The sequence below is a fragment of the Apaloderma vittatum genome, unplaced genomic scaffold (genome assembly GCF_000703405.1).
Source record: "Apaloderma vittatum isolate BGI_N311 unplaced genomic scaffold, ASM70340v1 scaffold10887, whole genome shotgun sequence".
NCBI lineage: Eukaryota > Metazoa > Chordata > Aves > Trogoniformes > Trogonidae > Apaloderma > Apaloderma vittatum.
Window position 1 is genome coordinate 1 of NW_009724580.1, and position 55,050 is coordinate 55,050.

The 55,050-nt window shown below is 45.1% G+C and overlaps 2 protein-coding genes across 2 annotated transcripts; both read right to left on the reverse strand.

Moving 5' to 3' along the window:
- Positions 1-1,059: 1,059 nt before the first annotated feature.
- Positions 1,060-6,242, reverse strand: LOC104276301 (ovomucoid-like). The gene is made up of 8 exons (XM_009872559.1): positions 6,188-6,242; positions 5,204-5,223; positions 4,359-4,495; positions 3,787-3,844; positions 3,363-3,499; positions 2,820-2,880; positions 1,701-1,810; positions 1,060-1,240 (listed from the first exon to the last, which is right to left on the reverse strand). Exons 1-8 carry the CDS (start codon positions 6,240-6,242, stop codon positions 1,195-1,197), a joined length of 624 nt encoding a protein of 207 aa, XP_009870861.1. The 3' UTR covers positions 1,060-1,194.
- An 11,533-nt stretch (positions 6,243-17,775) lies between these two features.
- SPINK5 (serine peptidase inhibitor, Kazal type 5) lies at positions 17,776-29,117 on the reverse strand. Its single transcript, XM_009872561.1, has 16 exons — positions 29,063-29,117; positions 28,473-28,492; positions 27,525-27,661; positions 26,495-26,555; positions 25,854-25,987; positions 25,342-25,399; positions 24,154-24,284; positions 23,701-23,761; positions 22,548-22,681; positions 22,027-22,087; positions 20,773-20,906; positions 20,635-20,695; positions 19,230-19,366; positions 18,786-18,846; positions 18,316-18,431; positions 17,776-17,821 (listed from the first exon to the last, which is right to left on the reverse strand). Exons 1-16 carry the CDS (start codon positions 29,115-29,117, stop codon positions 17,776-17,778), a joined length of 1,407 nt encoding a protein of 468 aa, XP_009870863.1.
- Positions 29,118-55,050: the final 25,933 nt, after the last annotated feature.

Consider the following 55,050-nt stretch of genomic DNA (forward strand, 5'->3'; position numbering starts at 1 on the left):
ACCTTCCCTTTGAAAATCGCAACAGAATGATGTGAGACCCCAGCCTGGATCCTAGAAAAGTTGAAGCCAATCTGAAAATCACTGCTTCAGCCATCTGCCCATCTCAACATAAATCCTTTGTTTTATCACCAAAGCATCGCTTTTTTTTGGATGACCTCATTCCATCAAGGAAAAGAAGCACCTCCCCCTCCCCTTTTGGTCCCAGAAGAAATGCATGTGGGAGACATTATTTTTTAGAAGGGATATGACCAATTTATTTATGTTTCTCTTGTGTGGATCAAAAAACCACCAATTCAATACCCCAAGAGAAGACAAAAGCAAAATAAATTTTATGGACAATACGCCACTGACAGGTCACACTCTCAAAAAACAGAAGGATGCTTTGTCCCTGGATTATGAAACACTGTTGAAATACTCCGTGGGCTGGCAAAGAGTATTATGTTATTAAAGACTAAGAGAGAAGACAAGTAGGCAGGAGTAGGAACCATCCCTAGGAAGGCATTTATCTTAAAACACTTGGAGGTTGTTAAAGTATGATCTCAAGATGAGAAAAACCTAGAAATAAATCATTTGGAGGACCTAGGCAAATAGGCAGGACTCACTCACATGTCTGAAAAATACAGGCTTTGCTAACAGACTGCCCTTGCTACTCTTCAAGCAAGGACTGTGCTGAGGAGGCCGGGGATGAGCTCCCAGTGCAGACACCTCTAATGCTTAAAGGGCTTTTGCTGGTGACAGGCAAAATGCCCCAACACTACCTTCGGAGAGATCAGCAGGCGTCATCACTTCAGAGCGCTGTTGCAGCCCTTTGTGCTGTCAAACATCTAAAAGGGTCTCAACACTAATGTAGGCTGACTAGCGTTTATGTGCAAAGGCCCACAGCTCTGAGGCTGATGCATCTGTATTTAATTTTCTGCCTTGTATGAGAGGGAGGGGAGCAAGACGTTCTTGTTATATCCCACAGCTATGAGCAAGTAACCTATTCAGCCTGGCATCATCATTCAAAAAAATCAGAAGAAAATGTTTCATGAGACAACACATGAAACAAGACAAAGAAGTGTTGCTGATGTAGTTTATTGAGAAAGAAAATCAAGAGTGAGCTGAATTCCCCAGAGGGCAAGATGAACTGAGGTGAGATCTTCAGCTGGAATTTGCCAGTGGGGATCCTGTGGTGAATTCTCTCAGCATTGATACTCAGCATTGTCCAAAATGGCTTAAAATGAGAGTCCCATTGCTGTCCCTGAAAGCAAGAAGAGGAAAAAATGGATTAGACACAGAGTCCTGCCTGCTATAATCTGTCCTTTTGCTTGGCTCCTAGACAAGGAGGATCTCATCCCAAAGCCAAAGAACTTGCAAACTCAGAGTCCCAATAGCTATTTGATTATTAAGAGTTGAGAATGAGTTAGATCATTTCACTCGAGATTGAAAGTATTTTGGGGGAAACTATAATGAAATTTCAAATTTAATTTTCTCTGCAACATGCAAGAAAATTTCATTAAGGTTAATGGTCTCCAAACCATTCACGTGAACAAACCACAAATGCTCTAATGAAAAAAAAAAGAATGGTTGGTATGATGGCTAGTATTCCATCCTGCCTTAAATTCCTAGTTCAACACTGGTCAGCAAACAAAGTGACAGCTTCAAACTTGTTCCTACAGGAGGCAACTGGTAACATGAATGTGGTCCATGCTTTTACATACGAGACTGCTCTGCAGAAGTTACACTTATTGGAGTATGTTTTGTTGTCAGAGCCACAGAGAGGCAGGTAGTCAAGTGTGCAGGAGGTTTTAGGTTGATCACTGCAGTCAACCTGCAAAAGAAAAAAGGTCTAATGTGAAGGATATGAAAACATCAATAGCAGAAGGGCTTGAACAACTAACTGCAGCTGCAGTGCTACTGGTAACAATCTCACTAAAAGTAATTAACTTTCTTGCACAATCTGATATAAACTGAGGTGGCAGTTTCTCCTATGCCAGAGCAATTTAATAATATAAACACAGATCATAATATCCTGTTTGAAGAGATGTATATCATAACCTGGCCGCAGCATTTCCAAGCAGTAGCAGTTCACTCAGTGAAGGGATTATGCTCACGATCACACTGCACCGTGTTCCCAAACTACTCAGGAAATTAAATGGGAAAATACTGCTGTGTGGAGAGAAGTGTAGGTGCTGATGCCTGCGTAAGGGTTCGGTATCTCTCCGATAGTCTTAAAACAGGAAAATCAGCGCTTTGCCAGATACTGTGTGAGTGGGATTTTGTTTCTTTGCACTATGGTTGTTACACTTGCTGAGAGGTATCATAGTGCAAAAAATGTATGTGGGCCCAGGAAGAGTCTGAGGAATGTCATGGAGAAAATATTAAGGCTTACTGACTACACAGAAATCGCTCCTAGCTGAGGTCCATCACCTGAGAATAGCTGGAGGCTGGAAGAGTAGAAGTTCCATAAAAACTCATTCTCTTCTTACTCTCTCCTACACAATCCCTGTGACCCCGCTAAGAGCAGGTTCTGCATTGAGCCATCACAGACTTGATGGACGAGTGCTCTGACCCCAAAACCCTTTCTCTATTCTTCTTCTCCGTTCTGCCCTGATGGATTCTTTCTGCTACTACTCTTTTGCTGATCCCTTCCTGTGCAGTCATCCTCTTCCTTTTCTAAGCAGTAGAATTACACATGAAAAAAAGCAAAGTACTCCCTGTGCTGAAGCTCTGCAACAGTTCCACTCCTATAGGATGCTGCTGCAGACATGGGCAATGTGGCTTCTGACATCAGCAGGACTGAAACCCGCTCCCTTGCCAAGGCCAAGCACTTCACTTACTGTAACAATCTCTTTCTTGCATTCACCATCATGCTTCTTCTCAACGTTGGTTCCAGTCTCCCTGGAAAGGGAAGAGACCTGCATTAGGGCACTCTGCGAGCAACCTGCTCTGCTGAATGCTGCTCAGCCTCAGGTAACAACGTACAGGATACAGGAGATGTCCAGCTTAGGTTGTGTCCACATGGCTCTAGCTGCCAGGTCAGGTGGTGTCACAGCCTGCCAGAGGGGTGTTCGATGAAACACAAGGGAGGGTCCATGGTGTTAGTGGGAATGAGGAGCTAGGTCGTGTGACAATGTAGAGGCACCTCAAGTTACTTGCTGTCCTCTGCAAGGCAGCATCTGCCACATAGACCCTTTAAACTTAGTTAACAGAAACATTCTGTCCTGTGTTAAATCCTCACCCAGGCCTCTACTTCTCTCTCTAGGCACAGTTTTCCTTCTAATCACAAAGGAAAACAGGATCTAGTTATTAGGAAAAGAGTCAAAGTCCAAACACCTTAAAGTGTCTCTCTCACAGGAGAGCTCTGCACACACAGTACTCACATGTCATGGGCGCACAGCAGGCACTCGTTTTCATAGGTGACCCCATCCGTACCGCAAACGGGACGGTAGATTTTGTTGCAGAGCAACTGCACTTTGCCACTGTCGTCTGTTATGTTGGAATATCCACTGCAGTTTGCCTGTTGAGGGAACACACAACAAAAGCAGCAGTGAAGCCTCACTTGTAGGAAGCAAGAAGATCTGGTGAAAGCATCTGTTTGGCCACTTAGGTTACCACCACAGCAGGGAAAACGCTTTTCTGTGTGTCACTATGATGACAGTTCACTCGAAGATGACCAATGCAGGATTCTGACATCTCATATGTCATCCTATTTAGTGTTTGAATTACTTCCCAGGGGAGTGAATAAGCAGCATTGGCCACTCAGAAGCAGGACATGTCCCTTGTTTTGCCCTTGGTTTCACTTACAGGGACAGCTTCCTTGCATTCTCCATCATGGTCTTTGCCAATATTAGTTCCATGCTCTCTGGAGAAGGAAAGACAGATATTAGGAACTTCAGCAAAGGCGTCTTGCTATATCCTAGGTGCTGGAAATACGTAACTCATGCAAGGAAAAGCTGACTCTTTATCAGCTGGGTTTATATATATATAAAGAAGGCAGTGCCATCCTCCCTGTCCAGCCAGCACTGAGAAGCTGGCAGGGGTGGAAGGACCCAAAGAACTTTAGGACCACTCTGGGTAGTTCAGAACAGAGCATCTCTCCATCCTTTCACTCTGCTTTGCTGTGCTGAGATGTGCCCTAGGGGCTGTCATCTGGCTGATCCTTGAGCTGGAGGAGAAAAATCTGAATAAATTACATGAGCAAAAGAGACACATGGTGACTAAGGCGATGTCTAGGCAACGGAGTGCCACACAGCAATACCTAAGCTCATTTTGAAGGAATTGACATGAGTGACATATGACAAATCACTGTTTGCTGAAAAGTGGTGCTGCCAGGAGTCCTCAGCCTCGTTGCCTGAGATCTCCTGTGTGGTACGTACACGTTGTAGGCGCAGAGCATACACTCATTGGAGTAGGTGACTCCATCGGTACCACAGATGGGCCGGAAGATCTTGGTGCAGGCCAACACCTCTTTACCCTCCTCATTTGTGATGTTGGTATACGTACTGCAGTCCACCTGCCAAAGGAATGTACAGCAACAGGGTGGAGAAGACATTTTACGTTCACAGCTCTCACTTCGCATTTAACAGAGACTAGATACAACCTGCAGTTGGGTTTTTCACTTCCACAGGAGGAGAGGAGGAGGAGGAGGAAGAGAGGACTTTAGCCATACAGCCCTCCAAATGGAGTAAATCCATGACAGTGTCTTCCACTCACCTGGCATCGTTTTTACAACAGCTATCCATTGGTCCATCATTATTATATTCTTGTGGTCCCTCCAGCACACTTCTGTTCTTTCATTCTCAACATGTTTTGGGTTTGTTTAGAAGAACAAGACTAATGACCCAGTGAATGGAAGCTGGGGTGTCTCACAGTAATTCATTTCATTAGGTTGCCTTTGGGTAGGTTCTGATACCACAGTCTATTGCTATTACTATAGAGCCAGTCATATATGACCAGCTTAAAGCTTAGACTGGTGAACTATAATTAATTCAAAAATTGTATATCATTTCTACCACATTATTAACACACAGCATATGTATAGAGCCAAGAATAATTTAATTTAATGTTTTACAACATGGAATCTGGTTACAATGACACTAATTTCATGCTAGGTAAAAATCAGCTAAACATCTACAGGCTTGCTTTTTTTTCCATTCCTTTGGTTACGTCTCTATCAGGCCATGTGCCTGAGAAAACGGGCAGAAAGCAAACTTCCACTCACCTCAACCCCAAAGGCGGCATCTGGAAAAGAAAAAAAAAAAAAAAAAAAAAGACAGAAAGTGTGAAACAAAGCCAACAAGATAAGACCTCATGCTAGAGCTGGAAACATGTATGTAAAATTCCAACACATAGGACCAAACTGAGCAGTTTCCAGCGATTGGCTTCCTGAACTAAATACATGTGTTGGGTTTTTTTTTTCAGTGTTGACATGTATAATAGCATTGCTCACTGCTAGCTATGATGAAACATGTTTTTGAATAGCTTTGTTCTTTTAACTGAAAATAAAATAGCTTTTCTTTCCTTATCTTTTTACATATCCGTTTTGAGCTGCTGTTATATATCTGAAAAGAAACCCAAGTCAATACAGATAAATGCAAAAGGTCACCTACAGAATAAACTAATACATACAGCATCTGTTGTCAGGAAAATGCATTTTAAAGAAGCTGAGTGTGAAAAAATAAATCGTCTTTGACTTTGTGTTTTCATCAGACATAAATATGCTGTGAGACCATCAGACTCTGGCTTGTTTCATCTCTTGCTTCTCCAGCAGCACAAGTACTGCAGGAAAGTTGCCAGGCTCCTGCAAAGCACTTGCTTGTGCCACTACAGTACTTGCATGACCAGTTACTGGAAGCCTAACCACCTCATTATGCCCTTGTTTCAAATATCTATCCACGTGTTGTGACCATACAACAAGTATAAGCAGTGTAACAGTGTTAAAATAAGTGTAAAAAAGCACTACAGCACTAGTTACCAGCAGAGAGCTCCACTTGTAGTTATTTGTATTTATGGCAGGCGACCAGCTACAATAGCGATCCAAGACTGTCCTGAAATCGGCTCTGGCATCTTCTGTGATGCCAATGCACTGAGGCAGCCCAGCCCTTTGTAGGATAAAATTGTCTCTCTTTGAAGCCGCTATCTTATCCTTTTAAAGACAGCCAGGACTTGGACACAAAGTCTCTGTGGCACCTTGAGAGTTACTCACCCGGGAAGCAGCAAAGCACGAAGGAGAGGAGGATAAAAACACCTGCCGTGGTCATGGTGGAAGTATTTCTTGAGTCTGCAGGCTGCCTGCTGCTCCTCTGCTCATGAGATGGTCTCTCCAAGGCCGAAGCAAATATATACAAATGCAATGTCTAAACTGTTAAATTGTAACATAAAACAACCAGAAGAATCTGTCACCAGTACAATGAGGTTGGTAATATTTATTGAGGTTTTGACTTCCAGGTAATGGTCTGCATCTGCTAGGCAATTGATTTTGGCTGGTCATCTGGTTAATAGCTTGAGACAAGTATCACATGTTCTTAGTGGTCAAAGCCAAACAGCCCTTGAGACAAAGAACAGCCTTTGAGACAAAAGAAATTTCTCTAGGATTCTAGTAGAAATGTAAGGAGCGTAAAATATCGAGGGAAGTAAACAGCAGATCCTTCACTCATCTCTGGAGAGAGACATCTCCCATCAGGAAGCAGCTTGGGCAGAGCATGCACTACTGCCCTGTTCACGGGGTTTTGGGTGGGTTTTCTTTTTCCACATTCCCAGATATTCACCACTAGGTACAAACACAGGTCAGGTGTGACTTTGCCATCAGTAGAACTGGTTAAGCTTTGTCGCAAGTCTGGTAGGGCTGTGTCTAACCTTTGAAGTACTGGCATTTAGCCCTGGTTTGACAAAAGAAAGGGCTTCTTGGCAGTTTCACTGCCCGGGTGTAAAATAGTTCAGTAGAAGACTTGAAAGCAGGTTAAATTCTGCCAAATGCCGCTAAAAATGTCACTTGAACCTCATGATCAAGGAGCACTTACTTACAGACCTAGTCACAATTAAACACACTGACCTATTCAAAGTGTTCCGCCAAGTCATCTTAAGAACAAAAGACAACTAGCATTTGGGAAGATGTTTTCTTAGAAACAACTTCACTTGAAAGTACAATAGGTCCTTTCTCCCTGCAGAAATTTTAGAAAATTACACTTAAAACATAGATCCTGTCCCAATTTTCCTGTCTGTCTTGCATCTCCAGCCTTTGTGCCATCTCCAGATTGCTCCTTCTTAGGACTAAGTTCGGATCTCTGCCTGTTTAGTGGGTGTAATTTTGCAGGAGTGGGTTCTACCTTTAACCTGAGTTTCTCACTGTGATCCCTTTCACAAGTCCAAAAGGGCAAGCATTCCTGGCTTTTCTTGGTCATGGGTGCTAAGCATTGTGCTTAGGGTAAACTCCAGCACCATGGGGGCTGCAGATCATCTTTTGATGCTTTACAGGTGCTCACTTGAACAAACAAGGCACCACACATTAATCAAATGAAATTCAGATTGAAATCATTGAAAGTTAGCCCAAGCAATTGTGTTGGTGCCTAGTACATTGCAGGGGGTGTACTAAAGGGTGTATTTTGATCCTTAAACATAGATTGTGTAGTGCATGGAATCATGTACCCTGGGCACTAGCATGTTACAAAAGCCAGAGCACGGCTGTGTGGGTATACAGGTTACATTTTTATCCAAGAGAGATGGATTTCTTCACAGGGGGAAAGCATTAAAATTATTATGCTGCTGGGTTTGTTTCTATAAATTACAGGGAATGTGCATGAATATCTTAGACAGATTTGGCACATCTTTAAGATGTATAGCCCTAATTGTAGATGGTGTTTCTGGAAGCCAAATATTTTTCCCTGAGCCTGTGCGGGAGCACGCTGAGGCTGCTGTCACATGCCATGCTTGCTGCCTTCATCTGTTCACACATCCAGTCTCTGCACAGCTGGAGGAAGGTACATATTTCTGGGTCAAATACAAACTTTCCCGTGGTCTTCCTCACCAGCCAGGCAGAAAGACCTCTGCAAATCCTCCTCACCAGTCTTCCTAGCCCTGATCTGCCAGCTTTAGTAGGTTGCCTCCTGCCTGGTGCCCATATGCTGCTGCCCCAGGCCGTTCCCTGTCTCAGATGGTGTTGTCCTCTGACCACTATAGTGCCTTTCCAATGTTCAGCAGATCCGTTCCTTCACTCTCCCACCTACAGTCCATGACAATTAAGTGCTACCTGGGGAGAACCAGTCTGCCCCAAGCCTCTCAGGTACCCTCTCCAGGCAAGCCACAAAAAATGTCACCCAGAAATCATGAGGCTTTAGACTCTTGCACAGCCTCAAGTCAGCCAACACCCACAGTATCCCACCCAGGGTTACAGCTCCGGATTATCCTGCTTCTCATAACAGCACAGAAAAAACCCACAGCTGCCTAAACTCATGCTGCTGAACAGGTTGCTCAGTTCTTTGCTACTCCTGGGAGAACAGTTAGGAAGAGGATTTTGTCTGAAATCCTGCCACTGATCTCATGCTGTAATCCACTTCATTATAGTCTTCTAATCCTCAAAGTCAGATGCAGCATATGGCTAATGACCATTTGGCTAAAGGAAAACCTTCCTGTGGGCAGGAGCCAGCACCAGGGCAGGGATCTGCAAGGAAGCAAATGCAGCACCACATCTCAGGATACCACCTACCTGTTACAGTCCTGAGCAGAAGAGGGTCTGTGGGCTGACACCACGGCAGGATTCAGCTACTATACATCCTCTCTCACTTACCCAAAGAATTTCTTGGTTTACATTTTCCATTACAATTTTTGCCTGTTTCAATTTCATATTCTCTGAATCAGAACTGATGTTGGGGAAATTTTCTTAGCAGATACGCGACTTCTCAGTGTAAGTAATACACCAATAAATAAATGAAAAATTCTTTAATACACTTTTCCAAACATTCTTGGGGCTTGTCACATTATTTAATTAACAAATAGCTGATGTAAAAGCAGGAAAGAAAAACAATTAGTTATAGCTGTTCCATGAAATTGCCTCTAATCATTCCAAAATGCCTGCTAAATACAACTCGAACTGCAGTTTCCATCTTTGTCTTTCTCCTGGCTGTACTGTGGCCAATAACTATTAGTACTGACCCACACACCTGGAGACACTGATACAGAACAAACGGAAGATCTGCCTCTCACCTAGTACCTGAAGGCACCATTTGAACTAAGCAATAAAGTCATTGATATGATTAAAACATATAGATATGAAAACATATCCATGTGTTCACGAACTTATTAAATAGAGGTTGATTTAGGTAATGCCAGCAAATGTTTTCCTGAACTAATAAGACCATTTGCAAACTTTGTACCCTGCAGGTGAAGGCTAGCATGGTTTCACCTAACTTATGCAATGAATTTAATGTACCTGGCCCCTTTGCAAATGTTGACACATGGGAATGCATCCAGCAGAGGCCACCAGGCTGATCAGGGCACTCAGGGTGAACTGAAGGAGCTGGGCTTCTTCAGCCTGGCAAAGAGATGGCTACAGGAGCTGTCTGCAGGTAGACAAGACAGAGCCAGAGTCTCCTAAGAGCTGCACAGCAAAAGGATTAAATCCAGGCCAAATTTTGGAAATTATTCTTCACCTTTGGGGTGATCAAACAGTGGCACAGGAACCAGGGAGCCCATGCACGTCTTTCCTCAGAGGTATTGAAAACTCACCTGAGCAAGGAAGCCCTTGAATATCCTGAGCTGACTTTGGCCTTGCTTTGAGCTGGAGACCTCTAGGGAGCTCTTCCAACCTAAATTATTTTATGTATACAGTACTCACATAATGCTCTTTCCTAAGGATAGCTTTTGTTAATGAAGGAACATAACACTTCTCCATGACCCAGGAGAGCAGCCTCAGAGTTTTCCTACCACCTTTGCTAAATGGCCACAGGTAAGTGGTACAAAGAGCTCCCAGCATGTTTTTATGGGGAAACCAGTAGCACACACAACAAAAAAGAGTAAATTGTAATTGTTATTTAAAAAAAAACCAAAGAAACAAACAAACTACCACACTTACCCATTCAAATTTGAGAATATTATTAGCTCTCTATGATTTCGAAGACTCTACTTCTGCAACAGCCCAGGACTCCATTATTACAACACTTCCCCAGAAGAAAATCAGCATTCAAACCTGCAGCAAAGTTATCTGCACCACAGAAAATCAGCTGTCAAAATAGGGGCCACTTCAGTGCTGTGCTACAACCTGGGCCAGACATGGGTCTCGGCAGCCCCAGCTCTCAGGACATAACCTTCACTTTTTGCCTCGTCAGTTCGTGCTGTGCTCCAGCTCTGGGCAGTTTCTAGATGACGAGGATGTCAGGTCATGGCTCCATTGCACTGGGCAAGCAGGACAACACTAAAATGAGCAGCAGAAAAAAAGAGATGCCAAGCAGCAGAATATTTGGCTGGACAACAGCCCAGGCTATTGCTCTTTGAAGTCACCATACCGCGGGGAAGGTGGTTTGGAGGACAAATTATTGTGCAGCTCATCAGAGGAAGAGGAAATCATTGGTTTAATCAGTTTTCCTGGCACTTCAGTGATCTCAGCTGTACATCCCTGAGTTCTCATTTCATCTTTGTCACTGCCCAGGCAGGACCAACGAGAAGGTGGCCACAGGGACATAGCAGCTGACCTGAGATTGACACTGCTCATGGCTGCCTGGCAGGAGAAAGTCAGTCTGGCAACTTCAGTGCTAAGGCTGGGAAAGTCTGGGGAAGAATGTTCCGAAAGCACAAATATAAATAAATAAATAAAACATTCTATAGATTCTTGTCTGCAAGGAGACATTATTTATAACTCAATACACAGTTAAAAGAGAATGAATAACTATGTTCTGCCATGAAAGTAAATTACTTTGAGGTTATGTAAACCAGGGGAGTAGTTGAGCACATCTCCAAAGGACAGCATTTTCAAGCATTTTCAAGCTCCCAGTCATCTAGCAGCACACGCGTCATCAGAATAGCACACAGCAGGGGGATCGTGACTGTGTCCCTTGGATTTCATACAGCCACGCAAGCCACCAGAGAGTGTCATTGCCAAAGGAGGCTTGCAGGCAGAAGTAAGATATTTTAATGGACTAACTAGCAGGGTTGGGAGAAGTAATTCAATATGTTTGAAGCAACTGCTGCATGTTACTGAGCAAGAAAGAGGAATATGAAGGGCTCAAGGAAGATTGCTTGATCCCTGGACAGCTGCACTCGAGAGCTTGTTTACAGAGAGATAAGCATCTCGGGTGCAACCGCAGTACGAAGGCTGTGGTAAGGCTGGCTGGGGAGACAGGTTACAGCCTCCCATGAAGCACAGGGGTCATCTCTTCCCAGTGAGTTGTCAAGTCTCATTAATTTATTATAGGAACATGCCTTCAGTGCTCACTCCCCTCAGTTCTCTTTCGTAAGATTGACAGACATGTCTATAGACCACAAAGTGTTCCTGACAAGGGGGTAATTAACCTTCGATGTTTACATCTCCCTCCTCTTGGTAAGGAACACACCAACGTTGCGCATTTTGGGCGGACTGGCTGTAAGTGAGTGATAGTTTCCTTTTATGCTCTCGATCAGAGGTCAGAACTGGAATAATGATTCTTCTGAGCTCTATCTGGAGTAATAGGTAACTGAGGAAGAATTTCCTTGAGTAAATGGCCAAAGCCCTGGGCTCAGGGCTTTCAGACCCACCTCAAGTCTGTGAATGAGATCTCCATCAGCCTGTAGCTCCACAGCCCTTCACACCAGGATTCAGGACCTGGTTCATGCAAGCTCAGGCCAAGGGTGAGCTGAGGCTCTGTCTAACTTCAGGGAGCTAAGGATGCTGAAGTCTATACACAGATAATGACATGTGCAAAGAGAGAAATTATTCTAAAGTGGTTTTTAAGTTAGATAAACATTTAAAGAGTGTGTGTCCCTGCCCAAACCCATTTGGGAAGAAGTAAAACAACTGTTCCTAGATGCGCCATTCCATCACAGCCACAGTAACATGGTGTCATTGCTCTGACTATTAACTGCCCCAGAAACCATCAATGTATCCCATCACCAGGCAAAGCTGCCTTTCCATATGAAACCAGGGGATGAGGCAATGCAGAACAGGAGCAAGAACATCAAACAAAAACATGCTCCCAGATCTCACCTTACCAGCCAACAAACTAGCAAAAATCCATATGGGAAATAATGTCTGGAAAAGACACAGGAAGGTGATTGCTTTCATTTATGGGAAGAAAACCAGGAACTTCTGGGATTTGGGTTGAACGATGGTTTGTTTTTTAAGAAAGATCTTGTAAACAAAGAAACAACGAGGGATTTTCTTTCTGAAGGATAGTGTGCAATGGGCTAGGAACGAAAACCCACTATTCTCCCTGGTGGGAAACAAAGGGAGAATGGGGTAAAAGCCAAGATGGATCATGGCACTGTAACCTGAACGCTTAGCTGGAACAGGAGGAATCGGATCAAAAGAATTTCTAAAGCTGAAAGACTATTAGCATTATAACCACTGAACTTCTTTCTTCACTATTAATGTCAAAAGAAAGGGCAACAAATTTAACTTATTCTGCAGTGTTGAGCTTTACTGAGACCACGGATTGATCCTTTGCAGCTGGACACGGGTGCACTGTTGGTGCTGTAGAAAGGAGCTGCTGATCACTGAACTTTCCTACTCGACAGACACTGAGGTAGGCAGCAGGACTTCTACCATCTCTAAACTTGCACTAGCAAAGTAATGCAGTGATTTACTTAGCAGTTAGTACAAGCATGATAACCGCTACATTGTACATGATCATATGGCCCCTGCATCCCCTGGCTCGGGCACTGTGCCCCATTTGCAATCTGACAAAAATTTTCATGTCTCAGGAGAGCTGAGTGCACCAGTATCTGAAAAGATTTTGTGCATCAGCTTTTTTGGTCTTGAAAGAGGTTACGTCACACTTCCATGATGGTGTCACTGAAGGTTGTTTGTACATGCTTGCAGAGCAAAGAAGTGTTTCTGCTACTTGTCTCATATTTTGCATCTTTTTTGCCATCCTTCTCTTCACGCATTTGAATGCAGCCAGTAGAGAATAGTAATATTAGAAAGGTAAAGTTAAATCACTGCAAAATAAAATGTCAACAGAAGGTATATATATCATTTACGTCCAATTGTACACTGCCTGCTCAGCAGCTGGCTGATGTTATTAGGGATCCTGCCTTGTACAAGGCAAAAAGCTTCTTGGTTTGCCTTCCTTCTTAGTCACTGAGATGACTGCTGGGTGTCCCATGTTCTCCAGCCATGGGAAATCCTGCCGTTCGAGACTGAGTATGACCATGTTCCTAAAGGGGGGTGGGTGCTGGGAATGTAAATAAAACTCTCAAATGATGCAAGTGAAGGAGAGTTCATCCAAGTTAATGACCTATATGTTAACTTGGATGATCCTATCAGTCAACAAACCTATGCCATCCGAAAGTGCTGCATCATTTGAATTTCCACTCTGGCTATTTTCATCAGCTATTTTCTTTTCTCTGCTAAATTCTCATGATTTCCCCCCAGGCACAAACAGCAAGCAAAGAGAAAAGGAGGATAAATTAGACAAGCACAGGGAGAGACCAGGGGCTGGGGGGTTGTCACTCAGAAAGCATGTTCTTTCCATCGGATTGACATGTTACAGGCACAGATCCCACATCCACTGGTGTAAGTGAAACCATCTGTGCCACAGATCTGCTCCGGCACTTGGCCAGGGGACCCTGACTGGCCATCCTCAGCAATGCCCCTGGGCCACACAGGACAGCAGAGATTTAAAGGGAACCAAGGAAAAGAAGTTTAAAGCAATAAATTTCCAAAAATTCCACATTCTTCAAGGGGCTTTAATGAAATTAAGGGTTTAATTCTATGAATGAAAACCAGGCAGGAATCAATATGCTATACGGACACTCTTTGTTTGCAAATTCACAGTATGTTTAAACTTACGGAGCTGCACCTCAGCTGGTGAAAATCTGGAAAACCCTCCTAGGCTGAGTGGATGGCTGCCAGCTGGAGCCGGGCTCCCTTCCGCTGCTGCTTGCTGCTTTCTTCATACCTACCCCTTGATCAACAGAGAGCTCGCAACCAGAGCTTGGCAAAGAATCAAATAAAATGTATCCAACATTAAGTTACACAAGAGAATGAGCATTTCTGAGCATGAACATATTGACGGATTAAATGGGTGGATACCAAGATTATATTCCCTTTAAATACAGGAGCTTGAAGAAATTTTTTCAGTTCCCAAACTATTTTCTTTACTAACAGCCAGTTAAATAAACCTGTGCAACTGACACGATGAGTTTGTATAATTATTTCTGGTGTGGGGTTTTCTTTTGAGGAACATAGTTATAAAAGTGATTTTTCAAAAAAATCATTTAAATATTCTCCTGAGAAGAGAACAGTTTTAAAAATCAGTGGGATGAGCCTTGTCACTCTCAAGCACTTCTCAAGAGAGTGACAAACTATCTAGGCTCATCCACATGCCTCTCTAGCAAATGCAGCGTATGAAAAATACCTAAACCAGGGCAAATTATCAACAGACTTCATTTTGAAAGGTATAGATTTTGGCGTAAAGTGTCTGAATTAAGCTTAAATATAGATACTATCATGGAAAAGTTGTGGATTATTTTTTTCAAGTCACAGGTGGGTGAGTGCTGATAAACGGTGACAAAAAATATCTTTCAGCTCAATATGAAAAGACTAACTATTGATTTCCAAATCCCACTTATCAATCAAGATTTAAATGATTAACCCCATCCTTCCTCCTCTTCATGTTCTAAGAAAAATGACTGTAGATTCAGAAAACATTGATAAGGCCGTAAAGATTAGCTAGGCAAAAAAGGAAGGATGGAGGATATTTACGTTTTTAAACTATTGCCTCTGCAATATGTACAAATATATTTACAGGTCACAAATCCTGAGGGCGGATCACCATCAGTGTGAAATACGTGAAAGCTGGGCAGCCCCTGGTGCAGCTCAGGAGCTGAGCCCCAGCTCCCCAGAGCCAGAGGCCGCAGGAGCGGCTGCGAGGCAGCCCATGGAGCCGGACCAGCTCTTTCAGCAGCAACATTCACCTGCCGGATGCCGCAGTCATGGCAGGCACTGGAAAGGCAATGTTTTCTTCATGGCATCCTTGACCGAGAGTATAAAGCTGCACCTGCAAATATTTCTGTTCACGGCAAGAGTGCAAAAATAAGAGTCCACTGAAGCAGGACTAAATCCTTCCTTGCATCTGATCCTTTTAGTGCCTCCTTCCAAGCGAAAAAACTCAGGCTTTCACAGCATGAGAGTTGAACGATTTTTGAGACTAACCAGACCATTTTGAAGCTGCTCACGCTTTTGCCCAAGGTGAATTAGGAATCAGCCTTGGGGCTCTGCAGCATTATGCACCTGAGAAGCAATAGAGCCGCAGGCTGAGCAGCACCAAAGCGTCTGTCACCCTCACACTGGAGATGGTTACTTAATAGACTTGCAGTCTGACGAGCGCTGAGCTCCTGAGATAAGCTCTTGGTGCTCCCCAGCACAGCAATCTCTACCATCTATCCAGCTATTCCTCTGTCTACAACCAAGCAGGCACCCAGCTCAGTCAACCATACCTTAAAACCATCTTTCATGTCTCTTAGTGACACTCTAAGCCTGGTATTGTTCCACCTGTTTCCTAAGCCACAAAAATTCAATGCTTCCTCTTGAACGTGCTCGTCTTTGCCTGACCATTGCTTCCACGGCAACACAGAGCAGAAAGAAATCATCTAATTAACACACACACTCAGTCAGTAGCCCTGGAACAGCCAAAAAACAACTTTCAGGCAGAGAAAACAGCTCTGTCTCTGAGAAGAAGGCTGCCCTACTTTTCTAGAGTTATACTGCTGAATAAAACAGCCCCTGAGGCTGGGGGTTATTTAAAATCCAGTGTCTGGCTTTTCCCCTTTTCTGGCCCTGTTTGAGCGATTTATTCCATTATGTATTTTTGCATGAAACCTACTGGCAAATACTACATGGAAACTTCTAATGACCACTTTGCCTTCTTCCCCTGGACTGCTCTGACTTGATCTCAACTTTGTGCTTCCTTGAGTTCATGTTTGCCTTTGGTGTCATCAGACAATGAACTCCACCGAGAAGGCTTTGGCACAGCTGTGCTCAGCTAATGCCATTCAGTCAGGCCTTGACAGCTTTACAGCTTGACAGGCTTGCAAAAGTCAGCGGTCAGAGCTAAATCCAAATGAAAGTCTGCCAAAGTCCACAAGAAAAATTATTCAGCTCTTTTCCCTGAGTAACTAAAGCAGCGTGTTCTGCAAAAAACACCTTAAGATCTTAAAATGGCAAAAAGGTTATATAAACCAAAGGAACATTTACATTAGGACACAGACCCAAGAAAAGTACAATAAGCCATTGTTAGGTACAAATTGTCTTGAGAAGCACATGCCAGCCACGAACACTAATGGCACGGAGGTACTACGGCCCTGGTACAATACCCACAGTATCTCCAAGTCAGGAACATTTGCCTTCAGCCTTTTCTTCTAGCCTGACAATTCAAAGAGTGAATTTCCAAACTTCTCCCAATAATTGTGTTTTTCTTTGGTAAATGACAATGGGACATTGAATCAGGGAGGCAGTAGCTGTAGTGCAGAAGAAATCATTTAATCCCAAAATACTGGACTTGCAATAAATAGCTTTGGTGACCTGGTGTGGAGCAGGTGCTAGTGGCTGTACCCACACTGTCAAGAGATGAAGGGCAGTCCCTAGGTTCCTCTACATCCCTGTTATCCATACAGACACCAGAGCAAGAACAATTGTACCACCAGGTCCTGACCATTTTTGCCTCAAAAAGGTAGGCAAAACTATCATTCAGAACTGCTTTCCTATGACTTGCTAAATATTCAGCTAAAACTGGTCACAAGTGAACCTCTGCATCCTCTTCCATCCCAAACAGCTTTAGGAGGACAGAGCTGCAGTGACTTACCAGAGCTGGCCCCCCACTCCAGCAGCAATTTCTGCCCACCAATCCCAAAGATACTCTTTTGCATTAATAAATCAAGATATTTCATGAGTGGATGTTTCTCCTGTCTGTGACCCTGAAGAAAGCTCAATATTCCCCTCCTGTGGATTGTATCCTATAACAGTAGTTGACACTGAGGTCAAATTCAGTGGAGACTGGTTGGAATCACTTTTCCTTGGGACCAGCTGCAGCGCCAATGGGAACTAGGACAGGGGTACCTCTTGGCTAGGCAGCCAGTCTCCCTTCCTAGCTCACAGCAAGAAAGTGCTCTTCTTGAGAGCAAACCACCACTCACATCCTAGACACTGTCCTATGGAGGCAGTGGACCATGCCTTTGAGGTGAACATGTCCTTGCTCTGGCTGTAAAGATGGAGTACGTGATCAGGTCACACAGATAAATTGTGAGATGAGACTAATACTGACAAAGAGGCTCTGAGGAGTAAAGAAACTCCAAGAAGAGGCCAGGCCACCATCATAGCAGGGATGGCCCTGACACATGGCAGAAAAAGATTTACCTACATTGTTTGGTAGAGCAGAAATCTACAGAAAAGCAGATATGCACCGCCAGAAGTACCGTGTCGGGGAGGAGAAGGGGCAAAATGGATGAGACAGGGCATTATGACAGAGAAACATTGCCAAGTGAGTTTATTGAAAAAAAACATTTCAGGATCCAAGGAAATGAGACAAACTGCAGGAAAGTTGCTGGGGAAGATCAGCACATGAGAAGTCATATGTAAGGGAGCTTGTCTTCCTGGGCTGGACTCCAGGCTTAACATTCAGTCATACTCACGAGGTTGAGAGTCCTATTGCTTTCCCTGTTGAGAAAATAAGAAAGAGGGATTAGGCATAGAGTAGTGCTGAAGCCCTGTTCCTCAATTCACTGGCCTAAGTATTGGTTTAGTGTTGACTGGAGATAAAGAACAGTCTCAAAAGCCTAAATAGTCCCTTTCATTATTATCATTAAAGGAAAGAAATCAAAGGTTTCACACATTCGATGAAGTCCAGTTGGCTTGGTAAAGTACTTTCCACATGCCCCGATGAGCTTGTGTGACAGACTACATGCTGGTGAAAACAAGTAAAGTATCTTTGAAGTTAAACAGGAAGCCACATGTAGATCACAGAAATGGGCCCTTCACATTTTCCCTTAAAAGGCAAAAAAACCCCATCTTCTTGCACACATCACAGCGCACCAGAAATGTCCAGTATATGCCCATGAGCTGTTAGTCAAAAGTACACTATGAAAGCAGCCCTGCATTCATATGAGGTACAGGAATTGATCATGAAAAGAAGGGTTTACTCTTGTACGTACAGGTAGGCATTGCAGAAAAGACATCTGTTGCTGTATGTTTTGCCGTCAGAGCCGCAGTGAGGCCTATTTTCCAAGGTGCAGATTGGAGATACTTCTTCAATGCCCTTGCAGTGCTCCTGCACACAGAAGACAGACATGAGTGTCTCTGCCCGGGAGCAAATTGGCACCCCAGCACAAGGAATGACACCCCACCGAGGCATGAAGCTGTCTGTAACACCATAATAACCAACTCAATGTTTCCTCCTGGTGACAGATGTGATCTTGTACTGTTTCTCCTCACTGCCGTGTCTTTTCCTGCACTGTTACAGGGCAGTGGGGTGGATGGTGGCTGCTTTATGTCCAGGATGAAATTCACAAGTGATCTCTTCAGGTCTGCACACCACTGCTCCCCCAATTTTTAGCCCAAAGCAGAGGACAGTCCCCTATGAGCCTAACAAGATGCCACTCTGTTCCCATCCTTTCCCACTCACTCTTGTGATATCCTCTTCACAGCGTCCATTCTTTCTTTTGCCAAGGTTGGTCTGATGCAACCTGGAGGATTAGAGACCATCTTTAGCTACAACCTTTTCCATTACAACCATAATGCAAGAACAATTCTCGCTCCCACGCAGCACACAGGAGATTTTCAGATAAACTAGCTTAGCATTGCCTGCACAGCACTAACAACAACATGCCCCTTATGGACCAGGCACGTCTTCTGGAATAACTCTCTCCTCAGCTGATGCATCCCCCTTTGCGGAGCTCTGCAGTCAAATGCCCATGGTCAAACACTGATCAGGGCAAGCAAGAAAACAGGGGTAGACACACAGGACCCATCCAGCACAGGGTTTCAGGGAGAGCACTTGCACTACTTGGCACTCACAGACCCAAGCACCCCTTCTGCAGACCCCCCAGAGAGAAGGACAAGTACGTACAGGTTGTGGGCGCACAGCGTACACTCGCTGGCATAGGTGATGCCATCGGTACCGCAGACAGGATCGTAGATCATTGTGCAGGCCACCAGCTGTTTGCCACTGCGCAGCGTGGAAGTGGGGTACCGGCTGCAGTCAAGCTGGAGGATGAGGATGGAAAAGGTCTGGCAGGGGCTCTGCTCTGCGTGAGGGCACCCAGACACAACCCCCCTGCTTATCCTTCTGCCTTTTAGGATCTGCCATAGGATGAATTACAGTTATATATTAACTCATTCTTCATGGAACACAAGCAATTTCCTTTCACAGCCTTATGCTGGAGAAGACTGAATCAAGGCTCGAAGGCAGGCATTACTCATTCAGCTTTGTATTTATCATGGTGTCCCTATACCTTGCTGACCCTACTGAGATACTATAAAAAGCAGCTCAAAAATAATCTGCAAATCAAAATGGCATTATTTACGCACTTCCTGCAAGAAGGCCGACTGTGACCAAGGTGGTTTTTCATGGCCCACAAGAATGGAGGGGAGATGTGCTGACAGGCCTTTTGCAACGGGATGGCTCTGAGTGTTGAAATCTGCCAAGAGGGCTAGCAGATAAGCAGCTGAAGCTGATTTACACCAGTTGAAGAACTGGCCTTCCGTTTTAGCTCTCCCAGTTTCTCCAGTGCAAGCTCTTCCTCCCTGATTTATGTATCTCACCCAGTCTGAGCACAGAGCGTGCTCAGGAAACAAAGGAATGACATTTCATAGTTTGCTTGTATAGAAATGAAATACGTGACTTGGGATGTTGACTCTCTCAAACACATGCTAATGAGATAGCTTTGTTCTTCTGTTCCCCAGTGAGTGTAAATAGTTTAGAGCCAGCCAAATATAGTTAATCTGGTATTTTTACAAGATTCATTGTTGGTATACATTAGATTATATTGTGCTAAAAAAAGAAAAAAAAAGGAGTTTGAATCTCCTGGTATATTAGGTATCAGCATTCAAAACACAGACAATTTTGTAATCTTTGCAGAACATCCTTTTGTAAAACGCAAGCATCCAGAAAACATCAGCTGCCCTGGGTCTTCTGCATCCCCTTACCATATTGCCAGGACAGACTGCTAAGCTCCTGTGGCAGCTGTGATAGACTGTTGTGGGAAAGGGACTTTTTATAAAGCCTTAAAAATCATTCACGTTACCTGTCTCATAACTCGTTCCCCACCTGTCCTCTCCCTCTTTCTTATCTTGTCCGTGCAGGAAGGGCACATCGTTCTTGCTGCCGGGAGGGTGACAGTCGCCCACAGAACATCGGACAGCACAAGGTGTGACCCCCAGAAGAGGCTCCACCAGCAAAACCAGTCAGCGCTTATTCAAGTTGTGCAACCAGCACCAGCCCAAGCTCTTAGTTTGCTTTAGGTTTCACTTACCTGGTGAACTTCCTCTGTACACCTTCCACTATGCTTCTTGGCAACATTGGTTCCAAATTCACTGGAAGAGAAAACAAAGTTAAAAATGCTCAACGGGTAACTCTGCTGAGCTCTCAGAGGGTGACCTCCAGGGCTTACGCGTTGTGGGCACACAGGGCACAGTCATTGTCGTAGGTGACACCATCTGTCCCACAGATCTCTCTCAGGATCAAAGGGCAGGCTGCGACGGTTTTGCCATTTTCAGTATGGCGCAGGTATGTGTTGCAGTCAACCTGAGGAGATATAATAACAGTGCCAGGAGATGGAAGAAAGCCAGTCCGCCCGCTCTGATCCTCCAGATTTTAAAGGGCTTTTAAAGTTTAGTTTTCCATTAGAAACAAATTAAGTCATTGTAGTTGGGTTTGGTATTGTCTCCTAAAAGAGAGAAGAAATGAACAGCTGGCTTAAAAAGATTATTTTCCTATAGTAGTACGTATGCAAGTTTTAAAACAATCCTTTAACCCAAGGAATCTGATTTAAAGTGTTTGCCATTACGTCCATCCTGACATAGTTAACTAAACCAAGATCCTGTTTCAGCTTTTTCAAAGCAGCAAAAAGAACTGTTCCACAAGCCCCTGTTGCAAAATATTTAGAATATATAAAATCTACCACTTCAAATAAACAGGCAAACACCTACTGGAAGTCAGTCTGCACTAGTTAAGCATCACTGACACTTCACTGTCATTTTGCATAGTTTCCCCAATGCAGCATCTCTTATTGCCCGTATTTCCCAAACGGTCCAAGAGCAAATTAAAGCAAAGACAGCATTTTAACAATGTGTCTTTACTATAGAAAATATATTGCAGTCCCACAGGACGCATGAAATTATTTTTGGTGCTTTAGAGCTGCTCTACATAAGCAGAATAAATGTGTCGAGATATTATCAGCACATAATGTTACTGTGCAGGATAATAAAGCTATTTCTGGATGCATACCCGAGAGTAGATTTTTCCTGGCTGACCAGAGCACGAGGATTTTTTAACCTGCCTGTCTAATGCAATGGAAATTCTAGCACTGACTGGATACAGAGACATCTAACGCACCCTTCTGTCTTTCTGTCCTTCTGGGCTAAAATGGGCTGCATCATTCTTGGGCTGCCTCTGATGATTTTTTTTTCAGAGATCTCCAGTACTGGGACATTTTGTTCTGAAAGTCCCGGCCTGTTCCCGTTCTCTCTTGCCCTCACATTCAGCATGTTGGTAGAAACCTCTGTGAGCAACTAAGGACAACCACAGCAGCAGCCCTGTGCATCACCCCTCCATGCACCCAGGAGCAGGGAGCCCAGCCAGGGTCCTCCTGGAGACTGAAGAGAGCGGAGGAGACAGTGCTAGCTTTATAGCCAGTTACACTTACAGGAGGGCTTTCTTCGTTGCATCTTCCCTTATGGCTTTTCTTAACGTCCGTCCTGTGTTCTCTGAAAGGGAGAGGTTGGTGTTAGCCTGCTCACCAGCAAAGACCTGCGACACCTAGCTGCTGCAGAAAGCAAACCACAATCATAGCCAATATATGTGACAAACAAAGCATCTGATCGCCTCATGAAGCAGCTTCTCATCATCAGCAAGTCATCAAGTCATCAGCAAGTGTAACCCTAAGCAGTAAGAGACCTATGAGGTGTCCTCACTGTGGGCTACGCAGCAGCTCTGTCCTCTGCCCAAATACCACAGCCCTCAGCATGTTCAGATTGAGGGCTGGCTCTCCCACAGCTCCCCCGAGGAGCACAAATGGAGCATCAGGGAACAAAATCAAGGTGACAGGGACTTCAGGAGGTTGGAGAGACAGAAAGAGACACAGATATGTTGGTATCAAAAGAAAAGTCACCTGGAGCTCTAACCATGGCTAACCACTCCAGAGAGAGCCCTCTGCACAGTACTTACAGGTTATGGGCACAGATGCCACATTCGTTCTCATAAGTAAATCCATCTGTGCCACAGACTGGGAGCAGAATCCTTGGACAGATTAGCAGGGCTTTACCATCCTTAACCACCGACGGGTATTGACTGCAATCAATCTACAAAAAGCAGGAGGTCAAATCTGAGAAAGTCCTTGGTCTACAAGAAAAAAACAGTGTAATCTCCTGGCATGTCTTTTATGCTGGGATGTTAAGACAACACTAGTGCTTTCTCAAAATCAGTTCTGCATGAATCATCTCACGCACAGAGGAAACTGCACAGCACTGCATAGTTCATGAGATGCCACAGAACTGGGAGTAGCTTGGTCAATTCCAAACACCAAGATACGCCAGAAAAGCAAAAGAAGAGAAAAACATAACCCCCTTTTCATTCTGCAGTATAGATATAAGCAAAACAAGGAATAATGAGTTTGAGCGAGAATATAGGAAACTCCACCTCAACATGAGGAAAAACTTTACTGTGAGGGTGACGGAGCACTGGCACAGGCTGCCCAGAGAAGTTGTGGAGTCTCCTTCTCTGGAGTCTTTCAAAACCCATCTGGATGTGTTTCTGTGTGACCTACTCTAGGTGACCCTGCTTTGGCAGAGGGGTTGGACTAGATGATCTCTGGAGGTCCCTTCCAACCCCTGACATTCTATGATTCTATGAAAACACTAAAATAGTGACAAAATTTGGACTTTGCTGGCAATGCACTTGAAGAGCATCCTCAAAGGAAGATTTAAGCCCAAATTGATCAACATCGCGTTCATGTGTCGACATGTCCTAGACCAGCTCTGAGACTTCTCAACTGATACACTCAAGATCAAAACTTCAGGTGTGCTTCATATACCAGAATATATCCCCACTCCAAAGGCTGGTGTAGGTGTGAATTTGTAATGAAAACACCATGCCTAGCTCCCGTGCAGCCCATCTGCCAGGGCTAGGAAGGCAAGGAGGGCCCAGAGGACACCTGCCTCAGGACGGATGGGATTTGTAGGCAAGCTCAACACAAGTCTTAATAGACACGTGGAGAAAGTCAGGCTTCAGGCCAGCTCACTTTCAGAGTAGGATGCAGCCTCAGGGAACCTTTCAGTTGATACAGCTAAGAGAAGAAATAGGCCTTATGTTGAATACTTACCTCAGAAGTCTCCTGTCTGCACTCTCCATCATGCTTTTTGCCAACATGAGTCCCGTGTTTTCTGGAAAAGAGAAGCAATGAAGTTGAGGAACTAAATGTTTAACCACTACTTGAGACTCTATTAGAGTGTAATCAGAGTATCAGTATTACTTATTAACAAGCTTATAGCACCTTCTCACAACATGCAATTTAAAGCAATATTCTGAATTGCTCCTTCCTCTGCTCAGTCACTGCCCATCCCACAGACTAACCCAAGAAGCTGCCATCGGACTTTTCAAGGTTGCCCCTACTGAGCACAGAGAAGGTATCAGAAGGAAACTGAAGGTAAATCCAAAACCAATCCAGTTTTTAAGAGACTTGAAGAAGCAGGCATAGGGAGAAATACAGAAGGATGGTTCTCAGGACTGCAGAGCATTGCTGGCTACTTAGGAGTGCTCTATGTATGGCACCTACCCGTTGTGGGCACAGATCCCACATTCATTATCATATGTAATGCCATCTGTGCCGCAAACTGGACTCAGGTTCCTTGGACAGGATACTAGTACTTCACCATCTTTGATTATTGTTGGGTAGTTGCAGTCAACCTGTCAAAATAAGGAGAATTAGCTCTGGTGGAACCCTGGCTACGCGAGAAAATTTGATGCACAACCTTTTTACTCTGTATCCCAGCCCCCATTTCTCCTGTGATAGAACAAACCCCCAATGCACTGAAGCTAAATCTTCAGCCTGAATATTATCCTAGTTCTTGAGCAGTCAAGAAAAAGGACTATATCAGAGAAGGGGCGATGCATGCAGAAGAATATGTACAAAATTTTGGGCCCATTCTCATTTAAAAAAACCCACCAGTCTTAAATTTAGTGGGAAATACTTTTCACCAGCTGAGAATCTGACTAATACTGTGTTGGTTTGGGTCGGTTTTCTCCCTACTTGTCCAGCTCTGCTATTATTTATTGCTTTTATTACTTCAGCTTCCCTGTAGTTAAGCACAGGGTTTGAAAGGACAAAGTGTAAAAAACCCCCCAAAATAAAATAAATTTAAAAATCAAGAAAATGGTTATCTGTCAGTTGGAGAATGGAGTTTCTACATCACAGAGTTTTGCTGCTGAAATATAGAAGCTTTTCTTCCTGAGGCATCAGACTTGTTGGCCTCATAAAAATATACAATAAACTATAAATATGGATGCTTAGTGCCCTCATGTGTCTCACTATGCCTGAGAAAGCAATCAGTAGGGAAGTTTTGAATCCTTTTTACAAAGGGTGGAACTGCTTGTGATCTCCAGAGAGAAAAGTGCCAACCTGCACAGCACGCTAGCAAGCAGAATCTTGGGCTTCCCCCTCCCCTGGGCACCAAAGCCAATTTATTATGTAGGGAAGCAGGTTCTGCAGCCCTGGCTCACTGCAGCTTCTCATTCCATATCCATCCTGCTTCGTCAGTCTGGCGTGTGTGCATGGGGTAACCCTCTCCTTGGAGCAGGGAGGATGCAAAATTCACCCTTACTATGCAGAAAAGTAAAGCATGGACTGGGACCCTCATAAGCCTTGTCTTATGGTCCTCCTGCAGTTTCCTAGGCAAAAACGTGGGGTTCTCAGGAGTCTATTAACAGCCCTAAGAGACAGAGTTTTGACATGTATTGCACTTACAGTGGCAACCTGCTCGCATTCTCCATCATGGATTTTGCTAATGTTGGTTTGATGCTCTCTGAAAGAAAGAAATGCTTTGGTTAGGAAGCCTTGAGAATCAACTTTTTCCATTACACTCTAGGCACTGGGACAAGAGAGCAAGGTCCCACATGTCTTGAGGGACACTACATTGGCTTGACCTGTCTGTGTCCAGCAGATGGTATCAGCAAGGGCGTGGAATTTCTGTATCACATGGCAAGCGTTAGGAGTAATCAAGTGTTACAAGTAACACTTTGATCTCTTCATGGCTCTGCTCTGGGTTGTCCTCTGGTTCTTTTCTGGTTCCCCACATAAGCACAGACAGAAAGTGGGGAAGAAAGCTCAGGCCAGGTGGAGAATTACAAGAAGACAGCTCCAAAAAGAGACCTTCAGAGACATCTGCCTTAAGAAAGACTAGTACTTTCACAGAAGTACTTCTGAGAGCCTTAATTATTGCTAATTATTCACAAGGAAGTTCAATGCACAAGACTTACGTGTTATGGGCACAGATCACACATTCACTGTTATAAGTGAAGCCATCTGAGCCACAGACTGGTTTCAGTATCCTTGGGCATGCTACCAGGACGTGACCATCTATTTCAGTTCTTCGGTACCTGCTGCAGTCAATCTGTAAAAATAGCAGGAATAGAGAAAAACACCCCACATTTTTTATATAAAGATATAACACTCCTACATAGCCTGCTTACTCTCCCTCAGCCTTTGGGGACAAATCCAGCATCAAACTAATTCCACTATAAAAAGTGGAAGCCACCATCAGTCCTGTGGGAATTCTCTCCTACTGAAGAAAATGGCACAGCAAGGAGGAGTGCAATGTGGATTTTGTAAGGTCCTTCATAAGATCCTACTGGAGCTATCCAGGTGGTGAGATCCTACCTTCAGCCAACATGACATTTTCATTTTCTTCCCAATTACAGAGGCTAGAAGTCTCAATTAGAAAAGTGCAGAGACATGGTACCAGATGGATCGTAAAAACCCTCTCAGCTTTGGTTATCATTAGATTTTAGCTCCCTTTGGGCTGTGCAGACCAGCAGTGCATGTTTTGTTTCCCTCTTGCATGGTGTTTGACCTGTCCCCTTTTACTGCCAGCTGAAGTCTGACATAGACTTTGTCTTACCGTAGTAGGTTCTGGTTTGCATTTTCCATCATGTGCCTTCTTCACACTTGTGTTGTGGTCCCTAGAAGAAAGTAAGACCCATGTTATGGATGGCAAAGAGCAGCATCACCTCGAGGCTGGCTGTGTCAGTACCAGCTGCTAACTCATACCCCCTCTGCTCAGTCCACCTCGGGGAGCTGAAGCTGGCCCTTGGCTCTGCAGCCCTTCTGCCAGGTCTCCAGCAATACTCACTGGTTGTAGGAGCAGATCTCACACTCGTGGCTGTACGTGACTCCGTCAGTGCTACAGACTGGCTTGAAGATCCTGGGGCAAGCTACTGAAATAGTCCCATCCTCGTTGACAACGCCAGCAAACTCCCTGCAGTTAAGCTGCAAAAGCAGCACACAATCAGCCCCAGCCTTGGCTCTCCCATGGAAAGAAACCCCCGTGCAGCCTCCCACCATAGCAGCCGGGAGGTAAATTTAAGGTATTATTTGGGACCTGCACAGGCAGTCCTTCATAAGATCCTACTGGAGCTATCCAGGTGGTGAGATCCTACCTTCAGCCAACATTTTCATTTTCCTCCTGATTACAGAGGCTAGAAGTCTCAATTAGAAAAGTGTAGAGACATGGTACCAGATGGATCATAAAAACCCTCTCAGCTTTGGTTATCATTAGATTTTAGCTCCCTTTGGGCTGTGCAGACCAGCAGTGCACGTTTTGTTTTCCTCTTGCGTGGTGTTTGACCTGTCCCCTTTTACTGCCAGCTGAAGTCTGACATAGACTTTGTCTTACCGTATTAGGTTCCGATTTACATTTTCCATCATGTGCCTTCTTCACACTTGTGTTGTGGTCCCTAGAAGAAAGTAAGACCCATGTCATGGATGGCAGAGAGCAGCATCGCCTTGAGGCTGGCTGGGTCAGTACCAAATGCTCACGCATACCCCAGTCCCAGCTGCTAACTCATACCCCCTCTGCCCAGTCCACCTTGGGGAGCTGAAGCCGGCCCGTGGCTCTGCAGCCCTTCTGCCAGGTCTCCAGCAATACTCACTGGTTGTAGGAGCAGATCTCACACTCGTGGTTGTATGTGATACCATCAGTGCCGCAGACTGGCTCGAAGATCCTGGGGCAAGCTACTGAAATAGTCCCATCCTCGCCGACGACACCGGGATACTGGCTGCAGTCAAGCTGCAAAAGCAGCACAGAATCAGCCCCAGCCTTGGCTCCCCCGTGGAAAGAAACCCCCGTGCAGCCCCACCACCACTGCAGCCAGGAGGTATATTCAAGGGATTATTTGGAATCTGCTCAAGCAGTCAGGAGGAGTGAATCTTCTCTGCAGAAGTTTCTGATAATGTTTTCCTGCTGGGGTCCAGGGGAGGCCCGGCATGGAGGAAAGATTGCTGTGGGTGAGACAGTGCCTAACGAAGGCGGCTGGTAATTGGGAGCCCAGCTGTACACCAGAGCCCTCAGCTCAAAATCTGATTATTGCAAATTACGCTGCAGTCTCCAGCCAGACTCCTAATTGCGTGGGAAGAGCATCACACAGATCCTATTCTTTTCTCTCTGTGATATAGACGTAAAAAAAAAAAACCGTGGAAGGAACACAGCTCCACCAGTCTTACTGCACAGAAAAAAAATACCAGAATCAGTGTCTTTAATTCTTTCAAGCCTGTCATCTGAAGACTGTTCCTCATGAGGAGGTAACCTACTGCATTTGGCTTGGAGTAACTAAATTATGTCTAAGAGCTGACACAAGAGGATTATATAATTACTTCTTCTCTTCTTCATTCTATGTAATGAACTGAATATATTGTAAAAAATGGGGGATCTTTTACTTTCTTGTGAAATTGGCAATATCATTCAATCACGCATTGGCAAATATTATTTGAACAGCCAAGCTTTCATTAGGTTTAAACCACTTGCTCATTAGGTAATTACATACTGCTTCTGCTATACCAGAAACTTGGAATAGAACAGAATAAACAGATCTGTAGCTCACCACAACTCCAAAGGCAATACCTGAAAGAAAAAAACGGAGATAGGAAAAAAAATCAAGTTATTGGCATGCAGAGACAATACACGGAAAATCTTTTCATGAAACAAATTCTGTGTCTGTTCTCAGATTCTGTATCTCTTCTAAGATATTTTCAAAAGTTTGGGCATGGATGTTTAAGATGACTGTTGATCTCTAGCACTGTCTGTCTCCAAACACATCCTTCTCAGTTACCAGGAACAGCACAGTAAGCTTAGAGCAATCAGAGAGGTTAAAGCTTGCATTTATATTCCTCACATGGATAACAATGCCACTTCTAACAGTTTTGTTTTGCCCTTACATACAGTACTTCCCTGTGCAAGCTCCTGCCCTGCACTAGGACTGCTCCTTCAGCAGTTTGCTCCTTCAAACCAAGGTGAAGAAAACAGTCACCTGCATGAGGTTTGCCAAAACCTCAGTCTTGAAGTCAAACTTTTTGCCATGCTCTCTCGGGAGGAATACTTCTTCATAGAATTAGGCTCTCCTCCACGTTACAGGACACAATGAAGCTCCGATTCAGAGAGATTGATCTCTGCAGCATCCCAGGAAATACTCACCTAAGCAGCTGCAAAGGGCTAGAGCCGCCTTCACGAGCACTCCCTTAGTTTTCATGGCAGGCAGCAGTAGGGTTCCTGCACAGCCTGCTCGCTCTGTACGGGAGAGGAAGGCTGTGGGTAGAAGCAGGAATATATAACACACCACAATATCAAGTGGTCCCACCTTATTAGGTCATGCCCCAAGCCTGTCATCATTGTTCAAAGCCAAAAATATATTTACCCAGATCAAGATCTCTAGCTAATGATTGACACAGGTGTGTACACCAGGAAGAGGTATTTGGGTGGCTCGAGGGGAGTGTGCCAGGACCTTTCTCCTCCTGGACAGATCTGTCCCAGCCCTGGGCTACAGCACATTCTAGGCTCACATCTTCCCTGCCACTAGCTAAATGCAATTAGATCTGTCTCCTCCTCTACAGTTTTCAACCAAGGCACCAGCTGATAACCCAAACCCTCGTTATTTAACCTCAGAGCGTGATGTTTGTAGTCATCCCTGCTGCATTTCATCCCAGTTTGAGCCCAGGCAATTTCAGCCCGGAAGGTCACCCGGGGCTCTGCAGGAGAAATCCTGGTCTTCCGTTTTAAAATGCTCAGCAGTGCTCTGTGTCATGTGCCAAATTTTTCTGTACTATAGCAAGGAGCAGAACTATTAAGTTTGGTCCTAAATTCCATGTTTTTAGCTGTTCAGTAATAAATCCCACGGTACCCTCTTCCCACCAGCTACCACCCGCCCCATGGCCAGCTCCTGACCCACGTCACCAAGCCCGAGTGACACCATCCCACAGGGCAGCAAGCCAAATGCTTTTGATGTCCGCACAGACTAGATGTGCCATGCTTCCTTTATCTAGGAAACCAGCCAACTTTGCAAAGATTGTTATTAACCCATGCATGGTTTCCTTCCTGAAAATTCACTGCACGCGTTATCATTTCATAATTTATATCCTCAGTTTTCTTCAAATTTCTCCTGAAGCGTTGCCCACTATTAAGGTAACAGGACTTGAGTTGGTCCTGAACGCTTTCTTTGTCCTTTATTTAAGGAGATTTTGGGAAATTCTTTGGATTGGTCTCAATTCCAGTCATCTTAATTAGGATCGTAAATTCTCCAAATTTCTCACTAAAACTTTTAATCTTTTAAATTCTGTACTTGGTAATCAAAATCCTTACTTGCGGATCTATTTTTGACATAATTTAAACAGAGTGAGCTCATGTTGAATCATCCCAGTTTTCTAAGACGAAGGACATCTCCAACGTCTTTCTCGTTTGAAAAGCAAATCCGCAACAACACGATTTTGGGGATTACCTAATGGAAAATTCTATTTGCTTTCATACCCAGGAGCTGTAACACTAATCATTTGCTGTGTGCATCTGCAAACTTAAAGTCTCCCTAAATGCCAGAATTTCCAGTTTCCAGCTTTGTTAATCTCTAGTGACATCAGAGGCATCTTTACTTATATATTTTGTTTTCATTCCTTCCTCCTGATATTCAATCTTGATATCTCCTGCCCTGTCCCTTATCTCAGTTCCAAGTTTCAAGGACTCCAGACCCTTGGAATGATGCAGCCCTCAGCTACAAGGACCTCTGCTCATCCCGATTACAATATCCATCTCTCAGGACTTATTCCAGCCAAGACTATCATCAATTAGTGCTTCCTGGCAGAGGAAAATGTATCTTGACAACTTAATTGCCAGACTCTGTAAAAGCTGTCATAGTCAAGCAAATTCCTGCCAATGTCCACGGAGATGACACCTGAACCTTATCAGAAAGGAGATATTATTTGGAAACCAAATCTTCAGTTAAAATAGGTTGACTCAATGGGTTCTGTCAAGATAAAAGTATTTTCTTTGAACTAAGTTATTAAATTCAGGGAGTAGTTTGCAATAGGGGGGTGGATTAAAGGGACAGAACAGCAAACACCTGTCAAGGATCTAGAAAATCTCACCACAGCTACAGCACGTATCTGCTGTCCCCACATCAGCCGAGGCAACATTGTGCTCAGCTTTGGACTCCTGCCCTGTGCACAAGGAAGATCCATACTGTGACCCTGCAAGAGAGCCACCTGCTTCACAGAGAACGAGTCAGCGAAGCTTCTTTCACCAGCTCTTTGTCCATCAGTACAGAGCATTTCAGGACTAGAGCAGAAGGTACAGGACATCCCACTCAAAATGGGGAGGGAGTTGCAGGACAGGAAGACCTTTGGCTGTGCATTTACACGCTAGTGTTTATACAGCCCTCACTTGCAGTCACACTGTTTTGCTACTTACCTGTTTCCGTTCCCTTCACCCAGCATGCCAGGAAAGAGAGGATCTGCAAAGTCCACCTGACTGAGCAGCCCTGGACATGAGCACTCTACCCCTTTCTTCTGATGCCTCTCCACATTACCTCTAGTCCCAGCTGTGAATCACCCATCACAATTTCTGCAGAATTTCACTGACACAGGTCAAAAGGGAAGCAACCCCTTTGAGGACACTCCCTCCATGGTAGCTGTGAGGGCAGCAAGGAGGTGGTGGGCAGTTACCAGGCTCCAAATGGATGAACTGAAGAGGACTGAGAAACACCATCGTGAGCTCAAGGTCTGCCGAGGCATCTGACAGAGCCAACAGTCCTTGCTATATACCAGGAGCAGTATGTGCATGTCCTAAAGAATTACTTAAGTACCTGACACCTTCTAGGAAGAAGAAAAGCAAGGTCCCTGCAGAGAGTATCTTAGCCCGAAACCCAACCGTGTCGAGAGACCTAGAGAACAAAGCTGTTGATTCATAATGCCAGTTCTGTAAAACCTCATAAACTGCTGTGAACCACATGGGGTCTGTGGATATTGGCAAGAGACATCCTTAATAAAGCATAATTTACAGCAAATTGAAGAAACCCCAGAGTGCTGGTACCTTTCCAGTTTCATAGAGGGCTGTTTTGGCCTCATTACTGGGTTAGAGGGCAATACAAAGGGTAACTGAGAGCACATGTAAAAGCAAGGGTGATAAATCCCCAATACCTCTTGAGCCTTTGCCTGCTTCTCTCCAGCATCCTTGTAGGAACAGCACGTGGCTTTACTCCCCCAGCATTCCAGACAGAGACTCTCGGCAAGCCTTCAGAGCCACCTGCAAAAGGAGTTGAAAGCAAGAAAGGACTGATGGGGCAAGCTGCACGGAGGTAGCTTTGCTGCCTCCAGTGGGGCTGTTCACAAGAGCACAGGAGGCTTTAGCAAGTCACTGTCCACCACCTTCTCAGCAGATAGGCTTGAAATATGATGAACAATCCCTTCTCACCAGCTGCAGTTTCTGTGAATGATAATTTCTGCTGGCAGCACATGAAATTCAGGTGCTCCAATATCAACAGAAGAGGCTACTGTGGCACTGTCTCCATCAGTTCATTGCTTTTGGAGCACAGTTAATATAGGTTTTATGCGTGATTATTTCAAAACCTAAATACTTGAAATCACTACAAATCATAATGGCTTTCAAGTGCACTGATTTTCATTTGGAAGAATTTATTTTAAGCCACAAATTGCGCACTGCTTTTTATGAAATCATGTAGATGTCCCTGCACATGATTTTAGCTGGAATCAGTAAGTAGACATCATCAGAGAACATTTTTACTGTCCGATATTCATCATCCTTGGTCTGCAAAAATAGTATTCAAGAATCTACTTGTTTCATTACAGCTCAAAGGCAGACAAACTTTGCATCCCTCAAAACAGCTAACCAGGACCAAACTGGCCACTTTTGCCTCGCATGACTGTACTTGTAGAGAGGATTTTCCACATAGAAACAGGCAGTAGTAATTTATTTCTATATCGGTGTTTGCTCACATTAAAAATTGATATAAAATATTAACAAGTACTTGTCAGAGTCTACTGATAATAAAATCAGATTTTATTATTATCGGCAGAAAAAATGTGATGCATGCATAAGCAGTTTGAGAGTTAAAAAAAAATCAATTATCATTAACTGCAGTAGAAAAAAGGGATCTGCTAACTTAATTGGAAAAAAAAAAAATCTACATCCTTGGTGGTAATGCAATTAATTAGTGGCAGGGGAAAAACGAAAGAAAATCACTCCAGCCTTATCTTTCAACAGAAGGTGTTTACAGAACAGGTAACAGTTAAAACGGACTCAAACACTGTGTGTGTTCACTCAAGGTCTTCTGGAAATGTTCTGCAATGAAGTTTATACAAATAAAGAACATATTTGCTTTAGGTAACAGTTATAAAAGAAAAGTACAGGAAGTGCGTGCAAACTTTCAGAATTCTGTTAATCCACTATCACAGTCTCCTCCTTTGCAAATCCCACCCCGTTCTCATGCGCATCACTTGCAACACGCCAGGGAAGCCCTGAGCTCAAAGACCTGGCTTCATCTTAAAATAGCTCCAGACTACAACTGAGTTAGAATTGTCTGTAAATCGGCTACATCTCAAAACAACAATACTTTTTCTTAAATAGCTTAAGCCATTCAACACCACGGAACTTCCCACTTCTCTGTCTGGCTCAGCATCAAGACCCCAAAGGAAAGGTGTTGAGAGAGGAGGTAGGAGACGGCTTCTGAGACGGGCACTGGTTGAGCTCACGTGCTCCCAGGGCCTCAGCTGGGAAAGGGAGTTTAGGCCAAGAGAGAAGGGTGACCCAGAAGCATATAGTGAAGGTCCATGGTCCATCAAGATGGTTGAGGTTTCTGTTCGGCCAACACTACCTCAAGGGTGCCATCAGTACTTCTGCCCTCCCAGAATAAGAAATGCTGCTGGCCAGATTCACTCCTCCAGACCCCAGAGACCTTCCTGGGTGTGCCCCCAGCTTCAGCCTCCATGGGCCCTGGCTCAGCACACCATCTAACGTGGCCAGTCAAGATGTATCCACTGCCCATAGCTGCTCACAACAAAGTGGTCTGGATTTCCCAGTGTCTCAGATGAGGAGACTGGAAGAGGACACCTACCACAACAGCAAAACTGTCAGCCCAACAGTGGGATGCTTTAAACCCAATTTTCCTCTGTGGGTTTCCAAATGTAAACCAATTAAATCTCAAAACAACCCTCTGAGGTAGGTAAGTATCTTTTAATGTCCATTTTACAGGCAAGAGAAAAGTGCTGAAAAGGTCGTGAAGTGATTGACCCAAGACCCTCCAATGAGTCAGAGAGAACCTCACCCTGGTCCCTCCTCACAAAACCCCAGACCTCGCTCTTCCTCCTCAGGTGCAACATCTTCGCTGGGTATTTACAGCAGCTGGTGCACCCCAGGGGCCTCCCGTGCTCACTCCTTGCCTAAGGGGCACGCGCTGTAAAGCCGTAGTGGGGACGCGTTGGTCCCTCCCGCAAGTCTTAGTGAAGAAAAGTGACATGAAGCTGCTGAGTTATCTTTATTGTAGAAGCACGCTAAGACACAGTGAGGTGGCAGGGACTGCAACGGCACGTGTGGGGCAGACCTGGGAAGACATTGCTGGGTCCCCACAGCCCTTCAGCCCTCCACCTGAGCAAGGACGGGCCCCATTCGCTGTAGAAGGGGGTGAAGGCAGTTCTGGCAGTCCTGGGGACTCGGCAGCTCCCCTGATTCTTGACATCGACTCTTCCTTTACTCTCCCTAGGGAGACAAAGAGGAGACAGTTTATCACTATAGTCCCAGGAGGCAAATGGACCAGAAAGGATGGGGAAAACCCAAAACTGTGATGGTCTGCAGGGGCTCTGAGCTGCTCCTGTCTCCCCACAATGGGGGTGGACAGCAGCATGATGCTCTGCCAGCATCCTCCCCACTCCAGGACAGCTTGGCTATAAAAACAGGGCTGGGGAGAAAGGAATAAGCAGTCCACCACCACATGCACTAGAAAGCTTGCCCATCCCCAGGGCAGTGGCTCAGCCCCACCATCACTTGGCTGCGCCAAGAAGGAAAAGCTGCAGAGCCCTTTGCCTGTCCAGGCAAGGTTGGACATTCTAACCCTGTGGAACACAACCTTTAGAGGACAGGCTGGACCAGAAGGGGAATATCACTGCCCCTCTCTCTGTACCTTTGGTCACAGCTGATGCCTGGTGTTTGCTGACAGTCTGATTTCCATTATTTCTGGAAAGAAAGAGTAAAAAATAAGTCCATCCCCACACAAAACTACTGCTGTGTGACACTTTCCAAACATCGGTATTGGTGTGACAGTCCCACTGGTCAATGCAGCAGTCAACAACTGCAGCAGAGCTTGGCACCAAGGCAGGCAGGTTGGGTTCCTGCCAGCCTAGGAAAACAAGACTATTTTCAGCCTGAAGCTAGTGGTTTCCACATCTACCACCCAAATGGGAGAGGTTCTGCATTTTTTCTTCTGCCACCTTAAAAAGAAGCAAGACAAAAAGAGCATTGTAAGGAAACCGGGACTTGCCCATTGCAAACCTGGGAGTTGCCTGTTTGTTAATAAATTCGTTAAAAGATAGAGAGGAAATGAATATTCCCTTTTTTCCACTGACCTATTGATTAACGTGGGCAAACTGGTGACTACCACATGGGTGATTTATGGAAAAACCTTTGAACAAGTAAAGGAACTGCAAGGTATGAAGCATTAAAAGTAATATGTGCTGGAAAGACCCACAATAAATTCATCCATGTGACAGAGCACTGCAGGACCTACTGGCCAGCTGGCTTTAAGGGGGAAAAAAAAAAAAAAAAAAAAGATATCTAATCCTAGGACCTAGACCTGCCTTTATTTTCAGTAAAGCAGAATAGGATCAAAGGAATTTGGTTACAGCATAGATCTCCCAGGGAAGGTGGAGACCCCTGGCCAGCCTGAGGCCCCAGGGACAGGCTCCCTTCATAGCAAGGTTTTTCCACCATGGCAGGGGCACAGATGGGCCTTTTAGTGTCAGATCTCAAACCATGCAGCTCCCATCCCTTCCTACAGGCATCCCTCCTTGATGGCAAATCTGCTCACCAGGCAGGGAGGGTTGTCAGGACCACCTGGAAACCCAGCAAGAGCTGGAACTGCAAAGGGATCAGGCAGCTTGGACACACATTTTGCCAAGCAACCCAGCACCCTCCATGGATAATTGCAAAGTACAACTTGAAGAAATATTACATTTTGTGGGTAACAATTTCTTATCTTCCTTCAAAGTTTAAAGAGAGGCCTTTGCATTTTCATTCTGCACAGTGCAACTGTCTAAAACCACTTCTGATGCCAAAAGCACTGCTGGAGCTGCTTTCCTCTGGGTTTTAGTAACAATATATTGAGTGCCTGAACAGTCAGTAGAAAGAATTCATTATTCTGCAAGTGACCATGAATTTAAGTGCTGAAAATAACGTTGCTCTGTACATTGTTCATAAACTTCCATAAATTTCCATCTGATTCTTCAGGTGACACAATATACATAAATAAAAAATAAATCATTAGGAGAGCCGGGCAAGGCGGGTGTGGGGGGGAAGGTGTTTGGCTTTTTTTGCCTCAAGGAAAAAGCTTATCACTTTCCCTTTTAATTGCATCCAACTCTCCTTGGAATACTTAACATAGCTACAAGCTGTCTGGCTTTCAGAAAATGGCATATTCCTCTAATTACAAAGGCTTGAGAGCTGTAACAGCTTGGTAAAACACAAGCCAGTAAGGAATTCCAGACCAGGCATAGTTTTGTGGGAATCCTCTCTATTTTTCAGTTGCCATGGTATGCCCAGTCTCATCTGTCAGGCAATATTGATTCTCTCCACGCTAGAAGTTCTTCAACTTTTTTTAAAGTTGAGAGCACTCTGCTTGCTGCTTTACAGAAGAGGGGAGGAGGAGCTGACATGTTTACTTTTCAGTGTTTTGGGGATCTGCTGGCATCCTGACACTGAGCAGAGGAAGGCATGGCAAGATGCTCTGGCATGAAAGTTATCCCTCAGGAAAGCTCTTTGTTGCCTACAAACAAATTGATAGCAAATTCATATTTGGAAGCCAGAGCTCCCATCCACAACTTTACAGAACTCCTCCTTGGCAGAGTCGATATTTTGATTTTGTCCAGGTTTGGAGTGGGAACAAATCCCATTAATCTCCCCTGGGACAAATACTGAGTTTCTCAAGAGCTCATGCCGATAGAGAGGACAGTTGTCCCTGGACACTACATAGCATCCTGCACACTCAAGAGATGCAAACTGGAAGACTCTGGCTACAAGAAAAGAAGATAATTGCTGGAGATTGCCAAGTTTCCACTGCTGGAAACACAAACCACAACTGAGGAACATCTAACTCATCTGATATGAGCCATTGCACAAGATGTCAAGGCTCAAGGCCTTTCCCAAAAGTACACCACTTTTGTGAATAGTTTTCATTTCCCAATCATCTCCCTGAATATTTTTTGAGAAATGAGCCCTTTATTTTACACAGTTCTGGTCTTTCTCACCTCAAAGAAGACAGACAGATGTTTTTCCAGACATGTCACTCTCCTATCGCACAGCCTAGGTAAAACATGGAGACTATGCCCAATTTATAAGTTAAATCCAAGCCTAAACCTGTATTTAAACATCTGGACCAGAAGCACCCCACCACCAAGGCTCTGGTGCTCCCACTACAGATGCAGGGCCCAGGCTGGCTCCCCAGGACAACCTTGGAGTGAGAACAGGATGCTACACACAGCCAAGAGGCACTTCAGGTGGCCATTTTCTCCATCTCTCAGCAACGTTCCACTCCAGGGGAAAAAAGATAAAATAAAAAAATGTGCTTAGTGGGCTCCAATACCTCTCTTCTCTCACAGCATGTGGTACAGCCAAGCCCTCCCAACCTGCAGGACTCCCCAGGCTGACACTAAAAGCACCAGGGTGTGCTGGACCACATGCCTGAAGAGCAGCTGCTGAGCTTCAATTAACTCACTCAGTTAACTCGTTTATCCAGTTAACCTGCCTGCAGGGTCACAAGGCTGACCCCCAGCTATTCCCAAGGAGCTCAGCAGGGCAGCTGGTCACTGACTGCCAACCGCTGCTCATTCCTCACTCACCCCTGCAGCTGCCTGGATCAGGCCCCCACAAATTGAGATGGTGCCAGGAAAGGGGTTCCATAAGGGGAAGGGAAAAAAAACCCCTCCGGTTCCCCAGCCCAGCCGTAGCACACTGCTTACCACCTCAGGGGCAGGCTTTCGGCATTCACCTCGGTAGTTTACCGTGATGTAGTCTGAGGCTCTCCTGCAAAGGGAGGACAAGACATCACTTATTATTCACTTTCAATGCCACAGCTCTCTGCCATCGGCATGGCAGTCCTCTGTGGACTCCTTAATGCTTTGATGCTACTTCCAATATGATGGCATTTATTACTCCCCAAACAACCTTATGATCCGGCAGAAAGGGAATAGGGGACTCTGGAAAGTTGTGTATCTTAATTAGCTGTCATCAGATTAATCTCAGGCATTTTGATCTATGTTTGCTTAACAGCAAGGCACCAAGGACACACTTGATAGTGAGTCATGATATATCAAAACAAACACTGTGCTGTAAAAGACACTCGGGAATGGTGGATGGCCCTGTATTACTGAAATCTCTCCGCCTACTCACATGGCAGCTGAGCACAAGTCACATTCATTTTTGTATGTTTTCCCATCAGTGCCACAGACTGGTTGTGAGGATTTGCTGCAGAAAATCCTTCCACCCTTTACCCCGTGCAGAATTCGATCACAGTCCAGCTGAAGAGAAAAAGAAATCACATTTGGTGCTGGTTCACTTGCAAGATTCTCCTTTATGCAAGTTAAAAGCGCTGACAAACTAAGCCTTGCCATGAGGCCCTCTGCTCTGCAGCACATCCACCACAGGTCCAGCTACACCAGGCTTGTAAAGAGACAGTGTCTCTTTCTGGACCAGCCAGCCAAGCTTCTGGGGACAGAGCCCCCCCTGCCCCTCTGCCAGGCACAGACCCACTCATCTGATCCACCTTGGTTCAGGGCAGGCTTCTCTCTCTCACAGAGGATGATGAAAACCTCTGCTACCTGTTCCTAGTCCTCTTTATCAGAGCTTTGACACCATTTCATCTTTGAAAATGAAACCCATTAGCCAAAATTAAGGAAAAACCCCATACAGCAGACTCCTGCTGTGCGAGGGCGGTGTGACACGCAGCACAACTTGACACCCACTGAATTAAGAGACACAAGCATATATGAACAGATATGACTAACTAAGGGTGCCTTCTTGCTTCTTCTCAAGCATGACAACGGGAACATTTAGACACAACTTTCCTTGGAAACCACACATGGCACAACCAGGATACACTCACAGCACAAGGAGTGGCCTCTGGGGACCCCAAAAAACCTCTCACACTCAGACTTCCACCCTACAAACACACCCAGGCAGATATTTGCAGATTTACAGCAATCTTAGTCAGCAGAGGTTCAGCAATATTACAGCCTGTTGGCTGGCACACACACATCCCCTTCCTCAGCCTGGCCACCCACCTCTGCTCCAGGTGTTGAAAAAAGGACCAAGATGAAGGAGTGACTAATGGGCTCCCATCCCCTTCTCTCCAGGTGCTACAAAACATGTTGCAACAACTGCAAATGGTGCAATTGGGGGAGAGATGTGGCTGGGAAGGAGAGGACATATCTCCTGGAATTCCATCTCACCTGGAGATGCAGCATTTCTCACAAAACGATGGTTTATCAGCAGCGATATGGGATGGGAAGCACCACAGGGAAGGAAGGTTTCATAGCAGGCAGCATGGGGAGGGCTGGTGACTTTGGGATGCTGTGATAGCACCTGCTGGTTAAACATCACTTACTAATTTCACTAATGTGCTACTTCCTCCCTCACCTGGGTAATTACCCATGACACAAAAGCAGACAACGCTGACCTTTGCAGTTCTCTGCTAGATGCCTTCCTACACACCAGACATTGCTGCCTGCAGTACAACCCGTGTGCCAGCATTGCTGCCCAGCTGGCCACCCCACCGGCAGCCCCACATAGCACAGGTCTCAGTAGCCAGTGCCACCACTCCTTTGGCTCTGGAGAATTGCCTGTGACAAAACCCATGGGAGGCCCTGCAAGGAGGAGAGGAGACAAGTTGCTCTCTGAATCACCTCCCATCGGTCAGGCTCATCAGCATCCACTCCCGCTTCGGCGCTACCAGGAAATACCACACAGCCATTAAGCAGCCTGGCCTAACGCTTCCTCTGGAATGCATCAAAAGTGCTGTATCTGAACCATCTACCGGAATTTTAAACTCAAATGTCCCTTTTCTAGAAGTGGTTAGTGACAGAGGCTTCAGAGAGTTGAGGCAATTTGTAGTAAGATTTCTCCAGCCCCACAGAAACACATTTCCCATCCCTTACAAAATGATAGTTAAATGACTATAAGCAAATGATGGAGGAATTAAAACATGAGGTCATTTTTTCAATCATCCTAGCTCTTGACAACACCCTGTGACAGCAAGAACCACAGTTTAGTCACTTTTTTATGGTAATATTTTTCTCTTATTAGTTTCATATTTTCCACTTCTAGCTGTTGCATTTTCTTTTCATGGAGACAAGGGAGATCAGACACCCCCATCTTCCTCCTACATTATTCCACACCCAGTCATCATCTCTCAGTGTTTACCCCTTTAGCACTCCCTACCCCTACACCAGCCTTGTCCTCATCCCCTGGTCAGCTCCATCACCCTGCTCTGGCCACCGCCTTTAACTCAGCACCTTCTCAGCAAGCAGGGGTGGCACTCCTCACCCCATCCAGCCTGAGCTCAAGACCAGCAGCCCTATAGCTGATGTACTTCCATAAGGACTCAAGCCCAGAAGCAAAACTGGCTTAAGAAGGTGCCATATGGGCACATCCAGCCCCATTCCCCTTCCCGCTGCTTCAGTGCCAGGTGATACACGGGCTAGCATCAGGATACAGACGCTTTCACTCATGCAAGCCCTTCCAAGGACGTGGGGCCAAGTGAGAAGTTTTAGGGTCACAGTGAGAACAGAGCCAACTGCCAGGAAAGGAGTCAGTAGGGGCTCAGCACCAACAGAGAAGCACCCCATGGGAGAGGCCCCCATTCCTGCCCATGCAGCTGCCATCCAAAATGCAGGAGGTGGATTTACCAGCTGGTTGGAGTCAGTGTCTCTGCTCTGCATCTTCTGGCCAGGTGCTGGGTTGCAATTTCTACCGCTCTGAGCACCGTTTCCTTGTGGGCTGGCAGGGAGAGAGGGGAGTGATAGCTCATTGAGCAGGGGGAGCAGAGTGCAAACCTACCCACCCCACAGCTCTCAGTGAGCTGCTTGCGCTAGAGCACCCACTGGGACAGAAGAGGGCAAGAAGTCCTCTGACCAAATGCTAAGGGAGGTAGCCACTAGCAAGACAAACTTTGCCCTGTGTTCAGCCCAAGAGCATCACCACGCCAGGGCTCTGCACCCCTTGTCTCCTGGCATCACTTGGTGGATGAGGAGATGAAAAGATTGCATCAGCTAAAAGCAAGAAATCTCAGAGCTCTCCAGCAAATGCTCTGAAAAAGCAGCATCTGAGTCCTGCTCAGGTCCAGCAGCTATAAAAAACCCACAACTAGGAATGCCTGACCAGTGCACCCAGCCTCCAAGCCAGTGGGTGAGGATGAGCCAGGACAACACGTGCCCTGGGAAGAGGAAGGATGTGCTGGGCAAAAGTGTCCTGGGAGGGATTTTGGGGACAGCAATCACTCATACTTCCTACACAGGAAAGTAAAGTCCAAAAAGGAGCAAGGATTGCATGAGAAACATGCTCTGCTCCGCACATGTTCTCCATCACCAGCTTAGCCAGCAGGGAGAAGTGCCGTACGGAGCACCAAACACCACAGGGTTCAATTCTCCATCCCAGATAGTGTCCCTGAACCATTCCTGCCCCTATTAAACTCATAACCATTCCTAGGGAAAAAAAAAAAAAAAGAAAACAGCTGACAGGAGGCAGCAACTGGTGCAGAGCTTGTGGGGTGCTGGGGGACAGGCTGCCATCCTAGGTGCTGCTGAACTCACCCTCTGCTCGATGAGAAGGGACGTCTCTCATTCACACCCTGCTGCGACCCTGAACCACCACAGCTCTTCTGCAAAAGGAGCAGGATCCCATTCAAAAATCAAACATAGAAACAACTTTTATACAGAAAGAGAAGAAAAGCTAAAGAAGCTCCTGTTGTCCCCCCTTCTCCTCACAGATCCAGAGAATTACAGAACTGTTCTTAGAGAAGCAGGTTTGATATTTGCTCCATACTCACCCATTGGCTTTAATACCCACTCAACGTTATCATCCTCTGAGGGTTTAGAGCAATTTGAGGAGCCTGAATCTGCCCTTTACCTCTCATATAGCATCACACCACCAGGACAGTGAGACTGCCTTTTTTGTCAGTTCCTGAAGTGTCCGCTTTGTATGTTCACAAACAAGTTCATTCCACAAATGCATCAGGCTTTGCAACACAACATGGTTTTCCCCCCTTGTTACCTAGCTCCAGCACCCCAAGCATCACAGTCATCCCAAGCTGACCGTAGACAGTCCCTGGCCATCAGCATCCCACAGATTCTCACCAGCCTCTTTCTCTGAGCTCACGGCAGGCTCCAAACCCCATCTCACCTGGTTTGTACGCTCTGAAGTGACGTGTTTGTTGCGTTGGGCAGTTCCACCAGACTGACCTCCTCTTTGGGCTTCTTTTTTGCTAGAAGAAGGGGAGAGGAGGAAAAGGAAGTGCTATGGGAGTGTAAGTGCCACCAGCACCCAGGATTGTCTTGTAAACCAGCATCATGCCGTTAGATACCACCTCCCCATCCACAGTCCCTGCTCCTGGTGGTCTTGTTCCTAATGACCATCCCTAAAGCCTTCTCCCTTCTCACCATTCCCACTGTATGCTACATCCTGGATCCAGGTAGCTGCTTTCATATCAGGGCTGCTTCTGCATGTGCTCTATAGGAGTAGAAAGAGAGCATCTGGAAGGCAAAGTAGACGAGTGGGAAATTTCTCAGGGGCTGTCCATGCCCAACAGTCCCCTAGTAAAGGGGTTGCTCTCTATCAACCTTGCTTCTCCTCCTCTACTCCACACTGCTTCTCACTTGGCCCTGGCCCCTTTGTGCTGAAAGGGAAGTGGGAAGAGGGGCAACGGCCAAAGCATCTCTTGGAGGGCCACTGGGATTCAAGACTCTCTCCCCAGGCATCGCCCAGATGCAGCTCCACAGACAGAAGCTACGGTTTTGCAGTTGAAGGTCTCCCTCTTTGCTGTTGTTGCTCAGAGGAAGCCGTACTTACAACTTCTCAGCGCACATGAGACATTTGTTGGTGTGCTGCTTGCCAGAGGAGTCCCGAACAGGGGCATTCTCCCTCGTGCAGGACAGTCGTCCACCAGCTTCAAACTGGGAGCGAAACTCACTGCAGTCATCCTGCGGAAGGAGGGCAGCGGTTAGGACACCCTGTCCTCCTTGCCTTATTGATCCGATTCTTAGATCAGGGGTTCCTGCCAGGAAAGCATTGAACCATCACAAACGCATCACAGAAGAGTCTGGGTGTGGGGAAGAGAAGAGGGTGTGCAGCACCAGCCACTTAGTGTATAAACAGAGGAGTGAGTCAGAAAAATTTTGGGTCCTTCTGCCTGCACAGCACGTGTTGGGAGTTTTCTAGTATGGTCCAACTAATTATTATTCTCCTCACTGGGCTATGCAAAGCATGCCAGTGATGTGACCGATACAGTAATGATGTCCCTCCCACTTCTCCCAACATCCTTAATACACAGCTACAGCCTTTTCCCAGATTGTAGCTCAGATAACAATCTCATTTAAAAGTAAAAAGTATCCCCCAAACCAAACACACTTTGGGATATGTCAATCAAGAAGCAGCAGTTAAAACATAAAAGCACAATAGAAACATACTTAATAGTCTATAAGCAGTGGCAGATTGTTTGGAGAGTGGATGATTAATTTGTTCCCTGTTCAAAATCACTGCACAGAAACCTGTTACGTAACACAGATGTAAACATTCAAACCCCCTAATTTCAACTATTTCAGACACTGCAAGAGCCAATGCCAAACAGCAAGTACAAAGGATAAGTAACTGGATTTCTCTCTCTATTTTTTACAAATAGATTTTAACATTTGAAATTTTCTGACCATTTTGTGCATAGGAAAATTTTGGCGAGCTTGCATTAAGGTCCTAAATAGGTCACTGGCCTTGCATCCTTTGCTTCACTTAGAAGTATCCAGCACCTCATCCTCTCTGCCAGGGGAGGGTTTCCCCAGCATTGCATCCCACATGCCAGCTGGGACACCTCAGCCTCCAGCTCCTCAGCTTTTCTACTGTACTGACACTAGAAAAACATACAGAGCCCAAAACCCCACATTTCCTTAGAGTCAAAGCAGTCATGGGTAGAACAGACATGATCCACCACAGGATGACTCCACGCCTGCTGTTGCCAGCAGCCACGCTGCATTGCTCCCGTCAGAAATCGCTGTCACACCCCACTTCAAGAGCTGCACTGTTGCTCCCCATCACCAGTGTGTGCTTGCACCCCAGAGCAGTTCAATGTTTTCCCTCCTCAACGAGCCCAGGAAAGCTTCTGCCAGTCCTTCTGTGCCTCATTCCCTGGGACAAGCCCAGCTCAGCGTCCCATTCCTCTTCCCCTGAGGCAGATCAGCCTTCCCCTAACAGCCTCTCTGAATCTTCCTCTGAATTAGCATTTCTGCAGCTCTGTTGACTTCCCAACCCCTGCTGCAAAAACCTCGATGAGCACATCCAAGACTTGCACTTGTCTTTTCAAGGCCTGTCGCATCCCTGACCCACTAATAAATGCGGGGCTTTCTTATCCTTTGTCACTTCTAACCGACAAGCAGAAATTCTTGTTAATCACCGAGTGTGTGATCTTGCACTGTTATTACGTTTTATCTTGTTTCTATTACTCCAGGCCTCAGCGCTATCCAATTAGTCCTGAGTGATCCGCTGATCCTCCTCTGCTGATACTGCCTCCCAGCTTTGCCATCAGCAAATTTCACTTAGACTTCCTTTTTTTTTTTTTTGGTGCCAAATTCATTAGGAAACGCACTGAAACAGGATTATCCCCAAGACTGAGGCTTAAGGGGACCACACCAGTCCCTACCATAGCAGAAATCAAAAAGTAAATGTTGGAAAGTGTCTTCCCCCCCTTACAGATCTGCCTTTGCCAGCAAAGCATCAGTGCACAGGGACACAGTGGCTGCAGGGTGACAGGGCAGCTCTGCGAAAACAAACTTTCCAACAAGAAAAGCTAAAACTGAGCCACAGGCCCATGGAGATAGCACAGGGCTGAGCTCTCCTCTCAGAACGAAGTGATCTCTTCAGCTTTGCAGAGTTAGGATTTAGTGCTTTTCACTCAGATTTTTCTTCTTCACCTCATTAGCACCCTCAGCAGCACTGAATTCACCCTTGTGCCAGGTTTCAGGACAGCACAGCGCTTCTGCTTTCCTACTCTAATGGATTTGTCTGTTCCTAGATCCACAGGTCAGGGGGACAGACCATAACATTCAGGTACAAGTTGTTCACTTGGGGGAATTCAAGAGCATGAACAAGAAATAAGAAGGGAAAGAAAAGTGAATCTCAAAATTAAATCAGTGGAGACAGAACAACCACACAGAGTAATGTTGCCTTTTCTCTATCTTGGGTGAAAATCCAATAAAGTTTTATATTGACCTGCCTAATACTTTAATCTCACCTTATCTTTTCCTTGTCTGTTTTTAGATAACTTCCGCTCATTCTCCCTTTTGCTGGAAGAGAAGCAAGATGAGAAAGTGAGTATCATGGTGCTCCAGGGAGCCCAAGGTTTTCCCCACCGCTGGCTGCAGGAGAGGCAGGTGGTCCCATTGGCAACCAGCTCACCCCAGCAGCCACTTTTGCAACAGAAAAGGCATTTGATTTTTATTTTTTTCCCCCTCTACTCACAACTTCTCTGCACACATGATGCACTTATTGCTGTGTTGCTTCCCAGAGGAATCCCGGACAGGGTCATTTTCTCTGGTGCAGGAAAGCTTCCCTCTCCTGAACAGATCCCGAAACTCTCGGCAGTCATCCTGTGGAAATGCCAAAAGCAGGGCTTGACACAGATATGCTGACAGTGAGACGCATCTCCCACAATTCTGCAAAGGATTATCCACCCAATGAGTTACATTTCAAACACTATTTTGTTTCCTTGAGGCGTAAACTCAGTGGAAAATCATAGCTTGTCTGATGTGTTCTCTTAAACTATAGCATGCAGTATAGACCAAACAAATTAATACGTTTAGATGAACAGATTTGCCTTTTGCATCCAGAGTAGCCTTATTTCTGTTTCTAATAGATACATACAAGAGCCTGCCCAAAGGACCTAAGTTCTTCTCCAAGTATAAAAGCTACAATTTCTCAGTGAATTTTTAACAAGTCAGTTTTCCCATCTCTTATGAGAGAATACACCGTCAAGAATTTTAAAATCCATGCACAGTAAAAAGATGAAGCTACAGGCATAAAATAAAAAAAAAAATCCTTGCAAACCTCACATTTCCAGGTATACTAGAGTAAGAGGTGGGGATTTTTACCTTCCATGTAATGTGACATTATGCATTAATTGAATCAGAACACTATTTCACAAAAGATTTTTGTAGCAAAACCTGCTTAAGCATGTCAGTCTGGTCTTTACTTTGCTGTATCTTTCAGGGCACACAAGCAAGTTTGTAGCATAAGAAACACATTTTACATGTCTTTAGGTTCTTCTGTGCAGCAATTTTAAGGTTATCTGCCATGTGATCTGTAATACTCTTTCCAAATAATCCTCTTCCCCTCCCCCCCACTTACACTGTGCAGAGGAGATGGTTTGGTAACTTATCCTAGCTCTACAGATGGAGAAGTCAAGCCTAGAAAATTACTTGCCAAAAGCCAGACAGAAAATCTATGGCTGAACAAAAAAATTGAGTGTAGATCTCTTCCTAACACGGTGAACCTGTCCTTCTGCCTTCAGGAGCACAATTTGGCACGTTTAAAAAAGATCTCCCTTAGGATAGCTATGCTTTACAAAGCCTTTAAATTGCCCAGACACACAAAAGCTAGAAAGCTAACCATGCTTAACCTGATGTTAAAAAAAAAAAATAAATCACTGCAACCAACACTATCTGATGGAAACCAATTCACTCCTATCTAGAACAAAAAAAAAAAACAAGGCTGAAAGAGACAACTCCCTCCCACATAAAGACCTGCTATCTAGAAAAAAAGCTATGGGTAAAAGAAACCAGCCAGGTGCATCAACAAGATAAACATGGGACAATTAGAGCCAGCCAGCTCCCACGCCCTGCCCTAGTCAGAGCTCACATGCACCATCATTGCTGTTATTTGTCAGATGCCAATGGTGCCTTATAAACAGACAGGTATCCTCCTTAGCCTCTGCCCTGGGTCAGGCACCGCTGAGTGTTGCTAACTGCCTGACAGGGACTAGGTTGCCTGGGAGGAGCAGCAAGGAGTTTTGGGTTCTTTTCTGCTCATGGATGGCACAAAACAGGGTCCTTCAGACCCTCTTCCCGAGGCTGAGCACACCTGCCCTGCTCCCACAGCGGGCACGTCACTGGACCTTTCCTCATCGGCCAAGCCAGTGTCCCCGACACCACAGACAAGGGAACACATTGGGCAAGAGGGTCAGAGGCAGACAAGGCAATGCCACCGATACAACCAGCTTTGGGAAGCGATGTTTCACCTCACCTCTCCCAAGGAGTTCGCATTCCTGTTCGCCTCTCCATCGATCCCTTTGTTTTTTGAGTCTTTTTCCCTGCAAGAAAGGGAGGTGTGAGAGAGCAGTGTGCAGTCCTCAGACTTCAAACTGAAATAGCTAGTGATTAAAGGCCAGCCCTGCCAACCCCACCTCCCTATTGTGCAAGGCAGTGGGGCAGACCAGCACTGGGGCTCTGGCTCAGCAAGACGTGCCCAAGGTGTTTAGCATCTCAGCACTGTGGCACTTTGCCATTCTTTCTGCCTAGTATCCAGGTGTCTCCATTCTATTAAACACCATCTGTGGAAAAAGAAACTAAATCTAAGTATGTTTCCACCCTGGATTTGCTATTCACACCCTGTGGTGTGTCGTCCCCTCTCCCCCAGGCAATGAGCTGGAAAGAACTACTGGATTCACAGGTTTGCTGAAGAGCTACTAACTTGTCTGTCTACAATTTTACAGCACGGAGCCTCCCAAGAGTGGTCTCATTGCTACAGGACAAGAGGACATGCTGCAGATAGGCAGGATGACCACAGAGGCCCAGGAGCAGCCGATACTCACAGCAGCCGTTGGCACATCATGCACTTGTTGAGGTCTGCTTTGCCATCCGGGCTGTTGAAAGGCTCCTTTGTGGTGGGACACGAAAACTTCCCGCTGCGCAGGAGTGACCAGATTTTCTTGCACTCGTTCTGAAACACACAGAGGAGAACAGTCAGTGGAGGCTCCCTGAGCAGCCATCAAGATCCTAAGAACAGTCCATTCCCATTTAAGCTTTTTCAGGTGGGTTACAGCAACAGCCACGCATGGTACAGGCTGCACCCAGAGCCCTGCTCACAGCTCCCGAGGCAGAAAACACAACGGGAAAGTTCAAAACCTGTTGCAAGGGCTATTATTCATGAGAAAAGGAATACATGTTCGATTTGCATACAGCTGCAAATTGCTACCTGCTGCAGGGAAGGACTCTGTTATAAAGTTAGTCAAGAGTGGAAAATGTAGCCCTGGAAGTGCCAGTGGGAGGCAAGAGTAATGAAACTACCACTGACTGAAGAGCAATTCAGGTGCACGACTGAGGCACAGAAAAGCACAATCCTCTTAGGAAGAGGAGCTGTAGCTCCTCTGCTGTAGCAACCCACTGACTCTTCTGCTGGGTAACTGAAATGCAGACGAGGGAGACTCAATGAACCATTTAGTTATTATTGGCTACTATGTTTTCCAAAAGCGTCTTTACTAAGGGGAGACAAGCTAGTTTGATTAAAACATGAATGGAGCTGACTTTGCAGTCATCGAATCAAATAATTTTCTGAGACTCAGAGGACTTGCCTTAATCCTTTTAATTATTAAACTTGGGAATTATCAGAAGTAGGGGTTTCTGTTGGATCAGAAGCAAAACTCTGAAATATCATTAAAAATATAATTCACGCCATTTCTAACTCCATCTCATGAGATTTCCAGCTCAGAGTTGTTAGGATATGTGCTCAGCTTAGCACACCAAACACACACTGTCAGCTAGAGCCATTGCTGTATTATAGAATCATTGTCTCTAAACACAAATTTCACTGCTTCTTCCACCACTGAAAAAGCATTATGATATCTAAGCATAGTCCCTCTAAATGACTTTGCTCAGAGCATGCATTAAGCAGCGCAGTTGGCAAAACAAAAGGAGAATCAGAATAAAAAAAAAGGTTAGGCTTGCCTTAATCGAAGCTTGGCTGGCAACATCTGCAACAAGAAAAAAAACTAATAATGAAACCATACAAAATCTTTGAAAGGAAATTTTAAATCAGAAGCATTTAATTAAAATAGTTGATGCAGTTTCCTAATCCACCCAAATACCTCTAGATAAAAGCTAATCCAATACATTATTGTACGCTGATAGAAGGGACTGGGCATTAGAGGCTTTCTGGAACATTGCACTTCGTCATTCAAATGCAAGAGCACATCCATTTTTCGCATCCTCCTTTACTGTGTTGCTTTTCTCGGTCTTAAAATCCAAGTTCCAAGGATGAATCAGTAACCGTTTTCTCTATTGTTCTACCCCACTGCCTTGGTAATGGCACCAACCTTAGCCAAATGTTTTCAGCTTTATGCATCTTCGGTTAGAATAGGGGTACCAAAGCTAGCCCACAGTTATCATTGCGTGACCAAACCTTCAAAATTCCTTCTCAAGGCCCATTCCATCTGCAGTACTTCACACGAATTGCCAAATTAATAATGAGCCACCAGGTGGGTAGCTGATACACATTTCTACCAAGGTCCTTAGAGCTGATATATTACATGTTGCATTCTTTTTCCTTGTATCATCGGTTGCAAAGGGAACCATCAAGAAATCCTCCATTAGCTCTTTTTCAATAGAAATAGGCAGTAAAGCAAAAGACCATTGCATCAAGCCTAAACTCCTACTGGAGTCTCTCTACTGCATCTGTATGAAAATGTATTCCTTACTAAGAGTGTGGATAAATCCCCACTTCTTCTGAATTTGCCCAAAATTGTATTATTATTTTTGTTCAAAGTCAAGCTTTTTACACAGAAATTCAGTCTGCTTGGAAATTTGTATTGCTCCACTTAGACAATTGAGGGGGTTTTGTTTGTTCTTAAACTGCTAGCTCTACTAAAAATAGTTACACCTACCAGTGTAACTTCGCCATTTTCACATGCAAGAGAAAGTCATCATCAAGAATGTGTTATATCAAATCTATACATGTAATAAAGTTTTTAAAAAAATGGTCTTTTGGTTATATTGCTATGCATTTGAAAGAACGAGGGCTCTCTAATCCTCTATCTCGCTGTCTTTACAGGAGCTCCCAGGCTGTGTCCTCTGCCAGTCCCAGATTTCAGCAGAGAGAACATCACAAGTTACTAACCTGAGAAGAAGCAGAAAAAGGCCAGAGCAAGGACCATCGAGGCACCTTCTATTTTCATGGTGAGGGTGGCAGCTGTTTGCCTTATGTTTCTCTATTAGTGCATTGCTCAAGGAAACCCAAAGGAAGGTCTCAGGTCAGATCACGTATATATAGATGACCAGATTCTCCGCCTTCGTTATGACATAATCTTCCCAAGAGCCATCATTAGCTGCAAAAACCAGTTTGATGACAGTAGCTCCAAATTCTAATGATCCCATTAACATAATTAATTTCCATAAGGATGGGGCGCATTTGAGTCACTCCCTGCATTTTGTCAAGGTAAGAAAAAATATAAATAGATCATTTCAGTTTCCACACACAACCAGAGGAATTTTTGCCATCTTTAGGGTGGTTTGTAAGACAGAGGTGCTCTAGTCAGCACAACACTAATACCCTTTCATATCTCAACAGAATAGCTGAAAGGGATTTATTTTAATAACTTGGCTCCAGCAGAGACAAAAGGAAAGCCACGTCACTCAAGACCTCTGGAAGTCAGTCTGTTTTTATTAAAGTACCTCAGCATGAACCTAAATAGTAAGCATTCAGGAAACACTGAAAAACATCAAGTTTGAGGCCTCATTGAAATTCTTTCTATTTGATGCTATAGTTCACATAGCAGCTGTGTTAACAAGAAAACCATACGGCCACAGCCTCATCCCTCTCCTGTTTCTCCCTGTTGTCTTCAGAACAAATTGCAGTGCTATTAGTGAAAAATCTTTTCTCAGCCCACATGGGACCTGGCACACCATATAGATACTGCTCTTCAAGATCAGCGCTCACAGACACGTGTTATTACTGTTGAAGGGTCCAGCAAAGTAGCCCTGCTCAGGTATCTCCTGAAAAGATAAAGACCAAAGTTGTCATCCTCTGCAAAGTTTCTCAGGAGACTCCAGGGAGGAAAATAAAGATGACATCAAAGTTCTGGAATGTGATTTACATAGGAGGAAGCCATGTGCCTTGTTCTCCACTGGAAATGAGGAGAATTTGGAGAGAAAAGTCATTCTGAAGGTGGAGCAGAGCAGAAGGAGGAGGGGCTCAAGCAGGGACAGGTCAGCACCATCAATGAAGAAAACATGCTTCTGCTGCCACACATGTTTAGCCAGATGGGCCAACACAGCTCAGTATAAATCCTTGTAATAAATTGCTGCCACATGTTGCTGAGCTCAGAATAGTCGTTAGAGTTTACAACCAGAGCCAAAGCTAAGCAAGTAGAGTCCTAATTTGGCATGTGGTCATCCCTAACATTTTTTTCAACTCAAAGGAAAATCATGTGCAGGTTCACAGTGGGGAGTTTAGAACGAGAAGTGAATCGCCTGAGGTTATACAGATGGTTCGTGGCAGAGCTGAAGAGCTGTGTGTTGCCCTGAATCATGAAATAATTTCTGCTTGCAAATTTGGGCACAGAATAAGGAGGGAGGCAAAAAGGAAAAAAATTAACCTGACAGAGCATATCTCAATAAGTCCTTGGGAGAGACTGGAAAAGATCTGAAATGGGGAAAAAAAAATAAAAGTGCAATATAATTTAGAAGTGGACAGAGTTGGAAGTCTATTTGAAGGACAACTTAAAAAAAACATTCTTTGTTTCTGAGGTGTCTTATCCATGAGTCAGCCATGAGGTGGTAGGGCTTGAGGAGGGGAGGTGCATTTTTTAATGGGTTTTGTTTTTAAAATTTTCTTTTCCTCTGAAAGCTCTGTTCTTACAGAGAAGTGAGACAACTCTCTGTTTTAAAATAGCCAACTGACCACCCCGTTCCTGATAGAAGTACAGTGGGTACCAGACCTGGTCAGACAAGAGCATCCTGGCAGCACAGACCCAGGTCCTGACCCCAGACGGGCCCTGGGACCATCACATCTCTCCCATCGTCCCACCACTGCAGCACCCTGCCCACCAGCTACACCCACACCAGCCTGTGGGAGAAGGTCAGAACAGCCCAAATGCACCTTGATACCAGAACTGTGTTCAGTACCAAATATCAAGAAAAACAGTACAGATTAGGGGGCGTCCTGCTGGAAAGCAGCCCCGTGGAGAAAGACCTTGGAGTCCTAGTGCTCAGTAAGTTGTCCATGGGACAGCAGTGTGCCCCTGCGGCCAAGAGGGCCAACGGGATCCTGGGGTGCATTAAGAAAAATGTGTCCAGCAGATCTAGGGAGGCTCTCCTCCCCCTCTACTCTGCCCTGGTGAGACCACACCTGGAATACTGTGTCCATTTCTGGGCTCCCCAGTTCAAGAGAGACAGGGACCTACTGGAGAGAGTCCAACAGAGAGCTACAAGGACAATTAAGCGTCTTGAATATCTCTCCTAACAAGAGAGACTGAGAGAACTGGGTCTGCTTAGCCTTGAAAGGAGACAGCTGAGAGAGGATCTTGCTAATGTATATAAGTATCTGAGCAGTGGGGCTCAAGAGGAAGGAGACTACCTTCTGGTGCCCAGCAACAGAACAAGGAATAATGGGTGTAAGCTAGAACATAGGAAGTTCCACCTCAACATGAGGAGAAACTTGTTTACTGTGAGGGTGCCAGAGTCCTGGCACAGGCTGGCCAGAGAGGCTGTGGAGTTTCCTTCTCTGGACACTTTCAAACCCACCTGGACGTGTTCCTGTGTTACCTGCCCCGGGTGATCCTGCCTTGCAAGGTGGTTGGACTAGATGATCTCTAGAGTGCCCTACAACCTCTAACATTCTATGATTCTATGATATTTCCCTGCTAATTAGTACTGCATAATTAGAGCCTGCAAAAAAAAATTTCCAGTGGTATGAAATGTGATGCCAGGGTCTGGGGAGAACCCTGCAAAGCCATATGGTTTGAAGGATTTGCTCCTGCATGCTTCAGTTACAAAAGGAAACCTGAGTAGAGTAATGAAAGATGACAGCAAGAGTGTATTAAACATAAACCTTGCCTGACTCACTTGATTGCCTTTCTTGATGGATTTACACAATAAAGTCTCAATCCTGCACTGGAATCCAGACAGCCCATTAATTTCCATAGGAGTTTGTATTGCAGGATCAGATCTGTGAGAGAGATCATCCTGATGCTTTAGCAATGGGTTTAGTACAGCACCTTGCTAATCTTAAGTTAAAAAAGATTCCAAACAGCTGAAGAACAATACGCCACCGAGAAAAGCAGCTGAGGGCAAGAACAGATATTACAAGGACTCTTTTGTTCATGTCTCAGTTAAAATTTCAGAAAAGTAAGCAGCATATAATGATGCTATGCCCAGTAGGACAGCTCTCACTGGGCCCATTTTCCACCACGTTCTGCTAGAAAAACAGAAAACAGGATAAAAATAATCATGAAGGAACAACTAGGAAAATGCAAGGGGAAATGGAAACATAACATGAAATTTAGGTAAACTTTCATCACGTGGAAACCCAAGAGGTTGTGGAGAGTCCTACAGGCAAAGTCCTACAGCTACCAAGCTGGGCAGGGCACAGCCACAGGAGAGACTCACCTCTTTTCTCTGTCAGGATCCCAAGGAGAATAAGAAAGGGAGTCCAACAAGCAGCCAAATGATTCAACCCTCCCTTAGTGATGAATATGCTTATAAACTCCCTTTCCTACGATATTTCTCCCATTTCCTGAAGTTTCCACACTTCACTCTCTCAGGCTGTGCCTGCACAGGAATGTATCTATAGATATATAAAAATAATGGAGGTGCCTTGTTCACTCAGAAAATTGGGTTTTCTTTCCTTTAGTGACTTGACACTGTTCTGCAAATGGTATCACCTCTGTTCTAATGGGTTTAGCATCATCCAGGGCTGTTTTGTAAAGGGAATGGTTCCCAGCAGTATAACTGGTTGCAGTTTTCTTGGAAGACAGGTAAGAGTTTGTTTGGGGGTTTTTGGTTCATTGGGTTTGGTTTTTGTAGGTTTTGGGGATTTGTGGGTTTGTTTGGTTTGGTTCTATGCTTCAGTAGCTCTTCATCACTGAAGACCAGTCTCCAGCCTAAGCAGCTCTAAGGACATCATCAATGCTCAGGAGCATGAGTTGTGCAGCCCCATTCTCACCACAGAGCAAGGCAGTGTTCTGGGTCAGGTCTTCAAAGCCACCCCAGTGGAACAAAATGAGTCCTGATAAGGACCTGTAGTCCATGTTTCACCTGCTTTGGCACTGCTGCCAAACTAGCACTGTTTGCAGGGAGGCATTTTCCAGTCTAAAAAACAAAAAATTAAAAGAATAATGCAGTTAGTACTGTGGCTTTAGTATTACAGACACGACTCTCAGCAATCAACGTGGGCTTTACTCAACATCACTGCTGGGTCCTTAGACCAGACTGGAAAAAAAAACCCACATGATCCTCTCTCTGCTGCCAGATCTGCTTGCTTGTCCTCCTGAGCACCAGCCAAACTCACACCAGCACCCCTTTGCAGCAGCAAAGGTCCCAGTGTGCGCTTTCAGGTGGTTTGTGCTCTGCCATCTCTCCAGGTGTTCAGTTCACACCAGAACAGGCTCTTTGAGACCAGGTCCCATCCCCTGCTCTCCTCTTCAGGGAAACAAACTCCTCCATACTCAGCAG

Excerpts from the sequence above, each read along its gene's own strand:
- LOC104276301 (XM_009872559.1), bottom strand. The coding sequence starts at position 6,242 with ATGACCACGGCAGGTGTTTTTATCCTCCTCTCCTTCGTGCTTTGCTGC. Across the intron at positions 2,881-3,362 it reads CTGCTGTGCGCCCATGACAT|GGAGACTGGAACCAACGTTG; the intron begins GTGAGTACTGTG and ends TTCCCTTTCCAG. Across the intron at positions 1,811-2,819 it reads GCAAGAAAGAGATTGTTACA|GTTGACTGCAGTGATCAACC; the intron begins GTAAGTGAAGTG and ends TTTCTTTTGCAG.
- SPINK5 (XM_009872561.1), bottom strand. The coding sequence starts at position 29,117 with ATGAAAACTAAGGGAGTGCTCGTGAAGGCGGCTCTAGCCCTTTGCAGC. Across the intron at positions 25,988-26,494 it reads GCAAACCAGAACCTACTACG|ATTGACTGCAGCAGGTACCG; the intron begins GTAAGACAAAGT and ends CTATTTTTACAG. Across the intron at positions 22,682-23,700 it reads GCAGACAGGAGACTTCTGAG|ATTGATTGCAGTCAATACCC; the intron begins GTAAGTATTCAA and ends TGCTTTTTGTAG.